This window comes from Periplaneta americana, chromosome 17 (assembly GCF_040183065.1).
Source record: "Periplaneta americana isolate PAMFEO1 chromosome 17, P.americana_PAMFEO1_priV1, whole genome shotgun sequence".
In the NCBI taxonomy this organism is placed as follows: domain Eukaryota; kingdom Metazoa; phylum Arthropoda; class Insecta; order Blattodea; family Blattidae; genus Periplaneta; species Periplaneta americana.
In genome coordinates this window covers 75,444,432-75,516,520 of record NC_091133.1, presented here as the reverse complement: position 1 = coordinate 75,516,520, position 72,089 = coordinate 75,444,432, and positions in this window count along the sequence as shown.

The window sequence follows — 72,089 nt, the reverse complement described above, 5'->3', positions numbered from 1 at the left end:
ATACAGTACACAGAACAAACCCAACTCTAATAAACTAGCTACAAAGTTTTATTGAAGAAGAATAAGAAGAAGGAAACAATACGAAAAACAACCGTCCCTGTCTGTCCTAGCGCTATATCTTCTACAGCATTATTATGTTGTTTAATGTTTGTGTATAAAGCATCCCACCCCAAGCCTTAGAGTAGAGGCAAGATTTATTTCTTTCTCCACTGTACGTTCTAGAAATAAGAAACCTGCGGACTGATAATGCAATTCTCTTCCTCATAGCGATACAGAACTAACACACCTTGAAAGTAACGCTTTGTGCAGAATGTCGTTAGAGCTTGCCTCTATCTCTTTTCTGGAAAAATCAACTCAAGGAACTAACGGACACACTCGAACAACAGTAATTTCTCATGACTGAAAACTAATATGTGTTATTAACTCACTTTTTCTACTAATTTCGGAACTGTACTTCAATTTTTCTATCACGTACAGTTTCTTGACAATACAATCAAGTTTACTTCACAATTTTCCACGCTCTAATTTGCTACTTCATCCCTTTCAGTCGCGACGTAAATCCCTTTAGGCTACCAATTCCACAGTGTAATGAAGCGCGGTACAGACGACATTTAAGAACCAAAATTACGTATCAACAGTGTTAAAATCATATTCCTCCGTATATTCACAAATCGAGTCCCTAAGGGACACTAGGATTAGGTTTTTACAAAAAAAAAATGGTCTAAAGATAATTTTTCGTTATTTTTTTTGTACGAAAATGCTCCTTGAGCACTTAGAAAGTTGATAGTAATATGACTTTGCCTCTACGTCTTCTTTGAGGTTAAGAAGTGACTTTTATATAGGCCTACTCCTTACGCTAGTATTCAAAATGTTCCTGCACAAATGCAGTTTTCACCCATTTTAATGAAAATATACTTCGGTCTTTGTGTCTATGTATATACTACTTGAAATTTAACTTTGAGGAATCTTAAGTAACTTGAAAATTAAAAGCTGAAAAATATTATGTAAATAAAAAGATGTCCGATTATTTTTAAATTTATATTGCCTAAACTAACCGAGATATCATAAATTTCTCAACGTTAAAATATTGCCCGTGAATCAATATCCACAGGAAAAAATCTGAACTCACCGTATTTAAATGTAATTCACCTGGATTCATTCATTCATTCATTCATTCATTCATTCATTCATTTTATTCCATAGATCTTACATGAGCAATGAAGCTTTAAGATGTGGAACAAGTCAACATTTTACAATATTACAATTACAATTTTTACAAATTTTTATAGTTCTACAATTTAGTAATTTTCTACAATTTTTACAATTTTGTGCAATTTTTTACATTTTTTTTTTTTTTTTACATTTTGGCGAGATGTAGTGAGATGAGATGAGGTCCGAGGATTCGCCAAAATATTACCCGGCATTTGCCTTTTGGTGGGGGAAACCTCGGAAAAACCCAACCAAGGTAATCAAATCAAAGAGGGGTAATCAAATCAAAGGGGTTGATGCCAAGGACTCGCCATAGACTCGCCATAGACCATCCGGCTTCAGTCCCATTTACGTAATTAAAATAAAATCAAACTAGCTGTTCGATTACGCTTAAAATCTGCAAACACTTATTCTTAATGCATCTAACAAACAGCTAAAAAATGAAAAGAATCAGGTTAAAATAGTAAACATTTCAAACCACTCCTAGTGTCCCTTGAGAACATCAATACAGTGTGTCCCAAACTGATGTATACTCATTTTGAAACACTATTTCTCAGCAACGAAATGAGACAGAAATAGCTACGATTTTTGCGGTTTTGTATTCCTTAAACCCATACATGTTCAAAATGGCCTCCTTCCGCCACAGTACACTCCCAAAAATAACGTACAACAGAGCGACATACCAACTGGATTGTTGCTAATGGAATATCATTACATGATTTTCAATCTGAACTTTCAGTTCCTCCAGTGTTTGTGGTTTTGTGGCGTACCCTGTGCCCTTTAGAGCTCCCCACAGATGGAAGTCTGGAGGGGTTAAATCCGGAGATCGAGGCAGCACTTCCTCTTCGTCCTATCCATCTCTGGGTCGTCCTCATTTAGTGAGTGGACAATTCTCGGAATGTAAGGCTTCCATTTTTGAGCTCGCAAAATTCGATGAACAGTGGATTTGCTGATACCAATCTCACGAGAACATTGCCTCATTGACTTCTTTGGGGATTGTGCAAAAGCCTGACTGCATAAACACTCTCATTATCAGTGGAACTTCTATTTCTTCCGCACCGCCCTTTCAAAACATCTTGCACCATTCCGTCGACTTCAAACTTGTCTCGGATTCTTGGTGGTTGTGTTTCAAATTCAACCCTCCAACGTCGTTGAACCTCAACAACATTCTCCACTTTCCAATAACACTTCAGTATCCACTTACACCGCCATGTTTGTTTATAAACAGATGAACATGTTTCCATGCTTTCCACTGCCTTCTGAATCATAAACCGCAAAAATCGTATTTATACCACATTTCTTTGCTGTGAAATAGTATTTCAAAGAGTGTATAGATCATTTGGGGCACACTGTATTTGATCTCTGTTTCCGTCACAAAATTAAAAGTAAGAAATGTGAAAGACATAGAAATGAGGAAATTAAACTGATGTGACATGCAAAAATATAACACAAAGGTTCTCAAGTGCCGAGATTTTGGACAAAAAGAGGGTGGTCGAATGAAGATGTGAAAGAAGACTAAGAAATTCAGGAAAGTGGTAGAGAAGAAACATGATGGAGTTTAAATATGCTTAAAAATCGATGAAGGATCGAGAGAACTTAAAACTTTAATTCAATAAGTATATAAGAAAATAAGTTTAAGCTGAATAACGAGTAATGTATTTTAACTGCTTTGCAGTCTTTCACGTCAGCTATTCCCTCACCATTATTCCAGGAATTCATAATCACTCTCGTTATCGTTGAACATGCAGGGAAGAATAACACACCACACTATCTTCCGAGGGGAATAAATTCATGGAAATCGGGCAGTAATTTACAGAGCAAGTAACTATAAGAGTCCCTAGAGTTGGCGCTGATATTAATAACACAATGAGAGAGAAAGTTATCCGCCGTGTTGACAGCCATATCTATGACACTCTGACAGGACATGATCAGTTATTTCCTCTGCAGTCGCGAGTTATACCGCAGTAAATTATTACATCCATTTATGCAAGTCTTTAAGTTTTGCTCTGATTTATATACAACTCATAAGCTCGAGGATTACATTCATTCTTACAATCTGTTTACATATTTTACTAATTTAACATACAAATTAAGATATGTTCCTTGGTTCCATCTTCATCTATTACATACTTTCTTGCAAGCTGTTCACATGTTGACTCGCTGATTCCACATTCTTTCTTACACTAGTGAACTACAAGTTCCATCCTCATCAGATACATTCGCTCATATATCTACTTACGTGAATCGGTGATTTACGCTACACCAACAGGTTCCATCCACATCATTTAAATTCATTTCTGTGGTCATTTGTATGAATAAGTTATTTGCGCTCAAATCACGGGTTCTATGTTCATGGATTACATTCATTATTTACACTAATATCAGGGGTTATACCCTCTCAATTACATTCATTCAGGTAGCTGCTAATGTGAATCAGTGATTTACGTTCAAATCATAGGTTTCATAATCGTAAATTATATTTATCATTCTTGTCGTTTAGGTGAATCAGTGTTTTATATCTAATTCTCGGATTTCAACTGATAAATTACATTCGTCATTGTATTAGCTTATGTGAATCAGGGATTGACGTTCAGATCATGAGTTTCTCCGTCGTAAATTACACTCATCATTGTAGGCGCTTAGCTGAATCAGTGATTTATTCTCAAGTCACGGATTTCAACTGATAAATTACATTCGCCATCATAGTCGTTTATGTGAATCACTGATTTATTTACGGTCATAACAAAGATTTAATCAACGTAAACTACATTCCTTTATGTCAGTGATGTCAAAGCAAGCGCATTTTTCTGAACTTGACGTCGTGCGCTGGCGTCAAGCGCTAGGTATAGAAGGAGGAAGGATTATGTACGTATGTGAATTAGCAGGCTGTTGAATTAAGAAAACAATGGTGTACAAGCTTCAAGCGGAACGTGAAATTTTATGTCGTTATTTTCATATAGCTTCTTTCTGTTCGATATTATATAATTACTAGTGGCTTGTGCAGCAAATGCTGCAAACTAAGTTCATTAGATGTTCAAATAAACATTTTTCAGATTTATTCTCAATGAAGAATACCAGACATTCGGAAAGTTATTTGCTTCCATAATAATGAAAGATACTCTCTCTCTCTCGAGCCAATACTGAAGAGAACCACGCATATAAATATCTACACCACACCGCCATTAAATATATGAAAAAGACCCAACCCCATTTGATTAATAACTATAAAAATATTTGATTTTTAATAATATTATAATCTTACGTAAGTTTTATAGCTTTCAGTAACGTATACTTTATAGCCGCCACTCAGTAAAATATAGAAATCAAAATCTAATTTAAGTTATTCTCTACATCTACTTATATAATCCCAAACGTTTCACTTTCATATAATCAATATAGCATTAATATGTATAATTAATGAAAAATAATCACATCATGGCATTAACTACAATAATATGTTAATTCTAATGGTAATAATGTCATGAAACCACCTCAAGTTTTGTAGTTTGTAATATCCAATAAACAGTTGTACCCAGAAAATTACACACCACAGAATCGAACCTGTAAATTATTTTTAGTAAGTTAAGTTTTTAATAACCAATTTAACTTGAGCTCTAAGTATATCAGCATTCTTTCAGATCATGGCCTTCGTGTAATATTGTTTACTGTAGTATGTATTTTGTTTTATTCTGAAATGCAACACGGCCGGCTTGATGTCGCTTCGCTTCTCCTTTACAAAAAAGCGAAGGGTATATCAAGTCGGCCGTGAATGCTATTAGCTAGTTCTCAACACTGACGACAGATGGATTTTAGAAAAAAGGAAAATTATGTTTAAAAATTGGCATTTCACTGAAAAATATTATTTTTCCGAAAAACTTTGAGTTCCAAGCTTCAAAATGAGGGGTCATTTATTAAAATCCGTCCAGCCGTTTTCCCGTAATTTCTGTTACCAGTTCAAATTATATATATAGATATTTTCTGTAAAACACAGTACTAACACCAATTTCTTAATATTGCAGTTGTGTTTTAAACGTTAATAACATAATAAAGAGTTAAAAAGAACTATTCACATAAATTCCATAGTAGTACAACTATACTGTACTAGGTGAATGAAACATCATTCATAAAGAAAGTGATATCCCAAAGAGAGAGACTGAGTATGACATCAAAAGTTAGTATTGATATTGGTGGTATCTTTAGTCTTATAAACGTAATCAATAAACTAATCAAAACTATATTATAGTACAAAGCAAAGTTACCTAGGTATATGTTTTAACTGTAATATTACATAACAAAACTCTTATCGCATTATGCTTTTAAGTTGGTATTGGTGCGCAACTTCCTATCATCAGAATATTAAATTATTTTCTTGAATTCTGCTGAAGCTATAGAGCTGACGTTTTATCAACACATGGGCGCATATCTTTTGTTTATTATGTAACAGTAGTTGCTTTGTTAATTCATTTCCTTACAAACATTTTCCATGTGAATATTTTCAGAATTCAATATACTACCTTCAATAATACGTATTTACGATATATTAGATTTACGAAAACATAGTTTCAGTACCTGTAAGGCTACTAAATAAACATAACTGAAAATTTCACTTTTCTGTAAAAAAGTTCAGAAAATATTCCTTTTTGAATAAAAAGCAAACTTGTGAAAAATGTGATTAAAATTAAAACTTACATTCTTATAATGCACTTGTATTTCTAAGACGAATCTAAAAATTAACATGGATACAGTTTTAATAAGTTCTCTTCCTTTTATACACTGAATCAGTGCTGGCCATCCCGGTATACAGCTCGACCAAGCGGCATATACTACCTCTTTCGTCGGTCTCTTTCCTTTCCGCTGTAAAGCGCTCAGACTCTCCTGAGCTCTAAAGCGCGCGTTTGCGCCTATGGGCATCAGTTGACATGACTGTTTTATGTAGAAAAGCGGCTTGAACTCAGGTCATTATAGTAGTTTATGAGAATTAGTGCTTTACGATTAAATCACGGGTTTTATAACCGTAAATTACATTCACCATAGCAGTCGTTTATATGAATCAGCGATTTACGTTAAAGTCATTAATTTTAACTAAAAAATTACATTCGCCATTGCTCATTATAATTATTTAGGTTAATCAGTGGTTTACGCTCAAGTCACGAATTTCAACTCACAAATTACTTTAATCATTGTAGTCGTTTAGGCGAATCAGTACGTTCAAGTCACGAATTTAAAATCATAAATTACATTCGTCATGCAAATCAGTAGGTCCCAGGTTCGATACCCGGCCCCGGAACAATTTTTCCCTCGAAATTATTCAAATTAACTTTACAGGGAGTTATACCTGAAATCTTGATTTGCATAATACACGTCACTGTACGTAACAGAAAACCACAATTTAAGTCACACGGAGTTAGTGTGCACTCAATGTTGGTTGCTTGACGGTTGTCAGCCCACTTTGGATATAGAGGGAAAAATTGGATCGGTGTCGGGTAGAGTTCCCAGGTAGCTCAGTTGGGAGAGCGTTGGTACGTTTAACCAAAGGTCCCGGGTTCGATACCCGGCCCCGGAACAATTTTTCCCTCGAAATTATTCAAATTAACTTTACAGGGAGTTATACCTGAAAGCTTGATTTGCATAATACACGTCACTGTACGTAACAGAAAACCACAATTTAAGTCACACAGAGTTAGTGTGCACTCAATGTTGGTTGCTTGACGGTTGTCAGCTCACTTTGGATATAGAGGGAAAAATTGGATCGGTGTCGGGTAGAGTTCCCGGGTAGCTCAGTTGGGAGAGCGTTGGTATGTTTAACCAAAGGTCCCGTGTTCGATACCCGGCCCCGGAACAATTTTTCCCTCGAAATTATTTACTTTCGTCATTGTAGTCGCTTAGATGAATCAGTGATTTACGTTCAAGTCACGGATTATTAGAGTTCGTAAATTACATTCGTCATTGTAGTCGTTTAAGTGAATCAGTGATTTACGTTCAAGTCACGGATTATTAGAGTTCGTAAATTACATTCGTCATTGTAGTCGTTTAAGTGAATCAGTGATTTACGTTCAAGTCACGGATTATTAGAGTTCGTAAATTACATTCGTCATTGTAGTTGTTTAAGTGAATCAGTGACTTACATTCAAGTCACGGATTATTAGAGTTCGTAAATTATATTCGTCATTGTAGTCGTTTAAGTGAATCAGTGATTTACGTTCAAGTCACGGATTATTAGAATTCGTAAATTACATTCGTCATTGTAGTCGTTTAAGTGAATCAGTGATTTACGTTCAAGTCACGGATTATTAGAGTTCGTAAATTACATTCGTCATTGTAGTCGTTTAAGTGAATCAGTGATTTACGTTCAAGTCACGGATTATTAGAGTTCGTAAATTACATTCGTCATTGTAGTCGTTTAAGTGAATCAGTGATTTACGTTCAAGTCACGGATTATTAGAGTTCGTAAATTACATTCGTCATTGTAGTCGTTTAAGTGAATCAGTGATTTACGTTCAAGTCACGGATTATTAGAGTTCGTAAATTATATTCGTCATTGTAGTCGTTTAAGTGAATCAGTGATTTACGTTCAAGTCACGGATTATTAGAGTTCGTAAATTACATTCGTCATTGTAGTCGTTTAAGTGAATCAGTGATTTACGTTCAAGTCACGGATTATTAGAGTTCGTAAATTACATTCGTCATTGTAGTCGTTTAAGTGAATCAGTGATTTACATTCAAGTCACGGATTATTAGAGTTCGTAAATTACATTCGTCATTGTAGTCGTTTAAGTGAATCAGTGATTTACGTTCAAGTCACGGATTATTAGAGTTCGTAAATTACATTCGTCATTGTAGTCGTTTAAGTGAATCAGTGATTTACGTTCAAGTCACGGATTATTAGAGTTCGTAAATTACATTCGTCATTGTAGTCGTTTAAGTGAATCAGTGATTTACGTTCAAGTCACGGATTATTAGAGTTCGTAAATTACATTCGTCATTGTAGTCGTTTAAGTGAATCAGTGATTTACGTTCAAGTCACGGATTATTAGAGTTCGTAAATTACATTCGTCATTGTAGTCGTTTAAGTGAATCAGTGATTTACGTTCAAGTCACGGATTATTAGAGTTCGTAAATTACATTCGTCATTGTAGTCGTTTAAGTGAATCAGTAATTTACGTTCAAGTCAAGAATTTCAACTCATAAATAACATTCATTTTTGTAGTCGCTTAGGTGATTCAATGATTTACCTCCAAGTCACAGCTTTCAACGCATAAATTACAATCGTCATTGTACTCATTTGGGAGAATCAGTGATTTACGCTCTTGTCATGGATTTAAACTCATAAACTACATTCGTCATTCTAGTCATTTATCTGAATCAGTGATTTACGTTCAAGTCACGGTTTTCAACTAATACATTACATTCATAATTGTAGTTGCTTGAATGAATCGGTGATTATTTACGTTCAAGTCACGGTTTTCAACTAATACATTACATTCACAATTGTAGTTGCTTGAATGAATCGGTGATTATTTACGTTCAAGTCACGGTTTTCAACTAATACATTACATTCACAATTGTAGTTGCTTGAATGAATCGGTGATTATTTACGTTCAAGTCACGGTTTCCAACTAATACATTACATTCACAATTGTAGTTGCTTGAATGAATCGGTGATTATTTACGTTCAAGTCACAGTTTTCAACTAATACATTACATTCATAATTGTAGTTGCTTGAATGAATCGGTGATTATTTACGTTCAAGTCACGGTTTTCAACTAATACATTACATTCATAATTGTAGTTGCTTGAATGAATCGGTGATTATTTACGCTCAAGTCACGGATTTCAACTAATAAATATTACGTTCTTCATTGTAGCCGTTACGTGTATCAATGACTTAGGGTCAAAGAACGAATTTAATTCCCGTAAATTACGTTCATCACTGTAGTCGTTTATATGAATCATCAATTTATGTCAAAACACTGGTCCCACCATCGTCAAATACATTTTATTTATGTAGCCGTATAGGGTAAAGGATGGTAATAATGTGATACGAGTAATATTGTGACAGTTCTTTTTGAGAATTTATTACAATTTTACTGAGCGAGAGAAAGATCCGTTTTTTGCACCAACGTATTAAGGGACTGTTAGTGGAAAAGTTGCTGCACAAAACCGGTCCTTCTCTCGCTCAGTAAAATTGTAATAAATTCTTAAAAAGAACTACCACAATATTACTCGTATCACAATATTAACAACCTTTACCCTATGTGCTTCAGCGATTTATGCTTCAATCTCGAGTTCCACCCTTATCAATAACAATCATTCCTGGTACACTTTTAAGTGGGTTGATGATTTTGAATTATTTCTAAGCCATAACAACTTAAGATTGATGACAGTTTGATTGTATTACTTTCGTAACATCGACACTGGGAACTGTCGCATCCCGACAGAGTAAGCCGCATGGCTGTTGCAAGATAACTTCAAGAGACAAATGCATTGTTTGTTTCTTGCAACTTTGAATGAGTTTCTTCGCAATCCATATTCGGTTATCGACTTAACTATCTACATTCAAGATGGAGATCTGGCGCCGTGCTTACGCCACGTCCTGAAAGTCTGTTTTAATGGCGTCTTAGCAACCTCGTATGAATGTCTCTGTCTAAGATAAAATCTCATAACAAGGACTTTTGCAACTGAAGTGTTCGTAAAGAAGTTTTATCTTTTAAATACGAGACCAGAACTACTATCGCTGAAATGGAATACATGTTTCACGATCACTATTACACCTAGGATTTGCGAGTTCAAACCTGAAAGAGTACACTAAAATTTTATTTTAAGGTTGGTACGGACCATGAACCTTTAAAATGGTTCTCTTTACAAGAAAAGTGAATGGTGGCATTCCGCGTTGTAAATGTATGTTATCTAAGAGAATTCCCTTCATAAATGAGAGGGCTTCACAAAAATTACTGGCCGTGTCAAAATTCAATTTTTAATGCCACGATTTTCACCAATCATCGTATCATCTGGGATAATGATATGTCTAAAACAGCGATGGGGAAAAGGGATGGAACGAACATAATCAGCAACTTACCCACTCCACATCTAAAACAGCAAGGTCAGGCGTATTTCGTCGTTTCCAGGTTTCATTGTTTACAAGGCGAGTCCAAAGCTTTGCAGTGGCGTAACTCAGAAGAAACGCGATGTAATTGTTGTGTTGTTATACTCCTGACCTAATCTAATAGGGTGCTGATAAATGTTAATAGAACGAAACAAGCGTTTACATTTTAGTAATTAAAATGTATTTACATAAATAGAACGAAAATAATAATTGTGTTACTTCATTCGGTAAACAGATGGAATGAGTAATGAACAAAGTAAATAGAATGCAAATACTTTTCTTGGAACAGATGAACTGATAGCACGAATAATTAACATGTAGGCTATATAATGTTACAAAAGAAACTACAATATAATAATAATAATAATAATAATAATAATAATAATAATAATAATAATAATAATAATAATGATAATAATAATACAGTATTTTATTGCCAGAACAAAGATACATATTGACTTTTAATTTAAAAACACTCTAGCATCCCCAGAAAGAGTAAGTTACATACTCGTGCTCAGGGAGCATTCCACATAATGTTAAGACATTTTATTGAATAACAGAGTAAAAAGTAAAGAAGAAGCAGAAGAAGAAAAACACATCACAATAATTGAACGTTATATTTTGTCTATTAACAACAGTTTTTAATTACTTTTTTTAAAATAAGGAGCATTAGCAAATTGTATGTATAGAAATTTTGCTATTATCGTGTTATAAAACCTTGGGCCGAAGTTGTTACTCCCTTCCGAGAACACCTAAATTTTTCTCCTATATGTTTTGAGAAAAGATAACTAACAGGAAATGTTATGTTTTATTTAACGACGCTCGCAACTGCAGAGGTTATATCAGCGTCGCCGGATGTGCCGGAATTTTGTCCCACAGGAGTTCTTTTACATGCCAGTAAATCTACTGACATGAGCCTGTCGCATTTAAGCACACTTAAATGCCATCGATCTGGCCCGGGATCGAACCCGCAACCTTGGGCATAGAAGGCCAGCGCTATACCAACTCGCCAACCAGGTCGACAACTAACAGGAAGTATGTTTGTTGCTAAACAAACTGAAAATGACTCGTCTTTGGTTTTTAATGAACGTTTTAATTCTTCCGATTTCTTATTGCTGGATGGCCCTATTTAAAAAGGACATAAATTAGTGTTTAATCTGTAAAACGACTACTCAAAACCGTCACGATACTGTAATATCAGGATTTCTCCTATAACAATGTCACCACGATATAAATACAAATTCAAATATTTATCTGCCAAATTCTTCTCACTAAACAAGGGGCAGAATGCCTCCTTGTTGCATAACAAACACAATGTTTTGTTATTTCGAGGAACACAAAAGTACTTATACAGGGACATCATTTTATTTTTACTTCAACTTTTATTGTACCTGAGTTTTTGAATGTACTTCACTCCCACCCCTTCTACTAATAAAGTTCCAGCTGTCCACACAGAACCAAGGCCGCAGTACTGAGTTAGTGATTATAGTACGTTTCAGAAATATGTTCGCGTTTTTCAGTGACGAAAATTTCCAATATTGAATCATATTTTCGTACAGGTACTATCGTCCGTTTGCCTACGTCGCATCCCGATTTTCCCCACCTGCTTCTACTCGCTCCACTGTAAAGTCTAGTGGCTGAGTTTTCTTAGCTCTTTTCTGAAAACATTAATTTCTGTTAGAAATTAATTGGACGTCTACGTAATATTGTACAACTGTTTAAAATAAATTAAGTGAAGACTGAATTTACAGTACGTAAGGTACTCTTTTATAGAATAGGTACAGAATTATTTCAACATGAGTTACTAAGTATGAAGGACGAAACTGGTAATTGGAATTAGATGCAATAGTCTATAGTGCGATAATAGGTACAAAAGATCTGAAGCCTGTATCGAAATGAACGGCCACCATTTTAAAATATGTGTTTAAATATCCATATAATGATTACTTTTCATTTTAACTTCATTCTCTATATCGTACGCTAATGTGCTGTAGACAGTATAATATACACTGCATAATGAATAAGTACGTTCGCATGGATAACTCAGTTCGTGAATAAAAACACTTACTGTTAATACTGTACTGTATTTTGATTAAACAAAACCTAATGAAAATGATCACACTCAAAATCGCGATATTTCCTAGTTTACGTAAATGGATGAACTACTTTTCTTCCCTCCTATACCTAGTAAAGTGATCTGTTTGTATTTTACTCCAGTATCATCGAACTCCAGTTGTGGAAGGAGGTAGCAAACGGTGTTTCCGGGTCTCAATCATTAATCCAAAGGTATAGCCAGGTTAATATTAAAAATGTTAGTAAAAATAAAATGATGTCCCTGTATTTCAATTCGTCTTTGTAAATGTACCTTTTTACTTTGCTGTGGGACATGATTCTATCACTGATACTCGCAGACATGTTGTAACAGAATGGTCGCGATTGGACGGAAACAGATACAGGAATGAGTAGTCTGCTAGCTAGCAGTGGGAGGGAACTATGATTGAGGGGAAGGGAACACACTGTGCTACTTTTCCCCATCGCTTGTCTTAAATATGCCTCTTTCTGAGAAATACAATACTTAGAGTCTATCAAAATAAGAGAATTGCGCCCACCGCTGTGGAATAACGGTTAGCATGTCCGACCGTAAAACGAGCGGGTCCGGGTCCAAATTTTGGTTGAGACAAGTTACCTGGCTCAGGTTTTTCTGGAATTTTCTATCAACTCATTACGAGCAAATGCTGGGCAACTTTCGGCGTGGGACCTTGGGCTCATTTCGCATGCATTATAACCTTCATTTCATTCAGACACTAATACAGTACATATTTAATAATTTTTTTCAGTCTAAAAACTTATCTTTAAAATAATGGAGTACAAAACCATTATATGATAATCAATCACACGTAGACAAACGTTTTCGACCAAGAACTGATAATCTTCAGAACTACGTAAATGACATAGTTACAGTATACAATGAACATAAAATTTACTTAGATGTATATAAAGTGAAACATCTTAGTTTAGAAAGTGAAATATCTTACTTTATAAAGTAAACATCTTATTTTAGAAAGTGAAATATATCATTTTAGAACGCACAAGGCCGTATTCATAGACATTCTTAGCGCAGGCTTCCGGTGGATGATCAGCGAACTAACGTTTTTTCGTATTCATAAACCAGTGATATGATATGATATGATATGATATGATATGATATGATATGATATGATATGATATGATATGATATGATATGATATGATATGATATGATATGATATGATATAAATCCTGTACAAGTAACCAGTCGATAGCCGGGGCTAGTTTAGCACGCTCGAGCGCGGGCTAGCGAAATGTCTATGAATAGCACCCACAGTATCTCAGGGTATATATTAGAAGTCATAATTGTAACTAGTGTATTAAGTAATCATGTAATTTAATTTGTCATAGGTTTAAGTAAGTATTTAAGTTTCATAATTCTCTGGTTTATGCATATTTTTCTGTTTCGAAATTACAGTAGTGATGGTTTGAATGTTTTATTTTTGTTCCGTTTTACAAAAAGAAAGTTGGATTTATGTTAAGAGAAGTAATTAATGAAGTAAATGCAATAGATTTTATCTTCATGTTAAGCGACATTCCGAAATTAATCCCACCTCATGACCAATTTTTGAGTATGATTCATTCAAAGGCTATCATAGGCGTTTGTTGTAATATTCATAATATGTAAATCCACGAGTTGTTTAGTGAGGAGCGATGTATCTGAAAAAAGTTCAAAATTACGAGTAGTACTTGTTAAAACTATTTCACTAATTAAACGAAGTAACAGAACTAATAAAACCCATTGAATAAGATGATCGTTCAAATATTTACAATAAATTACATTTTAACCTCACAACATCGATCACTGCAGCTATGAGTTTATGGCTGTCAACATACTTATCAAAATAAATGTTAATTAAAAGTAGACCTGGTGGTTGTAATAAAAATCGAATATAATACATGACAGAATATATATTTTCTATTCATTTCAATGTTCCGAGACTTAGCTGTCGAATTAATTTATTTCCTCAACTGTTGCTTTGCCAAATTTTTCAGAAGCCATATCGTTGTTTAAATCTAGAGGTTTTCATTGCACACATGTTTGTTATATCTGGTAGATAAAGAACATGAAATAATTCCTGGACGATAAAGTGGAATGATCCATAATTATCGAAACAAAGAGTCATGATTGGCTGATATTTAATATTTTATTGCAAATGACTGGTCTATAACAAATGACTAACGCATAAGTGAAAGAGTCACTTTAATATTGCAGAACTCGCTATTACAAATCAAACGAGTGATAACATATGTCTGTAGTTGCTCTTGATGTTCAGATATTACTGAGAGAGTCCGAGCGGCACGGCTAATTTTATACGCAAATTCATTGCCCTTATTCCCGTAGCGAAGCAAGGTGGCATCATTGGGTGTGGTCACACTAGTTACACTTATTCATAGCCTACTGCTAATAACGTCATCATTCATCTGTGGCTCATAGTGTTGTTACAGTAAACATTTGAAATCCTATTTGTTATTTTTGTTTAACCACAGATTCTGGAACGAGTGCCCATACTCGACACGGGAAAGATATCAAAAACCTTCAGAATTGTTGCGAGATTTTATGAGTCTTTCGTCGTAAGAGACGTAGGGACATACAAATTTTCGTATCTTGATATTGGTTCCATTATAGGAGAAGATGAAAGAAGAAGAAGCTGTTGCCACTTCTTAATAACAGATCCAATATATGGGTTTCTCCTTCCTTGTCTTCCCTAGTGATGGAGTTGAAACGCTGGAAATTTTTGCACCTATAACACGTTACAAATATAAAAAATATAGATATCTCACTATATTAAACATCGCAAATGTTCAAAGTCATAATAAAAATACTGAATCCTGTCTTAGCCAGGAAAATTGTCGAGAATTATTAATATCTGAATTTGTTCTCTGCCGCTTGGGTAAAAAAAAAAAAAACAGCAACGTCGGTCTACGGAAACGCAAATTCCTGTTCAACAGAAAACAGAAAAGTCGTTGCAATGGAGTCCGAGAGACGTTCCTGCCCTCTCGCTTCCTTAAATGAGAGGATAAAGTGGAGTCGTCTGATTGTACATCAGAAGCCGGAGTTCCCGTTCCCGTTCCCGTCCCACGTTCACACGACAATGCACTTCTTTAACTCCATACTCCACCCCTCACACCGCTCTCTACTTCAGTCTACTTTTAATGCTTCCAACCCTTTTCCCGTGAAGTGTTAAAGTTCGCGGCTCAACTTTTACCACCCTCCAGCTTTCCCTCTATTTTCTTGTTTCAGTTCCTTCACCATCCATCCCTACAACCCGTCCAGCGCCTCTCCCACACACTTATCCATTTTATAACGTTAGCCACTGCAACCCTCCCCAGTATTATAATGTTGGATTAAACTTCGTTCCTTCGGGGGGTGAAGGGATATGGAACTAATTTTGTTCTTTCAGTGGAAAAAGAGAAAAAATGAAAGATAGAAAATATTGGCCTTTATCTTGTCTGCGTTTAAGTGGCCTGACTTTTCTTTTTTGTGTCTTTTGCCAAGGGAATCAAATGTCATATTATTTCTTCCTACCCCACCCACTTAATCCCTCCCTTTTTCTTGAAGAAATGGGTGTAATAGATATAAATGGTGAAAGTTGAACAAAAACTTTCGCAGTAAGAAGCAAAAGAGAAATAAGTAAAGTGGAAAATACATGTTGTATAACGTGGTAAAAAATATGTTCTGTATAAAATGAAGTGAATTCCAGACAGAAACCAAATACGCAAGGTCTTCCAGTACAAAAAATTAGCACCTCAGTGAAAACGTCCAAAACAGGAGTAATATACATCTTCCAGAACATGTAATCAATCTCTAAGTGCTACAGAGCAGTAAACATGACCCATTTTCTAAAACGTATCACTTTATTGAGTCTGAAAAAAAATTATACATAAGAAAATTTTAAAACACCGAATCTTAGGTTTTCAGTTGAGTCTAACAGAACAGCAATAAGTGAAATCTTCCATCATGGCTCGTTAATAACTTAGCGGAATCTCTAAAAACAGGAATTAATATTAATATCTTAAAAATACTGATGATCATCCTCCGAGATGAGTCTCACAGAATAGGCATTAAAAATAACATTTTAGTAGCAGCAGCAGCAGCATTAGTACTAGTATCACATTAGAATCTCACAGAACAGGACATTGATGATTGGGCTCTGAGCGGATTCTCACAAAACAGATATTAGCAATAACATCTTCCAACATTGGTGAGTAAGTTTCTCATTGTCAGTGGACTCTCAGAATAGGTCCTATATGGATGAGTAGCTTCTCAATAGAGCCTCATAGAATGCTGGTGTTAGCAAAAAGTCTTCCAACATTGATGAGTAGTTTCTCAGAGTAGTCTCACAAAGCAGGTCTCATCAATAATATTTTCCAACAATAATGAAAAGTTTCTCAGGAGTCTCACAGAATGGATTTTAGCGGTAACATCTTTCAAAATAGATCAGTAGTTTTTCAGTGGAGTCTCACAGAACAGATCTTAGTAATAACATCTTCCAACGATGATGGGTAGTTTATGTAATAACTTTTTCCAAAGTTGTTAAGTTGATTCTCAGTATAATCTCAAAAACAGTAATAACATCTTCCAGCACTGAGTCGTTTCTCAATGAAGTCTCACAAAACAGGTGTTAGCAATAACATCTTCTAACATTGTTAATATTTTAGTGGAGTCTCACAAATTGTTTTTTTTTCAACTACAGTTTCCAACAATGATGAGTGTTTTACAATGGAGCTTCACAAAACAGGCTTTAGCAATGACTTCTTCCACGAAAGATGGGCAGTCCCTCGAGAGTCTCACAGAACAGAGCTTTGTAATAACATCTTCCAACACTGATAAGTAATTTTTCAGTGGAACCCCACAGAACAGTAACACTGATAAGCCTCCCAACGGCACATTAATCTTAGAGCTTCGAGAACAATCCTGCAAGTTAGCACATTTCGCCAACTAGGTTCTTCCGTAGCAATATTGACTGAACATATCTATTTGACGTCTCTCTGTAAGTATATATTTCTTCTCTTTATATGAAGTGTATACCTCTGATTAAGGTTCTGGCTTGATATGTACATCTATTATCAGGCAGTACATCTCACTTGACGATATGTGTCAGAGAAAGAACAATAATTGTTAGTATACATCTGAAGTCCGATTAGTGTAATATATAGCTAAGCTAATCGATCATGTATGCAATGGAGGGGAAAAAAACTGGTCACCCTACCCCATTATTTCCTGGTCTAGTTGCCTCATAAGTGTTACCATGTTTATCACTTGTGAGGTTCAGACCTTCTTCGGACAGTTGATTAAACAACAACATATGAAGTGTAAAGAGAAAGGTACTGTGATGGTCTAAAAATGAATTTAGAGATTTTAGCAGAAATGTACACACATTTTCAGAATTAGTCTTCGTCAAACTGTCTGTATACAGTGATTTGCGCTAAATTGTTGTGTGGAATTTGTTCATATTCAGTATCTGCCAATCATTTCGTCTGTAAATGATGCACATCAAATATGACAAGTTCAGTAAAAAATTATTTGTCTGTATTTGAAATCAACAGCACACAACGGTGATTTATGGAGGTAGCGAACAAAAGCGGTCATTTCCACCGAAAACAAAAAAATTAGTTTTTTACGGGTTCGGTATGTTTAGATAGGCATCTTTCTGAATATATCACTGTTTTTTTATCCTAACTCGGTCATTTTCATGAGAAACAGTATGGTAAAATCAGTATTTTCAATCAAAACTTACAAAACGCAATGGAAAAAGCTTGTGTCTCATCTTCGTGGTACCGGTAGCTTTTTTTAGCACATGGTCTCCAAACGGTTGCTTTTCAGATTATTATCAGTCCGAAAAAGTGAACTTTAAAGGGAACTAAAGTCGTCATAGCAACACTTCAGAGGACTTTCAAACAAAAGAATTGATTCAATATGACATATTCTTTTACTTATAAAATAAATGAAATTATTCAACTTTAAATTCCTTAATATTATCAGCTCAACTGTAATGTATATTTTATACAATAAATTTTTCTTGGATGTTAAATATGTTTGTTTTAAATTCTTAATACATCATTTAGAGAGCTTTCACCACTTACGTAAAGAATTTTAGCGCACTCATCCTAAACATAACATGCATTCATCCGCTATAATTTCGCTTTTCTTACTGGATACATAATAGGCTATACTATTTTTTGGAAAGATGGACTATGACTATGAGCAAGATAATTCAAATCCTTTAACTTGGTACGGATTCCATTAAAAGGGTTGTAATTTTTATGTGTGATCTCCTGTTGTGATACGCATTAAATGACAGAACAATGTGAAGTTCTCAATTAGCGTCTCGGACGAAAGGTATCGAATGTGCGTCATGAGCACGGAATGCAAGTTTGGATGGAAATTAAAACGAACAGGGCCTCAAAGCACAGACCTACAGGTCAAAGCACAGGTATGAAGTTGTACCTGTTAATGATGTTTGGACAGCAAGCATCAGATGACGCCACCGCGGTCGTTCTGATGTCTCTGCGGCAAGTTGCAAGAGCACAGCCCTATGTGTTGCCTGAATACACAAGCATCTTCTCTAATGAAGGCAAAAGGTAAAGTAGTCCCTCCCACACAGGTTACGGAGACAAGAATACAAGAAGAGATCCTTAGCGCATTATTTTAACAACCTTTGAGACCTTTATATGGAACATTCACACATTACAAGTTCTTATGCTTCTAGTCTTTCGCCGTACCTCAATTTGTAATATTTTCGGATTAAAATCCAAAGAGTTTTATTTCCGGCAACCAAGATGACGTTCTTTCACAGTCTAGTATATACAGTCACGAAGCTTGAGTTGTGAGGGTGCTAGGAACAATATACTGTGCAGGTATTATTTCGCATTGTCTGCAATGAGGCGATAATAGCGATCCTAGTGGTGAGCAACTATCTATGGATGCATATTTACTACGTATTGAGCTTCGTGACTATATATTAGACTGTGGTTCTTTCAATTTTCCTTCCACGCGGCGACTTTACTCTATGCTGAACACATGACTAGGGAATCCCCTGCGTGTACATGTGAGATGAACTGGAAAGTAGACAGGCTGGCGGATGGATGGAAGGATGGATGGAAAATAGAGTAGATAGATCAGACGGATAGACAGGCTTTTAGAGAGACATTGGAATAGAGTCATTCGAGGAGATTAGATTAAAATAGACCTACAAAAACAGATAGATATACAGACATGGCAAGACAAGATAAGGCATACACACAGACAAGACAAAACAAGACAGATAGATAAGACAAGACACGACCAGACACGCTGATAGACAAGGAAAGACAAAACCAAAGATAGAAAAGACGAAACAAGGCGGGGCTTACAGATAGACAAGGCAAGGCAAGACAAAACCAGACATTCAGATATACAAGACGAGACAAGGTCAGGTTTACATATAGACACGGCAAGAAAAAACTAGATATTCAGATAGACAAGTCAAGGTATGCAGGTAGACACGACGAGACAAGGTCAGGCTTAAAGATAGGCAAGGCAAGACAAAACCAGACATTCAGATATACAAGACGAGACAAGGTCAGGTTTACATATAGACACGGCAAGACAAAACTAGATATTCAGATAGACAAGTCAAGGTATGCAGATAGACACGACGAGACAAGGTCAGGCTTAAAGATAGGCAAGGCAAGACAAAACCAGACATTCAGATATACAAGACGAGACAAGGTCAGGTTTAAATATAGACACGGCAAGACAAAACTAGATATACAGATAGACAAGTCAAGGTATGCAGATAGATACGACGAGACAAGGTCAGGCTTAAAGATAGGCAAGGCAAGACAAAACCATACATTCAGATATACGAGACAAGAAAAGGTCAAGCTTACAGATAGATAAGGCAAGACAGAACTAGACATTCAGATAGACAAGTCAAGGCATGCAAATAGACAAGATGAAGCAGGGTCAGGCACGAAAAAACCAGACATTCAGATATACAAGACGAGACAAGACCAGGCTTACAGATAGACAAGGCAATACAGAACTAGACATTCAGATAGACAAGTCAAGGTATGCAAATAGACAAGACAAGGCAAGGTCAGGCTTACAGATATATAAGGCAAGACAGAACTAGACATTCAGATAGACAAGTCAAGATATGCAAATAGACAAGATGAAGCAAGGTCAGGCACGAAAAAACCAGACATTCAGATATACAAGATGAGACAAGGTCAGGCTTACAGATAGACAAGTCAAGATATGCAAATAGACGAGACGAGGCAAGATCAGGCACGAAAAAGCCAGACATTCAGATATACAAGACGAGACAAGGTCAGGCTTACAGATAGATAAGGCAAGACGAACTAGACATTCAGATAGACAAGTCAAGGTATGCAAATAGACAAGACGAGACAAGGTCAGGCTACAGATAGATAAGGCAAGACGAACTAGACATTCAGATAGACAAGTCAAGGTATGCAAATAGACGAGACGAGGCAAGGTCAGGCTTACAGATAGATAAGGCAAGACAGAACTAGACATTCAGATAGACAAGTCAAGGTATGCAAATAGACGAGACGAGGCAAGGTCAGGCTTACAGATAGATAAGGCAAGACAGAACTAGACATTCAGATAGACAGGTCAAGGTATGCAAATAGACGAGACGAGGCAAGGTCAGGCTTACAGATAGATAAGGCAAGACAGAACTAGACATTCAGATAGACAAGTCAAGGTATGCAAATAGACAAGACAAGGCAAGGTCAGGCTTATAGATAGATAAGGCAAGACAGAACTAGACATTCTGATAGACAAGTCAAGGTATGCAAATAGACGAGACGGGTCAAGGTCAGGCGCGAAAAAGCCAGACATTCAGATATACGAGAAGAGACAATGTCAGGCTTACAGATAGACAATGCAATACAGAACTAGACATTCAGATAGACAAGTCAAGGTATGCAAATAGACAAGACGAAGCAAGGTCAGACACGAAAAAACAGACATTCAGATATACGAGACGAGACAAGGTCAGGCTTAGAGATAGACAAGGCAATACAGAACTAGACATTCAGATAGACAAGTCAAGGTATGCAAATAGACAAGACGAGACAAGGTCAGGCTTACAGATAGATAAGGCAATACAGAACTAGACATTCAGATAGACAAGTCAAGGTATGCAAATTGACAAGACGAAGCAAGGTCAGGCACGAAAAAACCAGACATTCAGATACAAGACGAGACAAGGTCAGGCTTAGAGATAGATAAGGCAATACAGAACTAGACATTCAGATAGACAAGTAAAGGTATACAAATTGACAAGACGAAGCAAGGTCAGGCACGAAAAAAACCAGACATTCAGATATACAAGACGAGACAAGGTCAGGCTTACAGATAGACAATGCAATACAGAACTAGACATTCAGATAGACAAGTCAAGGTATGCAAATTGACAAGACGAAGCAAAGTCAGGCACGAAAAAACCAGACATTCAGATATACGAGACGAGACAAGGTCAGGCTTAGAGATAGACAAGGCAAGACAGAACTAGACATTCAGATAGACAAGTCAAGGTATGCAAATAGACGAGACGAGGCAAGGTCAGGCTTACAGATAGATAAGGCAAGACAGAACTAGACATTCAGATAGACAAGTCAAGGTATGCAAATAGACGAGACGAGGCAAGGTCAGGCTTACAGATAGATAAGGCAAGACAGAACTAGACATTCAGATAGACAGGTCAAGGTATGCAAATAGACGAGACGAGGCAAGGTCAGGCTTACAGATAGATAAGGCAAGACAGAACTAGACATTCTGATAGACAAGTCAAGGTATGCAAATAGACGAGACGGGTCAAGGTCAGGCGCGAAAAAGCCAGACATTCAGATATACGAGAAGAGACAATGTCAGGCTTACAGATAGACAATGCAATACAGAACTAGACATTCAGATAGACAAGTCTAGGTATGTAAATAGACAAGACGAGGCAAAGTCAGGCACGAAAAAGCCAGACATTCAGATATACGAGACGAGACAAGACCAGGCTTACAGATAGACAAGGCAAGACAGAACTAGACATTCAGATAGACAAGTCAAGGTATGCAGATAGACAAAACAAAGACGAGGTCAGGCTTACAGACAGACAAGGTAAGACAAAATCAGACATTCAAATAGACAAAACAAGACATGCAGACAGACAAGTTAAGAGTTTCCATACATATAGAAAGGGCAAGGCAAGACAAGACAAGGCCTACAAAAGGACAAGACAAGATCAGGCACCCAGACAGCCAAGGAAAAACAAAACCAGTTATAGAGATAGACAAGACAAAACAAGACCAGTATATAGACAGACAATACAAGGTATACAGGTAGACAAGACAGGATATGACAGACGGACGCATGGACTTACGACGGACAGACAGATGGTTTTAACGAAAATTAGCATTATACGAGGGTCGGTGTAGAATATAATTTCTACATCACATATATGCGATCCTTGTGACATACAATACGTCAATAGTGTAAGAGAATTGTGTCTGGTAGTAATCCATATCCTGAAGTTCAATGGTGTCATATTTTTGTATCAATTTAAACGATTAAAATTGTTTAATTGCCTAATGATAAAAGCGAAATAGAAGCTTTTCCATGTTGGGTGGAAGGCCAAGTTAGCGTTGGAATCCACGAGGTGAATATATCGATAACACTGGCTTCTAAACTGCTTATTGCGAAGGAACTTTGGGTAGAAGTGACCTACTTAGCGGGGCAGACTCTGCAGGAGAACACAAGAGAAGCAATGTTGCCAAAACTCATATACAAAAATTCGCTAATAATTTCCCTAAGGGGCGGAGAATCATGAAGTCTATGCACTCATATCGAACAGTTTATATGCAGCGTCTTATTTCCAGGCAACATGCGGGCGAAGAGGGGAATATAAATGCCTTCCTGATGTGGACCGTGCCCAAAGTTAACATTTCCTATTAAGCACAAAAGTCGGAGATGCTGATACGTCTGTCTGAATATAAACTTCGGCAGTCACTATCTTTGTTTTCTCTATTGAAACGCTATCAAACTAGGAGATTGAAAACAGACATTTTATTGTACCTGAATTCAGCTGAATGCAAGAATCGGTTCCAAACGGACGAATGCTAGAACCTGTTTCAGCAGTCAGTCGTTTACATGGAATTGCTGCGAGTTACAAGAGAATAACGAAGGAAGGAGGCCACAGATGATATAAACTTACTTACTTACTTACTTACTTACTTACTTACTTACTTACTTACTTACTTACTTACTTACTTACTTACTTACTTACTGGCTTTTAAGGAACCCGGAGGTTCATTGCCGCCCTCACATAAGCCCGCCATTGGTCCCTATCCTGAGCAAGATTAATCCATTCTCTATCATCATATCCCACATCCCTCAAATCCATTTTAATATTATCTTCCCATCTACGTCTCGGCCTCCCTAAAGATATTTTTCCCTCCGGCCTCCCAATTAACATTCTATATGCATTTCTTGAGTCGTCCATACGTGCTACATGCCCTCCCATCTCAAACGTCTGGATTTAATGTTCCTAATTATGTCAGGTGAAGAATACAATGCGTGCAGTTCTGTGTTGTGTAACTTTCTCCATTCTTCTGTAACTTCATCCCTCTTAGCCCCAAATATTTTCCTAAGCAACTTATTCTCAAACACCCTTAACCTATGTTCCTCTCTCAAAGTGAGAATCCAAGTTTCACAACTATACAGAACAACCGGTAATATAATTGTTTTATAATTTCTAACTTTCAGATTTTTTGACAGCAGGCTGGATGATAAAAGCTTCTCAACCGAACAATAACAGGCAATTTCCATATTTATTCTGTGTTTAATTTCCTCCCGAGTATCATTTATATTTGTTACTGTTACTCAAAGATATTTGAACTTCTCCACCTCTTCAAAAGATAAATTTCCAATTTTTATATTTCCATTTCGTACAATATTCTCGTCACGAGACATAATCATATACTTTGTCAGCCACCGGCGTGGCTCAGTCGGTTAAGGCGCTTGCCTGCCGGTCTGAAGTTGCGTTCGGGCGCGGGCTGATTACCTGGTTGGGTTTTTTCCGAGGTTTTCCCCAACCGTAATGTGAATACAAGGTAATCTATGGCGAATCCTCGGCCTCATATCGCCAAATATCATCTCGCTATCACCAATCTCATCGACGCTAAATAATCTAGTAGTTGATACAGCGTCGTTAAATAACCAACTAATATAAAAAAATATATATACTTTGTCTTTTCGGGATTTACTTCCAAACCTACCCCTTTACTTGCTTCCAGTAAAATTCCCGTGTTTTCCCTAATCGTTTGTGGATTTTCTCCTAACATATTCACGTCATCCGCATAGACAAGCAACTGATGTAACCCGTTCAATTCCAAATCCTCTCTGTTATCCTGGACTTTCCTAACGGCATACTCTAGAGCAAAGTTAAAAAGTAAAGGTGATAGTGCATCTCCTTGCTTTAGCCCACAGTGAATTTGAAACGCATCTGATAGAAACTGACCTATACGGACTCTGCTGTACGTTTCACTGAAACACATTTTAATTAATCGAACTAGTTTCTTGGGAATACCAAATTCAAACAAATGATATAAACACCCAAATGAAATTACCATTTACAGGTATATTGCATGATACGAATTAGAAAAAAAAACATACATAGAGGTATACACATTCCCATATTGAGAATTGTAAGTAAAAAAATACAGCAATTCTAAACAGAAAGCTTTTAACTGGCATAGCTTTCTGAGATATTGAAAACGTTTTGCGTAATTCTCATGCAATCATAAAATTGCTTTACTCTAATATCCTATGTTTAAGATCGTCACATAATCTCTGATTCTCAATTCTGAATGCCTACATTCGTTTTGCAATGATGCGAATGTGTGACGTTCCAAATCCACGCTCTAAATCCTCACCTTATTCAAAGGACAATAGGAAAGTTTCAAGATTAAATTTCCCCGTCCTTACATGTTTCTTGCAACAATACGAATGTGTCACGCTAGGATTCCCCTTTCAGAACCCTCACTTTCTTTCTGTAACAATACGCATGTGTCTCGTCCTCAATCCTCAAGTACTTCTTGCGTAAATCCAATTTATTATCCTCTGTCCTGTAGTTTGTGTTACTACCTGAAGTAACCTGTAACCAACAATAATGTTAGTAGATTTATTCTCTTCATCTCTAATCAACAATAACAATCCAAGTTCCAGGAGACGAGAGTGACCAAAGGATACGGAGGACAAATGAATGAGATGCATAAGCAATTTATTTTGCTAATAATTGTAACATAAAATATAATTAATAGAAAAACTTTAGCTCGCCCCTGAAAGAGTACAACTCGTGCTCAAGAGCGGATTCCTGAATTAAAATTAAGAAGTATATAATACAATTTGTCTCATATCTACTATGCAATAAGAATATATAAATTTAAATCTACAATTTTTTAATTTTTATAAAATCCATACATAACTTTTTAAATTTAATATTAGAACTATTAGAATTGACAAGATTAGAATATTTAAATACAATCAATTTGTTATATATTCTTGGGCCTAAATTACTACCATGATTAAATACTGTAGTAGTGTTGCATTTTGGTTCAAACAATCTTAAACAATTCATACCTTTTGTTAAATTCTGAATATTATTTGAGATTTAAGTATCATGACAAAAAGATGCCATTTGAAATTTCAAAGGCGGTGGTTCGGGGCTGAAGGATGAAACTTAAAATGTAATTAACACTGGTTTTATACTTCCCTCTCTAAATGTAAATTGACTTTTTTTGTTTAATTTAATTTAATTTAATTGAAATAAACTGTTATTTAGACTGGAAAGTTTTGAAATGAAAGGCATGTATATTTTTAAGTGTTGTTATTTCACCACGTTATATGATTATATAATACAGCTTAGTGCTACTGCGCTGGCCTTATAAGGAAGGACACCTGAGTTCAAATATCGATCGATCCAACATGAATTATTATTATTATTATTATTATTATTATTATTATTATTATTATTATTATCACCATCATCATCATCATTATTTATTGCTAGAAGCAAAGATACGTATTGGGTTTTTTTATTTAAAAAATCAATCTAGCATCCCCAGAAAGAGTACATACTCGTGCTCAGGGGGCATTCCACAGGATCTTAAGATAAGTATTTAATTAATTAACGGAATAAAAAGTAAAAAGAGAAAAAGAAGAACACATATATTAAATAATTGATATCTAAATTTCTCTCTAAACATAATTTTTGTTGATTTTTTAAATAAAAAGCATTGACAAACTGAATGTTTCGGAATTTAGCTATTATAGTGTCAGTGAAATGTGTCATAGTGCCAGTGCAGTGAGTGAGATGAGAGCGATGTGAAAGATTATCAGTATCAATGTGAAACGTATGTAGGGCTATAGATATGTGGTTTGTAATAGAAAATTAAGTTAATTTATTAATTAGGTTTTTCACGTATTATTATTATTATTATTATTATTAATGTAATTATTGTGTATTATTTTTATTGTGTGTAATTAAGTTACCACTGCCACCGGATGTTTGTTCAATAACGGAGAAATTGCCGTAGTATCCTGGATTTGTCCATCTTATTCACAGGATGAAGCCAGTTTGTTGTATTTATATTATTTTAATTAGTCGGGTATTGGAGTAATCTGGACTTTTTTGCAAAATTTCTTGATTTTTCTTGGAGTCCAATGAAGTTTGCCTTCAAGAATTTCATTTCAGTTGTGATAATTCGATGTTCATCTTGTTTCCTACTGTCCATGATGCCTCATTTCTATTAGTAAACCTGCTTTAACCAAAATTTATACGCTTTTTAATCCTGCATATATTTGTACTTTGCTTGTCCTGAAGACATGATTAATTATTTTAAGAGCTGGGCTGAAACTTTCAATTTGAAATTACTACCTTCTTCTTCTAAATAGCATGGGTACGTGTTTTAATACAAAATTAAATAATAATAAAGTAGGGTATATAGAATAAATTGTTACAAATAAACTGAGAGATAGTGAAAGAAAAGTGAATATTAAAAATTGAAGTTATATGAAATCGTCTATTGTTGACAATAGTATTTCTAGCCGTCTCGGTGGTATAGTGGCTAACGCGTTGGACTTATAATAGTGTTGACCCGGGGTCGATCCCCGGTATACCCTCGATTTATAACTTGTGTCAGGCAGGTCCAGGTAACACAGGGATTTTCTCCGGAAACTCCGGTTCCCCTTTGGCATCTCAACAAATGTCTATCACCTCATCTCAGCGCTGCGTGTAGCGTACACCAGCCTCCAAAGGCGCACTCTGGACAACGACTCTGTCAGTCAATTGATCTACACAACTGAATTCGTATATGTAAATGACTAAAAGTCCAATAGCCTACTCGTCATTATAAAAAAACAATAGTATTTCTATTCACAGTGACAATGATTTCATCTGGATTACGAAATAACATAGGCTACTTGGCAGTCCTAACTGCTCTGTGTCTACGGTTCACGTGGAATTAATGCTAACAAACGCATATACGTTGATACTGAAGCTAAAAGCAAATGAATTAATTTTACAACAAACCAACACATCTATTATTTACGTAACCTATAGATAGACCAATCAATACACAACAATTGGTTAAAAAAAACTGTTACGAAAGCGACGACCATTTCTAGAAATTTATACACAGAACACACTTCCCTTTTTAAATTTATGAACACACACAACTGGGGGCTTATCTATTAACATTTAAACCGCTCACCCCCTCCACAGCAATTTCTCTTTCAGGACACAAAACAAAGTAATGTATAAAAAAAAAAACTGCCGTAAGATAAATTATTCAGTAGGAAAAAAAAAAAGAGTTTAGTTTGTATAAAATGTAATGTTTCGTGTTATTTGCGTATTTACTTACGCGAGTAAATAACTCATGCACGGTACCATTTCACATATCGATTTATATGAGGATATTCTACGCATGCGCTTGTGAGGCTACATTTAATAAGATTACCTACATAGGAAAGGAGAACTGAATCTTGAAATCCTACAAACATTTGAGAGTAACTACAGAATTAGACCTACTCTGAGAATTCCGAAGTCCCAATGCTTCCAGTTCGCCGTCTCTCCCCTGCTCTTTGTACAACATTATACATCACGTGTTATCTGCACGCATTTCCAACTCTTCCTTATTACGTCGCTCTACACTCACCCCTCAGTTCGCCTTACCTATAGGCTGCTCTCAATGTAATTTGCACAGATTCTACGTTGCCCCGTCCTTTTGAAACAAGTGATTGTGTGCAAAGGCATATTCCGATATTCATAAATTTTAATTTTGCTAATATTATTATTATTATTATTATTATTATTATTATTATTATTATTATTATTATTATTATTATTATTGCTGTTGCTGCTTAGCTGTCCGAAGACAGGTTTGAACTCATAAGTGACGCCAATAAGGCATCATACATGAGGTAACTAAGCCAGAAGATAATGGGATAGGGTGGCCATTTGCTTTCCTCCTCCACTGCATACATCGCTAACTAGTTAACATATTACATTAATCAGATTTCAGATGTATACAAGCAATATCATTATTCTTCCTCTGACACAATCAAATGAGAAAAAATTACGATTCTAATTAACAGAAGTGCCCTGAATCCTAATCTGTAATTCATACTTTCTGTATCACGTCAAGTTTTTCTGTAATTTTTAAAAGGGGGAGGGGAAACGTCAAAATTGGCAAAGTTCATAATTTAAAAAATATAATACGATAATCTAACTTATATGATTGCTTTTAGGTATTGAAGGTTGTTGAATCCGAGCCTGTCTTCAGATTTTCTCTACCGTGCCAGGCTTTTCTGTAATTTTTGGAAATAAGAGCTAAAAACTTCAAACTTTATACAAGAATTTCAAAAAAGTCAAATGAAGTATGTTATTTCTAAAAACATACTTTAATGCCGTAATATAACATTCGAGAGTATTAAACTTTGAAGTATTAACAAAAATAATTTTTATTAATGCACTTCAACAGGAAGTAATTTCATTGCACCACTTCAGAGACTTTCTTTTCACAAAATAAACACACATTTACCTAAAGCTAATACTTACCAGTTTCAAGGAATGGCATATGAATAAATTTAGAAATGAAGTGAATATTTTTTTCAAGTTTCCTAGCAATATTAAGCAAGAAAAATGAAATTAAGGGATACTTTGTTCATAATGTTTAATTTATGTTATTTTATAACATTTTAGTGATTACATTATGTCTAAATTACCAGCTTTAACGTATTAATAATATACAATTTATCTAAGAATATATCTATACTAATTTCAGTATTTAGACATTTTCATGAATAAAAAAAAAAAACGTTACTTTTAGACAATTGGACGTTATGAAACGAAACTACATATGGGCTTTGTAACTATCCATAATGGGGAACTGAAAAATATAAACAGTTTCTCTGTAGCGAAATGTTTGCATACCAATGTACAGTAATAGATATACATATCAGCTAGAACATCAGACAGAAGTTGTTGTTATTATTATTATTATTATTATTATTATTATTATTATTATTATATTGATATGGAGCCTTGAATACAAGTTTGCCTAGGATCTCGCAAATCCTAGCGCCGCCACTGGTTGCAGGAATAGCAACAGTAGCAACAGCAGTAGCAGTAGTAATAATAGTATTTTATTTAACTAAGCTTTGAGTTGGAAAGATTTTCAGCGTTAAAATACAATGAGCCCAAAACAATAATCAATAGGCTATATTATTTTAATTGTAGTTATTTCAGCACCGCAGGTATTGAGAATGAAACTAATGGCCATAAAAATCTTTCTATCCGAAATGACAGCAAGAACAAGCTCCAAAAGAATCTGTGTAACTTCTTGGATCATTCTGTATATACGGAAATCAGAGACGTCACGTTCCTATCTTTGGAAATGGGCAGTTAGTGTAGCAAACATCATCTCCAGCAACACAACACAGCTTCCTATTGTTGACACCTTTTATCGAATCCCATCTTACATCTCGTTTTCCTTACCGGTTCTTTTGTCGATTTTATTTTTCGCAATCTCTTTCAGGCCACCATCTCTTCTGTTTTGGTAGAAGGTTTCAAAAGAATACATTATGAATTCTGCATTCTTTAAAAGACATGCCTACAAGTTAAGGTGCTTCTTTTAAATGGACTATGTCAGCGTTGCTCCGTCATCTTGTAGATGTAGAAAGTAAAAACGTGAAAAAATGTTCTAAGGATCTCTGAGCACTACTGTGTTATAAGTAGATCAAGGAATTTTATGCACTAAAAAACCTGAAAATATGCATGCAACTATGCAGTAAAAACTGTTGAAATATGCGATAAAAATTGAAATACATGCAGTGAAAATACACTTTAGAAGATTATTTGGTTTAATAATATGATGTAAATGAAAATAATTTAAAGTAACCATCATTTTTATTAAACCTATTTTTATTAATATAAATGTATTAATTATTGATTTTACATACATATGTTCAATTCTCTTTGCAGATGATTTGGTATTATTAGCACTTTCAGAAGACGACCTCCAAAGGTCAATATATAATTTGCAGCAAGTAGCAGCCACATACAATATATGGAAATTTCAACAGATGAAACAAAAATTATGGCATTGTGTGGGAAATACCCAATACAAAGTAAAATTTGTCTCGATAATAAAATATTAAAAATATGTAATAGTTTCCCATATTTAGGTTACAATCTTTCCATTTTTGAAGAATTGACATATCACAGAAAATTAATAAATACACACAAGAGCTATGGGCATTATAAATAGTGTGATGAAACCATCCTTGGTTCAGAAACACACCCGCATACGTCTCTACAACACATTGGTACGACCGATGCTCAGCTATGGCAGCGAAGCATGGACAATGAGGAAAGCAGATAAAAGCAGAATAACGGCTTGTGAAATGCGATTCATGCAAAGAACAGCGGGCTATACTAAATGGGATCTGAAAAGAAATTGTGAAATTTTAAAGGAACTAAAAACTCAACCAGTTTTAGATTACATTGTTCAATATCAGTCTAATTGGAAACATCATTTGGAAAGAATGAGTAATAGTAGACTCCCAAAGGCAATTAATAATTATGTACCGCATGGCCAAAGATCTGTGGGTCGTCCTGCTAAGAGATGGCGTGCAAATTTTATGTGAGACCGTAACAGCCTTGTGGCCTAACACTTGTCAGGCAGAAAAAAAAAAAAGACATACACATGTTAAGTGTTACATTTTTAACTTTCTAACTTTCCAACCTCTTTTAAACTTCCTTTGAATTTCATGTTTATTGTTATAGTAATAAACAACAACGAAGTCTCCAGTTAATTACAGTGTATTTTTAGAGTCAGATCATGATTTCCTAATGTTGAAAGACTGATATGCAATGGGAACAAATAATCCCAACAACAGTGAATAATACATCACTCTTATTCTTATCATATGGTAGTTAGACTATTAATTTTCTGTTTTTTTTTGTCTTCTTTTTCATATTCATATTTATCTATAAACTAAAATAATATGCTATGTTTCGAATCAATCGATTTTTTATTTACTTGGTTATTTAGCGACCCTGTATTAACTACGAGGTTATTTAGCGTCGATGGAATTGGTGATAGTGAGATGATATTTGGCGAGATGAGGCCGAAGATTCACCATAGACTAGCTGACATTTGCCTTACGATTGGAGAAAACCTCGGAAAAAACCCAACCGGGTAATCAGTCCAAGCGGGAATCGAACCCGCGCCCGAGCGCAACTCCGGATCGGTAGACAAGCGCCTTAACCGACAGAGGTACGCCGGTGGCTGAATCTATCGACTACCGCAGTTTAAGTATCAGAAAATGGATAAAAAATGAAAAGGTAATAATTGAAATGTATTAAAGGAAATTAAAGCTTTAGGTTTACGCTAATGTTGTTCAGTATCAAGGGATAAACTACGAAAGCTAGCATAAACAAGCAGCAAATGAAGGTAGAGTGCGTGCTAGCGCTCCTGTCAAACGCTAAATCTTATCGGAATTACGAGAGCACCGCTGGGTAGCCTATTACAACCAGACAACATTCAAAACTTAGCGCTTTCGTTCTCGATTCGCGAATGACGTCACTGTGCTACATGACTTAATCCCCACTCCAGTCTGACCAGTACGAGCATTTGATTTCTGCGCACTCCTAGATGTGTGCTGTCTGGCTTTAGTTCGCAGCTCAAACTACAGGGACATCATTTTATTTTTACTTCAATTTTTATTGTACCTGAGTTTTTTAATGTACTTCACTCCCACCCCTTCTACTAAGGAAGTTCCAACTCCACACAGAACCAAGACCGCAGATAGTAAGCAGTACTGAGTTACTGAGTATAGTACGTTCCAGAAATATGTTCGCGTTTTCCAGTGACGAAAGAGCTTTCAATATTAAATCATATTTTCGCACAGGTACTGTCCGTTTGCCTACGTCGCATTCCGATTTCCCCCACCTGCTTCTGCTCGCCCCTCTGTAATAGCTGGGCTGTCTTAGCTCTTTTCTGAAAACATTAATTTCTCTTAGGAATTGGAAGTTTACGTAATATTATACAACTGTTTAATTTAACTTAAATAAAAGGGCCTCGTTAAGTAATTAACTGTCACGTGATTTCCTCCCCTTCTACAATCCTGCGGCATAACCACTTGGACGCACAATAGATAGCATGTCTGAGTAATTTTATATTTTCGGGTCGGGCAGAAGTGAAGATTGAATTTACAGTACGTAGAGTAGGTACAGAATTATTTCAACATGAGTTACTAGTACGAAGGACGAAACTGGCAATTGGAATTAGATGCAATAGTCTATAGTGCGATAATATGCACAAAAGAACTGAAGCCTGTATCGAAATGAACGGCCACCATTTTCAAAATTGTGTTTAAATATTCATATTATGATTATTTTTCAATTTAACTTCTTTCTCTATATTGTACGCTAATGTGCTGTAGACAGTATAATATACACTGCATAATGAATACGTTCGCATGGATAACTCACTTCGTGAGTAAAAACACTTATTCTTAATACAGTACTGTACTTTGATTAAAGAAAAACTTAATGAAAATTATCAAACTCAAAATCGCGATATTTCCTAGTTTACGTAAATGGATGAACTACTTTTCTTCCTTCCTATACCTAGTAGAGTGATTTGTGTTTTATGCCAGTATCATCGAACTCCAGTCTTGGAGGGGGGGGAGCAAGCGGTGTTTCCGGTTCTCTAAAGGAATAGACAGGTTAATATTAAAAATGTTAGTAAAAATAAAATGATGCCCCTGTATAAACGCCTCGTTTGACATAGTATAGTAGAGGCCAGTGTTTCTCAAACTTTTCTGAAGTGGGGACCACTTTTTTAAGTCAGAACAGTTCCGCAGACCACCTTACTCTTGTTCCCTTCGAAAGCAAATTTATCATTTATGTAGCATATTTTAATACCAGTATACTTACATTTTAATGTAGAAATAATTAATTAAATTTAATTTAATTCAATTAATTTTATATTAGTATTAACTAATTAAGTTAATGTTAACAGAAGAACATTTCTTATATCGTCATTTGCAAAAACAGAAATAAAAATAATTAATGCAGAAACATGCCCGATTTTCAACAAGCAAAAATGCAATTTTGCATGTTCTATTATTGAGTGTACGACGTACAGTAGGTGACCATTTGAATATGCAGATTGGGTGTCAGCAAAACTATTAAGAAAGTCATAAATACATGAAAAGGTTCGGTACTTTGGTCCTGTTATGAATTCGGGTGGTCCCTAGCTGGGTAACAGGCACAGCGCCAGATTTGCACGGAAAACATGGCGAGAAACACCACGTTCATAGTGCTTTAAATCCCTCTTTTGTTGCTGAGAGTAGAGTGGGAAGGCGATAGACGGGTAGGTTAAATAAATTTCATAAAATGTCAGTACTGGGAGAAAAAGTGAAAGGCGATTTACAAACTCTGAGATTTTCAGCTATAGTGTGATATGCAATTCGATTGAATTTTATTTTTTCTTCTGTCTTTTTTGAAGGACCACAGGGGCAGACATCGAGGACCACAGGTGGTCCGCGGACCATAGTTTAAGAAACGCTGGTATAGGCTATTCGTCAACTTGTGAAACCTATTTGCTCGTAAGGGGGAGAAGAAAGTGGGCTGAGAAATTTTCCCTTTCTAGCTACGCTTCCACTTAGAACTAGCTAGCTCATATTCCTTCATTATAAGGTTGTTACTCTGAGCTACGGCGCACGCATTCATTGGTTCCACGAGATAATGAATTACCCCTACTCCGTAATAGTACAGTTGGAAGTGAAATATGGACGTACAGTATAATAATATGTGAAATGAGTGGACTGCAAGCAACAGAAATAAGATTATTGCGAATAGAAAAACGGTGTGGTAAAAATATACCTAATTAATACAGAATAGGACTATTAGCTAATACAGTGAAACCTCTCCTTACGGACACCCCCAAGATACGGACACTCCTCATATACGGACAGATTTTTATGTCCCAACTGAAATAATATAGAAATAATGTTAAATTCAACTCTCGTTTACGGACACTCTCAGACACGGACACGGACAGCTGTTTCACAGTCCTAAAGCTTGCTTTACCTCCTGACTGCGGACAGAACTTAGATTTCTAGATCTAATTTGTTACAAAAATGGAAAATTTAGTTTTGAGAACTGTACAGACATTCCTTAACATGAAAGAAGACAATAAGGGTCTCGTAGGCTATAGCCCAGCCAGCTACCCCTTGTTAGCTGGAAGTGGGTGGATAAATAAAGTCATAAAATTTAACCTGTCTGATAGGTCCAAGATTTCCGCGATCGTGAAATTGTATTCGATACATGGTAGGGTTCGTAGGATTATTCTCTTCACTTCAATCAGTTGTTCTGTTTCGAGAGACATGGCACCTGAATATAAAGGTTAAGTTGAAAACTATAAATTACAGTTCTGCATAACTGTAGACCTAGAATAAAATTGCATGGCACAGTACTGTATTTTTCTTCTTCGGTCTTATCTACTGTAGTTCAAAGTTACAAAGAATTTACTGTAGTATACTGTATTTAGAATTAAACTACAGTAATACATTTCATTTAAAGCGTGAAGGGATAAATAATGCATGATATAAATTTACTGTTAGATTGGGGAGCCTCCCTCCTTATAAAGGACACCTCCCAGATGCGGACAGATTGTTATGTCCCTTCGATGTCCGTAAATGAGAGGCTTCACTGTACTTGAAAGAGAGGTAGCCTCTGCAAGAATAAGTAAATGACTGGCCTGTATTAAATGGGTTGAGAAGATATCAATGAAAGATCTATCATAAAGTTGAAAATAGGAGAGCCAACATGTGATCTCAGAAACAATAGTGTAATTTAGCCTGGGATAGATTTTGAACGAAATTTATGGGAGAATAAAAAGACAGTTCCTTGATCTATGTTGAATTTCCTAATCTAAGAACCACACGCTGTACAACAGAAACACGCACATCCATTCAATTAGTTAATGAACAAGTTAAATCACTTTTCTTTGTGTTTTACGCAGAAAATGAAACAAAACAATTACTACTATAAAACCAGCCTGTACTAAAAGCTGAACTTCCAGATAAATAAAAGCACTTTCCCCTGCTCTCAATCTCCGTCTTTTTCTAACGTCTCTATTCTCCACTCTTATTCGCCCTTCCGTTCATTCCCCGTCTCCGATTTTTTTTGTCCATACAAGAGAATCGATACGAGGATCTGACGGGAGAGAGCTGAAGAGAAGTAGCCTTTACCTTAAGCCGAGAGAATCGCATGCCAGAGTCGATAGTATCGCATGTTACGGTCGATAGGTATCGCAACCTATAAAACTTCCTTCCACTTATTCCCTACAGGGGTTAGCGTTTTTGTGTGGGGAAGGGGGGGATTATATAGCAGGGTGAAAGAAATCGTATGTGGCAAAGACTTGCAAAATAGGTACTTACGGCATATAGGCTTTCCTGCGCGGGACCTCTGCTCTATTCGCAGCAACACGGTCAGAAAGTATGCATAATTAATGTCCGTATACACGTGAATTATGCATAGTGCTCCTTTCAAATGTCGACTTTATGGATGTTATTTTCCACATCAAAATGTTACCTTCTCTTTCTCTCTCTAAAAGTGTCCATGTATCTTACGGGACTTGTCCCTGCTTTTACAGGTAATTGTGATATGTAATGCAGAGGAATGTAAAGGTATTGAAGTTATTGTATAACCTCAAAGATGTTTGAGAGAATGTTAAAAAAAAATCCGTGCATAACACACGGGGGAAATGGGTTGGAAGCATTGCCGTTAAAAGAAACACACGTTTAACATTTTTCTCGTTGAAAATTACAAGGAAAAAATGCTGTACATAAAACACAAAATATTGTAAGCAAAGTAAGATATCCCTGAAAACGAAGCGGGTTAAGATACAAAGTCAGTTCATTATGTTCAATATTTTACTCGATTTTTTTAGTCTTATTTTTTTGTGATTTTTGTATCGGCTTCTTTTATTGATTTTTCTTTAGACTATTTCCTGTATTTCCACATTTATTTCCTTTCTGTCTTTCTTTTCTCCTTTTTTCACTTTTCCTCTTAGTTCCGTTTCAATTTTCATTTTCATCTTTTCCATTTTGTCATTTATTTTCACTTTCTTTTTCTTTTTTCTTTCTGTAACATTTCTTTTTCCTCTCTAAAAGTTTGCCTTCTTTATTTCTTTATATCTTTCTATCTTCAATTTTTAATTTCTTTTTCCTTTTTCTTATTTCCTCTTCCTCATTACTATTCTTACTTTTCTTCTTTTCCTTCCCCCTTTTTCCTTATCATTCTTTTTTTTTTTACTTGAATACGACGACAAATCCAGACTTTCAGCGTCGTATTTTCTATATTCCGTCTACAATGGAAAAAGTACAATGTAAAGGACTTCTGACTAAGCCAATATTGCGTGCCTTCCCTTCTTTCTGAAAATAAATCTCTGCTCATATCCGAGAGAAATCGAAATACAAGAAATACGAACATTTATGTCACGTTGTTGAACCTAGACCCTAGGTCAATACCGTTGCAAACACCAAAGACGTGAAAAGACAGACAGAGGTTACAAGTTACTGTTCTGGTCAGTGAAGTTGTGGTACCAAATCTAGATCAACAGTCATTGATGCAAGAAGAAAAGGTATGATAGTAATAAATTCTGAAACACACGTCAGTCTTCTGAAGGAAGTTTGTTCGATTGCCAGTATTTTCCTCAAACACTGGCTCCAATTATTATCTTCCTTGAAGTACTCTTCTGCGCTCACTGTCTTCCTAAACTCTTATGCTCCGGTCACCATCTTTTGGAAGCAGTGGACTATGAAGTTAGCCACAGCTTTAACTGTTCCCAGCTATCTTTTCTCTGGCCGACCCATATTTCTACTTTCGTTATGAGTAATAATGAAGAATCTGGTTCGGATGTTATTTTACGCCTATTTTTGTACATAAATTAGTATCCACTCTTTTGTACAGGCTACTATAACAGACCTTTCCAATAGAGCTTTAGTTGTTACTCTGTCCATTTCACACGCTCCATTCTTCTCCATAGTACCTACATTTCAAATGCTTATAGTCGCTTCTCGTAACTTCGTCGTAACGTCCATGTTTCTGCCCCATACAATATCACATACCACACAAAGCACTTCGCTAGTATCTTACTTAGTTTTTTTCCAGAGGTCCGCAGAAGAAGCTCCTTCTATTAAAGCTTTCTTTGCCATTGCTATCCTCCTTTTGACTTCCTGGCAGCAGCTCAGTTACTGCTTGTAGTACAGTACGATTATTTAGACTAGGGCTGGGGATGGAGCGGTTCGGTTCGGAGCAGTTACTGTGACGTCATTACTCGGTTGAACCGAGTACAAATTTGTGGCGGCAGATTTAAAATTTAGATAGATTGAGTCGATTTTAGAACGTACTTTGAAAGTGAAACCAAGCGTGTTTTAAAAGCGTTGTTGTAAAGCGCTTTCGCTTTGCCAATTGACGAGAAAAAAAGTGCTTCTCTTCATAGCAAAATGGCGGTTGCAAATTTCATTTACGTGATTACAACTATTTGCGGAGTTATTTTGTATGAAATGCCTATTTAACTTTCAGTGTTGTTATATATTACAGACGAAATACAATTGATAAAATAATAATACTAACAGCTAATAAATTAACACGTGAGGTAAACGTTAAACGCTGCAGCTAAGTAAAAAAGAAGGTAGAAAGAAACGGGCTCCATGAAGCGCTGCCTAAAACACTTAATAATAACACACAGAATTATTTACTATTACGGAAAGTGGATAAAATAATCAATAAAATGTGGAATCTTAAACTGAAGAACATTATGTTTATTTATTTTATAACATTACTAGCCTTCAATAAACCATGTTCTCATTGGTGAAGAGTAATGTTACTGATAAATTAAATTAATTAGGTAACATAATTCGTAGAAATAAATACAAATAAAATGATGACTGATGAGGTAACACAAATCCAATAAACACAAATAGAAGAAAAATATAATGCACTTCCTTTATTTAACATATTTTAATATTAATCAAACACTCTAATATGATGATGATAATAATAATAAAAATAATAATAATAATAATAATAATAATATTATTATTATTATTATTATTATTATTATTATTATTATTATGTACAGTAATATGTTCAGACTGTCAGTGTTCATTAGGCCCACTTGACAGGTCATATAATAGGATGATCTCCTCTTCAATACTAGAGAACTTTCAGCCCTCCTTGGGGATAAGGAAATAATTTGTCCTGCAGCAGAAAATATTTAAATACAACAGTACCCACGTTGTTGTCTGCTAGAATTAAGTAAAACACGCGAACTCTGTTTGAATGTTTGAACTGACCGGTAACGGTTACGGTTAACCGAGTAACTTCGGTGCTCCGCTGCCAAGCACATAAACCGATAGAATCGAGTAACTCAACAGTTCTACTCGCTCCGTCCCAGCTCTAATTTAGACCTGACAGTCGCCGGCGATCTGCGCCTGGGTCAGGCGAGTCCATTAAGTTACGCCAAGGGATGTTCAGGTTAGTCTGTTGCCTGCAGTCAAAGCGATCGGATGTCTCGCATGCGGTACAGCGTTGTTTCTCCTGTACAGTTGAGCTGTACTGCATTCCTTTACAGACAGCTCGCCGTTATCTCTACTCCGGAGCTCTCCCCACTACTCCTGTTACTTCCCCTCTTTCGCGTCGTTGAGCTGTCAGGACTAAATAATCGGGCTGTACACTCCAAGTATTTGAAGCTGTCCACTTTCTCTACTCCTTCATGCATAATTCGCAAGTTACCTTAAAGGGAATGAATGTTGCGAAACATTCAAAACGTACAGCAAGACAGTAGGCGTCATTTTTGTTACATAGAACTCCTTTCCCTTAGAACAGGACTGGGCATCGAGAGCGGATCCAGACTCTAAACGAGGACGCTTGATATTCATCCGTCTGAATCAACGCTGCGCGGTGCTCGGCGGGGAAGAAAGGAGATGAAGAGAAATCATATGGCTCCCCGTGAGAGAGTAGAATCCGCTCTTGCTGCCTTAGAATGTGTCCTAACCACGTCACTCCGTTACATGAAAAGTCGAGTTAGTCAATTTTCATTCCGAAGATCTCAATCTTGCGTAATAAAGCTTCTCCACTGAATGTCTTTAATTATATTTTTTGTGATATTGTGAAGTAAATTAAAATATATTTAGTTGAGTTCGTGGAGTGTTTTCTTGTAGTATGAATTCCCTGCCTGCTTTAACGATTTAAATTACGCTAGAATTTTCACAGTCTTAAATTTGTTTCTGCTGTTACATAACAACCCAGAGAGAAACAAGCATCCTTCAAAATTAATTATTTATAAACGTAAGGACGTGAAATTAAACGTTTGCAAACATTCTCAATTTACTCTGTAAAAGAAACCAGAACTAGAGCTTGCGAAGTAAATAACTTGAGACGTTTCCCTGCCATGAAATTACGTCTAACGAAAACTCATTTGCTGTTTGTTGCCTTTAACAACTCAATTTACGTCTTTTGCCATTTAATAAATGCCAATATATATATTTCCATTATAGGTAGCGGAGTTTAAAGTCATGAGCAAATTGTATATTTTAATTAAGAATAGGAAGCTCCAGAAGAAGAAGTGCTTTCTAGAAGATTGAATTTACTCTCACGCAATCTTGGTAATTATAAATAACAAAATCAAGCGCTCTCAGAGATTGGTGGGAGGTCTGCAGGAGAATGAGGAATGCGAGACGATAAAGAAAAGAGAGAAGCGGAGAAGCCAAACGAAATTATTCTGAGATTCATTTGAGACTTATTATGGGTTTCATTGAATACACTGACAGATGCGATACAAATGTCAGAAAATGTGAAACTTCGTAATGGGATGTGCAATGCCGATATAAACTGCATTTTGATTGTCGGTTAAACGAAGGAAACGAGTGCTGTAAGGGGCTAGGCGTAACACAATACCAGCACGTCATAATAAATATACAATTTCTATTAGTGTGATGACATAGAAAAACAGGTTTTCGTGGAAATGTACCGAGAAATTGGTTTTGTTCATACAGTCTACCTGTGTCTGTGTGTGTGCGTATTAGAGACGTGCAAAACCGGTTACGAAAGATAGAAGAGACATATTGCTACTGAACGCCTGGCGCTATAGTCAGTATGCGAAGCTCTTGAGTCTCACGGAGTGGTCCAATGTTCGGTTTTACGAATATCCGAGTCTCACTCGGGTGGACGGCTCTGGATCATGAAAGACAGATAATATTGAGCCATCCAGAAGTTCCAAGAATCGTTGCAAGGACGCTATTACCATCGTGTACTTTCAATTGACATTTCCTCCTCTCTTCCCATTGATTGACTGATTCAATCATTCATTAATCCAGGTAATGTAATAGCATGCATCATAAAGCTACAATCATTAGACTTAAGAGTGCTTTTATTTTTGTTAATAACTTTTTATCTCCTTAAAAATGATTTATTAGTAAAATAATAATACATCCACTTAGAATAATTAGGCTAAATTAATAATTACTCTTTTAGAGGTAGCCTATGTATTCTGAGTTTAAAGTATGAACGTTACAATAGTAAGTGTGTACATATTTGTTCTTCTATTTTGTAAGTAATTGTAATTCATTTTAATCTTGTATTTCTTTACATGTCAGATTCCATCTATGAATTACGCTTATTTTCTTTGCTGTTACCGGTGTCCATTAGTTGATTTATATATTAGCTATGAAGATAAATGTACCAAAGTATAATTATAATCCTATTTCAAGCTAACTTACTTACTTATGGCTTTTAAGGAACCCGCGGGTTCATTGCTGCCCTCACATAAGCCCGCCATCGGTCCTTATCCTGTGCAAGATTAATCCAGTCTATATCATCATATCCCATCTCCCTCAAATCCATTTTAATATTATCCTCCAATCTACGTGTGGTCTCTTTCCCTCCGGCATTTTCCCTCTGGGCATTCGCAGTGTGTTGTAAGCGAAACTCATAATAAGGGAGATCCACATTTTATTTCCGTATCTGTACATCTCAGTCAGAACCTCAATTTGAGGTACGTTGAATATTAAACGATTTCATTGAGATGTCTTTTGAATACCAGTTCATAAAAATGAATTATCAACGTTAATACCATTCGAAACATAACACAGGAGTTACAGTGATGCAAAACAGTGACACAGTATAATGGAAAATATCACTTTCGTGACACTCAAATTCTTTAATTTACGAGTGCGGGAAACAGATATCAAGACAGAGATTCCAAATTGAATATACTTCTTTCTACGAAAGTTTTAAATTTCATTTTTCTTATTTACTGTATCAGATATACAAAAAACGTTCAACGTTGTAGAACTATACAGGGTGATTCACGAGGATTTACCGCCAATTACGGAGCTAATTTTCGAATACATTCTGAGCAAAAAAGTCATACAAACATTTGTCCTAATGTCAATATTTTCAGAGTTACACTAATTTTGAAGTTGTTTGTAAAGTACCATTATTCGTTAGTTTTTAGAGTAAAAGAATATTACAGATAAAGAATGAACTATTCAGGAGTATCATTTCTTTAATTAGCTTGTATTCTGAACACAAAAATGTGTTGGGAATTCCATAATTGCTTCGTACAACTTTTTTTTTTCATTTTTAACTACAATTACAACAATTGTTACAAATCACGCCACTCTTGTAAATTCTTCAAGACTCTACATTAGGATGCATAATTAAACTGTAAAGAATGAAGTTCCAGAAGTTGATAAGTGCGTAAGAATGATGTAATTTTTAGTTAAAAATTGAAAAACAAAATCCGTACAAAGATTATTAACAACACATTTTTAGCTTCATAACATAGCCAATTAAATAAAATTATAGTTCAGAGGCTTCAAGAACTTGACTCCTGTCAACTATCCCCGTGTGAATCAGGCCATAGGTACAGTTGGCCTTCGCTTTGACGGTGACACACAGAGTGGAATCATCTTCCCTTAGTAAAATCGCAATGGGCACGCGCTGGATATACCTGTTCGCACTAATCTAGGTTCGTTTTAAAACATGATTGTAATTTACTCAAATTAAGGCTGGTTCACAATAAACCGGGAGCGGAAACGACAACGAGAACGAGAACGGAAATATTGTTAAAATGAATGTATTTAAATGTGAGCATTCACAATTAACTATTGTGAATGCTTACATTTAAATATATTTATTTTAACATTATTTCCGTTCTCATTTTCATTGTTGTTTCCGTTCCCGGTTTATTGTGAACCAGTCTTTAAACTTTGTGTTTGCGCATGACAAGTTTTCTCTTTCACATGTACAGTTAATATGCACAAACTTGTTCGAACACACCAGTTTGCTCAAATTGCATGAGCGTGTAAATGGCCCTTTTATGCATTATACGTACTTGATCTGAAACTTACTCAATAAGCAGTGCTGAAGCCCTCATTGTACTAGAATGCTTATTCTCTGGAGTCCATGTCCAAAGTGACAATTTGATACCACTTGCAACCACAATTCTCTTTCTCTGACTAGTAATTACAATCGCTCAAGCGTTCAGATTCCATGAAAGCAACAATATACTTTGTCCGTTCCTACAAATGCTGTTTTCTCCACGGCGCTCACTGACTTAGAGGCACCACGAATCCCACCACAACGGGAAATAACGACAGTCAACTTGAGTGTCTAATAAATTATAACAAAATCGATTCAGAGACGGAAGCAGTTTTCATCGTAATAAAGTCTAGAGCGGGAAGCGGTGCAGTGTGCTATGTAATTAGGTTTTATGGGTCATTCGCCTTGTAGTAGTAAATATAAATACCTAAACTATATGAGGCATACTGCGATTGCCCATAAGATTTCTATTAACATACCTAATCAATTAACTCTACACACGCAACAGTTTTATGGCTAGCCAAATTTTGCTTTCTAGAGCAGAGCCCTTCTGACTTCTTCAGCCCGCTTAGCTTTGGATCGACAACTTTGCGTGTTCTGAATCAACGCCAACTTTCCTGACCTCTTTACATTATTTGAGTATGAAATATTATTCAGTTAAATTGATCACATTCTGCGGGTATGGAACTTCATGGAGTGAATGTCTATGTCCCGTCCATTCAAATTTTGGATTCATTATACATATTATGTTCTAAATGGAACTCTTGTTTCAATGTACGTATTGCGAAAGAGGAGAAGAGTTCGTGCATATAATGTGCAGTTTACTTACACGCGAATGCCTACCGAAAAATAACGAATAATTCCAAAGATTATTATTATTATTATTATTATTATTATTATTATTATTATTATTATTATTATTATTATTATTATTATTGTACAGTGCATCAATTATTCATAGATTTCAAAAAGGCATATGACTCGGTTAAGAGAGAAGTTTTATATGATATTCTTATTGAAATTGGTATTCCCAAGAAACTAGTTCGATTAATAATGTGTCTCAGTGAAACGTACAGCAGAGTTCGTATAGGTCAGTTTCTGTCAGATGCGTTTCCAATTCACTGTGGGCTAAAGCAGGGTGATGCACTATCACCTTTACTTTTTAACTTTGCTCTAGTAGGAAAGTCCAGGATAACAGAGAGGGTTTGGAATTGATCGGGTTACATCAGCTGCTTGTCTATGCGGATGACGTGAATATGTTAGGAGAAAATCCACAAACGATTAGGGAAAACACGGGAATTTTACTGGAAGCATGTAAAGAGATAGGTTTAGAAGTAAATCCCGAAAAGACAAAGTATATGATTATGTGTCGTGACGAGAATATTGTACGAAATGCAAATACAAAATTTGGAAATTTATCTTTTGAAGAGGTGGAGAAGTTAAAATATCTTGGAGCAACAGTAACAAATATAAATGATACTCGGGAGGAAATTAAACATAGAATAAACATGGGAAATGCCTGTTATCATTCGGTTGAGAAGCTTTTATCATCCAGTCTGCTGTCAAAAAATCTGAAAGTTAGAATTTATAAAACAGTTATATTACCAGTTGTTCTATATGGTTGTGAAACTTGGACTCTCACTTTGAGAGAGGAACATAGGTTAAGGGTGTTTGAGAATAAGGTGCTTCGGAAAATATTTGGGGCTAAGAGGGATGAAGTTACAGGAGAATGGAGAAAGTTACACAATTGTATTCTTCACTCTGACATAATTAGGAACATAAAATCCAGACGTTTGAGATGGGAGGGCATGTAGCACGTATGGGCTAATCAAGAAATGCATATAGAGTGTTAGTTGAGAGGCCAGAGGGAAAAAGACCTTTAGGGAGGCCGAGACGTAGATGGGAAGATAATATTAAAATGGATTTGAGGGAGGTGGGATATGATGATAGAGAATGGATTAACCTAGCTCAGGATAGGGACCAATGGCGGGCTTATGTGAGGGCGGCAATGAATCTCCGGGTTCCTTAAAAGCCAGTAAGTAAGTATTATTATTATTATTATTATTATTATTATTATTATTATTATTATTGTGTACTGCTGTGATTATGAAGAATTTAACGATATTTAAAAGATATTTAAGAGAGAGAATAGCCATTAAACAAAATATTGCAACAGGCTTTGTCAAACATAAAAATAGAAACTAAAAAGTTTCATAATTATTTTAAAATATAAGATCTAATTTACCAGCCATTTCAAATGCAATAATATCATAAAATGCTTTGGTCACAAGCCAGTTTTTCAATACTCTCTTTAGGTAATATACCTCAAAGCACGTGCTCATTATGTGGACACAGAGAAGATGACATTCATATTGTTTTTGAATGTCAATATACAAAAAAATAAATAAATAAATAAAATAAGGATGAAATTTATAAATGGAAAGTTCCTATGAATAAAGAAATAGCTATAAGAAAACTTATGAATAATAATAATAACATAAAGTTACAAAGGCAAATAGGTCTATATCTTTTTTAGCCAAAACAATTGGAATGGAAAGAATAAATGAAATAGCTAGAATTGAATGAAAGAAAAATGGATAAGAAAAAAGGTTTAGCTTTTGAATAGTACTATCAATAAATAAAATAAAACATATACATTTAAAAGTTTTGAATATACTAGAACAATAGAAGATTTATATATGATAGCTGCACATTGATAGTGCCTAGTATGGACTTGAGCTTTGAGACACTGCTTTAGAATTGCTTTATAACATTGTGCTGAGTGTTTATGTTGAATAAGTAAGAGTTTCTTTCAGATATAGTAACTTCTTCCATGTTAGGCTAATAACTTATCAATAACGCCTGGTATCTCATCTCATTTCATTGCTGCCCCTATGGTATTATACCTACAAAGTGCAACCAACTATGGTAATAATGGAGGTGTTTCGCACGCAAGTATCCTTAGATAACTATGTACTAGAGATGAACAACGATCGAGAAAACAAGACTAGTAGCGCCCGTAAAGCCGAAAACCCGCACGACAATGTTCTATACGTCGCGTGGTTGACGTAAAGACTGCTTGTGAGTGTTTCGAGACGCCGAGATTGATCACTCCCGAAGTTCCGAACGTCAAGCAGCCTTGAATCGCCACAGTTGTTTATACATGACTGAACTTTTATCTACTTTGGCAACTGTTATATATGTGTAAACAATCAAGTAGCCTATTTGAAACATCATCTCTACCTTTCAGTGTATAATAATCCGTTCCTCAATCTTTATTTAATTACTAGGCCCTTATTAAAAGGCTATGAATTTTCTTTTCATATGTTTGAGATCAGATGTGCAATCTCAAGTAAAAAAATATCCTGTTAACGTTATGTTTTATGTTTCTTAGAAATGCACATTTATTTGAGAATTGTTTTTTTTTTCTATTTATATAACCATAGGTAAAATCTAATTATAGATCCAGAACATTTTGATAACTAAGATACTGTTCTGCTTTGTCTTTTTGTCTCATTTAAACATTTATAATGTTATTTATTTCAATTATGTATGTTATTCAAAGTTACGAAATCTTTCCACGCCGACCAAATGCTATTTCGAGAATGATGAGCGAGACTCGAAGCGCACGAGAATGGCGAGACGAGACGAGACGAGACGAGACGAGACGAGACGAGACGAGACGAGACGAGACGAGACGAGACGAGACGAGACGAGACGAGACTCGAAAGACAAAATATGTAACGAAAACAGCGAGCGAGAGCGGCAGTTAGTTTTGTTCATCTCTAATACCTACTCTAAGTAAAATATCTTCTCGTCCTCTTCATCACCGTCCTGGTGAAATTTTAAACTATTGTTCTCTTTTAATCCACCCTTTCCTCCGATATCCCGTATCTTGTCGTCCCGTTGTTCTGCATTTATATGTAATATTTGTTACAGTCTATTAAAGTTTAAAGAATATTTTGCAATTAATCAAATCTGTCTGTGCGCCTGTGTTTCTACGTGATTGCACCTGTCCATTCGTCCTACCTAGCAATGTATTTATGATGACTATTACACTTATACAACGTCATACTACTTTTAACCAATAAAAGGGTACGAAAGGACGTATTTCAACCAATCATGGCTGCTTATCGCGTCCCTATCATTTGTTTAATTTTATCGAGTCCGTAGCATTTGTTTAATTTTATCGCGTCCCTAGCATTTGTTTCTTTGTTTGCCAGCATTTCAAACTGCGCTAATCTGGACGTAAAAAAAAAATACAAACCACTCCAGTCGATGCACAGCAGTTTCAAATATGACTCGCATTGGCATTCAAGAACAAGAATTAATAAAGATCACTGGTCATACCTATGCATCTTTCCTGAATCCTATTTACAAATAAATGAAGAGCACCATTCAGAAATCCAGAATAAGTTGAGGAATACACCATGTAGGCCTACATTAACGAGTTCCACTTCTTTTACGCACACATCCAATATAACATCAACTGAACCACCAACCACTAAAACATTCAAATTTGAAAATTTTACATTCAATAATTATTCCTTTTAAAATTATTCATGTTTATTTTTTATGTCATCGTCGTTAATTAAAATTTTTCTAACACTTGTATATATTATTTAGGTTATGTTATAGCTTCTGGTATATGATATTATGGATAGTCACGTATCAGAGATTGTTTAATATTAAGATTTATTGAAAATCATCTGTCAAGTGACGTTGATTACAGGGATCAAGATAATTGAAGTGGAATGCAACTGTTTTAATAAAAATGAAACTGAATCAACAAAGCCTTCTTGACTAGTAACACTGCCATCGTGATCTAGATCGAGAAGGCATTGCTAGTAATCGTCTACAGAGTTCAATGAAGATTCCATAGTTGGCACAACTGATAGCAAGATAACAGCTAATCATAACACATTACTGCCATCTAGCATGCATTTAGCGTAATATTTGTAATGTTGAGATGGTACAATAATACAGGGACATAATTTTATTTTTACTTCAATTTTTATTGTACCTGAGTTTTTGAATGTACTTCACTCCCACCTCTTCTACAAATGAAGTTCAACCGTCTTCCACACAGATCCAAGTCATAGTAGCCTCACCGTCACAGTACGTTCCAAAAATATGTTCGCGTTTTCCAATGACGAAAGAGCTTTCAATATTGCATCATTTTCGCAAAGGTACTGTCGTCCATTTGCCTACGTCGCATTCCGGTTTTCCCCACCAGCTTCTATTCGCCTCTCGGTAAAGGCTAGTGGCTGGGCTGTCTTAGCTCTTTTCTGAGAACATTAATTTCTGTTAGGAATTGGACATATACGTAATATTATACCCATACAACTGTTTAAAATAACTTAAATAACAGGCCTCGTTAAGTAATTAACTGTCACGTGATTTCGCTCCTTTCTACGATCCTGCGACATAATCACTTGGACGGACAGTAGATAGAATGTCTGAGTAATTTTATCTTTTCGGATCGAGCAGAAATGAAGATTGAATTTACAGTACGTAAGGTACTCTTTTATAGAGTAGGTACAGAATTATTTAAACATGAGTTAGGCCTACTAGTACGAAGGACGAAACTGGTAATTGGAATTACATACATTAATCGAAATGATCCGCCACCATTTTGAAAAATGTGTTTAAATATCCATATTATGATTATTTTTCAATTTAACTTCATTCTCTATAGTGTACGCTAATGTGCTATAGACACTCTAATATACACTGCATAATGAATACGTCCGTATGGACAGCTCAGTTCGTGAGTAAAAAAACTCATTGTTAATACTGTACTGTATTTTGATTAAACAAAAACCTAATGAAAATTATAAAACTCAAAAGCTTGATATTTCCTAATTTACGTAAATGGATGAATTACTTTTCTTCCCTCCTATACCTAGTAAAGTGATTTGTTTGTATATTACGCCATCGAACTCCAGTCATGGAAGGGGTTAGCAACCGTTGATTCAAAGGTATAGGCAGGTTAATATCAGAAATGTAAGTAAAAATAAAATGATGTCCCTGTACATTTGAAGACATTTGTATTTTCGTAAGTCAATTAATATTGTGAATTTTATTTAGTAACAACAATGTAATTTATTCGTCACAACAATAATTCCTTTCTACAATTCACCTTAAACGCTCTCGTCAACAATTGGATCTTCACTCACACAGTATTCGTTATAGCACTCCACCGACGACAATGACAATTGACTTGGACTATTACGCACAACAATGAACTGTTAATCTTAACTAATATTTACAAAGCACTATTTACAAATCAGAACTACCAGTTCTCAGTTCACAGTTCTTCTATCTCAGTCACTCGAGTTCACAGTATCTCGAACCACAGACCTTCAGAGACAGTTCACTGTACTCGAACTCGGGTCCCTCCAACTGCGGTCCACTGCACTCGAACTCAGGTCCCTCCAACTGCGGTCCACTGCACTCGAACTCAGGCCTTCGGCTGCTGACGCAGTTGCGTACGCACACTCGAGTCGAACTCCGGTACACAAGACTGGCTTGCTTGCTCTGGCTTTCTCACTGACTGGCTGACTAATCAACTGAAAAACTCTGAAACACTGCTGTCGTTCCTTCGCGACCGTAATTTATAACTACAGCGACGTAACCTCGAAAGTTCCACCCGTCTCTAGAGATGGCATTCCAGAGAAATCCAGGGCCCTCTCCTCTCTACCAGCACCAGATGCGCGCGCAAACTCGTCGCGTGACGTAATACACCCTCTCTCTTCTCTCCACCGCGCGACGTCACTCAATGTTCCGTGGAGCCTGTGCGATCTGCTTTCATGCGGGACGCTGGTCGTGAGTTCGATTCTCACGTCGCTGTCACAATATTTTGTTGTATTGGAGTACTTCGTTACTTCTAATCTTTATACACTTTCTTCTAATCGTGTAATAGTCAATTAAATCCTACTCGAGTTTTGATTTTCTCTAGATAAATCAAAGCCTCTAGTGAGATTACTGTTGACAATGTCCTATTTACTATTGTTTCGTCACAAATAACTTCAGGATTTAATTATCTCTCAATAGGGGTGTTACTACATATACTGTATTCCATGTAGTCTTATTCGGACCTGGTAGTTATGGCTTTGAGATATGAGTCTATGTGGCGTTAGTTAATTAATCGCTGCAAAATGACGAGAAGGCCGACGACTGGAGGGTGTCCATTCTCAGTCGCCACGTCATATCGTGAACCGAATTCAAGGAAACGTCACGAGGACAGAAATTCTGCTAGCTCCATGAGGATGGTTCATTCCACTTGAGAAGAGAGCTGTGCACTTACTACATTGCTGTCTGCAGGCTCAAAGAGGCTTAAAGGTAACGCGAACTCCCCCTCCTCAACAAGAAGTGCCTTTCACATGGTAATTCCTCTCGCTAATCGAGATCTAGCCGGCTCCACGAGCCACTCTCGTTAATACAGCACGGCAATACATTACAGTATCGGCGCCCGACCGGTGTTAGGGTACGTTTTCTTTGTTTAATATATAGCCTCGAGCGACATGTGCAAAGGCGCAAACAATTTGGTCTAACACCGACCACCCCAGCAAACAAATCCATTCGTGAAAAGTTTCATGGTAACCATTGAGCGTACAGACTTCTCCAAATAATAGCAACTGTATAGCATCAATACCACCACCACCACTGTAAACACAAGAGGAGATGATAGTCTACTAAGGGCCGGCATTATAAACGCAGTTTAAACCTTACGTTCAGTTTAAACTGAAGTTTTTTCGTTCTGCTTCGTATTATAAACCTTAACAACCAGTTAGTCTTGAGTTAACTTTCGTTTAACTTGATCGGAAATCCTCTGCCGTTTAAGCTGCAGTTCAAGGTTCAACAGTGCAAGATGGCGGTTTCCGCAATAGCCTACACATGGATACTGCATATGTTTTCCAAGAACTTATGAGTGACGATAAGTGAGTGATCAATATTACTGAACGACCACGGCGGCCAAGAATTTTTCGAAATAGAGTGCACCACTTTGAAATATAAATGAATATAAGTTTCAGAACAGATTGAGGCTTTCGAAGCAGACAGTCCAAACCTTCAGAATTAGGCTTTATAGTCCTAACCTTGTTTCGAAAATTTGAAACTCGGATATAACATGCAAAAAAAAAATGAGAAAGTGAAAAAATATGTGTTTTAGGGATTGAATTTGAAAATTATTTGAAAAGATAAATTATATCTTTTTTACTTCTGAAAACATTCTGTTGAATCTCTGCAACAATTACTAGTTGCGCTCCGCTATTTTTGCTCTGGAAGTCCTAGGCATACTGAAAACGATGGAAGATTTTGAAGGTGTCCGTAAATCTACTATAAACATATTGAGCATTGTACGGTGTGTGACAGACAGTCTCCTGGTAACATTTTCTATGGGGCCTGATTCATAAACACACTAATAATATTACCACATTTTACTATACTCATAAAAATAATTACATTGTTTGACTGAATTCTGTTTCATAAACATTCTAGACAACACATAAAATACACACACTAATATTATTAATTCATTACTCAGTCGATTCTGTATGGAGTTACGTCGCGGATGGTCGTGCAAGGTTTAGTTTAGTTGCATTGTGTTTGGGAGTATAACGTTGGTAGCCAGCGTTAAAAACTATTTGAGGTTAAGTCTAACAAGCATACTGAAGTATGCGGTATTGGTTCTCTATAGCTTTTTTATGATACTCTCGCTGTTATCGAAGAACAAAGATGTTTCTTAATGAAGATTCTCCACTAGCGTCGGCTCTTTTAAATCAATAATGTAATTAAACGACTGGGATCGTCTTCTTTTCTTTCCTAGCAGTAATACCAATCGTATTCCACTACGGCTCAACTTAACCGAGACTCTGTAATACGGCACTTTGAGTTAAACTCACGGTTAGGTTTAAATTAGGTTTAACATAATCTTTAGATTAACCGTATTTATAAAAACGGCCCTAAGAGATATGCTACTGGATCTAAATGACAGCTGTGAACAATATGAAGCTAAAAGACCATGGCTATCGCAAGGAAAATAAATAAAATAAACGTGCGAATTCTAAATGAGGCAGTAAAACAAATGGACAGCTCCAAATACTTGGGTTGTACTATAAGTGGTAACATAAGCTTCTGCCAGGAAGTCAAAAGGAGGATTGCAATGGCAAAAGAAATTTTTAATAGAAAAAGGAGCATCTTCTGCGGACCTCTGGAAAAAGAATTAAGGAAGAGACTAGTGGAGTGCTTCGTATGGAGTGTGGCATTGTATGGGGCAGAAACATGGACATTACGACGAAGTGAAGAGAAGCGAATAGAAGCATTTGAAATGTGGATATGGAGAAGAATGGAACGTGTGAAATGGACAGACAGAATAAAAAGTGAAGCTGTGTTGGAAAGAGTGGGTGAAGAAAGAATGATGCTGAAACTGATCGCTATGGTAACTGACCGACAGTGGTAAGCACTGAACGATGCACTGAAAGGATTAGTGAACGGGAGAAGAATTCGTGGCAAAAGAAAATATCAGGTGATAAACAACATTAAGATACATGAATCATATACGGAGAGTAAGAGGAAGTCAGAAAATAGGAAAGATTTGAGAATGCTGAGTTTACAATAAAAAAAACTGCTGAACACTATGAATGAATAAATAAATGAATTAATATTTGCTTAATAATAAACATTTGAAAATCTTCCCATAATTTTGAAACGAGATATATGGAATAATTAATTTCCTACAAATTTACACAAAATACCAACAAGTGGGGCCTACAGTAAGTTATATCGTAGCGATTTATGATATTTACCATTTACGAAAAGTTAACGACTATCACTAAAGATATTCCGATTAATTTCAAGTGAATATGATGATGATGATGATGATGATGATGATGATGATGATGATGATGATGATGATGATGATGATGGTGGTGGTGGTGGTGGTGGTGGTGGTGGTAATGATGGTGCTAAGTTCTTGTGCTAATAAAACAGGCAACTATCCTGAAATTCCAGAGTCGCTTTTTAAAGAAGTATATAAACACAAACATTTATAGAACTCAGCAACCGTAGAGTAAATGGCGTACGAGGAAACGGACGTGCACACGATTCAAACGCTTCTTACCGTATGTTACTTCACATCTTGGGTCGCTATTGAAAATGTGTAAGCAGCTGTGGAACGGAAAATCTCTGCTAGACCCACACAGAAATTGCCCTTACAGCTTTTCAACATTCATTTGAGTTCGCAACGGAAGCCTGCGGGACGCTTCACCTCATTTGTTTGTCCGGCATTTTAATTTCCTGTCGTCTTTCAGTTTGTGATTAGCGATCTTCTGATAACGCCCGTTCTCATGCTTTAACCTCCGTTCCGAGTTCCTCTACTCACTAACTTTGGAAATTCTCTCTTATCAACATATCTCCATGCTTCTTGTACCAGATGTTATTCAATTTACACATTTCCGCCTATGCCGCCACTTCAGATATTTTAGGTAGAGAAGATTATAAAATCCCTAAAAACGGACTTGTTTATATATATATATATATATATATATATATATATACCCTTATTTATTTACACATATATTTACTTATTTATTTATTTACTTATTTATATATTTATTTGCTTACGTATTTATTTATTTATTTAATTTATTTACGCATTTATATATTTATTTCCTTTACATTTCAACTATACATAAATAATATTTGCTTTCCATTTTACTAGTTATTATAGTGATAATGAAAACTAAAGGAAATACAGCATCCATTATAACGAAAAGTATTTTCTTTTTGGCATACAGTCTGTCCATACGTCTATGTAGGCTAGGTAGATTTTAATCTACATTATTGAATGGATGTTGTTCATAGTCTGTATTATAGAGATGAACAAAACTAACTGCCTCTCTCGCTCGCTGTGTTCGTTGCATTTGTCTTTTGAGTCTCGTCATTCTCGTGCGCTTCGAGTCTCGCTCATCATTCTCGAAATAGCATTTGGTCGGCGTGGAAATATTTCGTAACTTTGAATAACATACATCATTCAAATAAATAACATTGTAAATGTTTTAATGAGACAAAAAGACAAAACAGAGCAGAATCTTAGTTACCAAAATGTTGTGGTGCTGTTATATGATATTACCTATAGTTATATAAATAGAAAAAAAAACAACTCTCAAATAAATTTGCATTTCTAAGAAACTTAAAACGTAACGTTAATATCTTTTTACTTGAGATTGCACACTTGATCTCAAACAAATGAAGTTTGTTTGAGTAGGGATGTTCTGGAGCATATTCAGAGGGGCTAGAGGAGGAAGGAGGAGAACTGCATGCATGATGACGTAAGCTACAGTTATGTTGAAAAATGCTGTATGTGCACTCCATGGAGATCACAGTTTTCCCACTCACTACTATCGGAGCACTCACACTTAACACAATGCAGTCTTCTCTTTTACTCTTCCATTCACAATACCGCAAAGTACAATGTCCTTATTGGTTCCATTACCATACTAAAGATTTTGCAATACTTAGTATAATTTTCTCTTCCACAGGGAAAAGAATTGAACGTCACTGGAGTTGCAGTCACTAACCCACAGGCTACAGTCATATATTTTTTTTCCGTATCAGTATCAAATGGACTTGTCTGGTTTACTGCACAGAATGTTATGACCGGCCAAGCTATATAAACACATTAACTGAAATCATCTTTTATTATTATTATTATTATTATTATTATTATTATTATTATTATTATTATTATTTGAGTATTGCTGTTAATTTTATATTTGGTATGTGTTCTTATACTGATTCAATGGTAGAATACCTTATGGCCTGAACTCTGACAGTATGAATGAATGAATGAATGAATGAATGAATGAATGAATGAATGAATAAATGAATGAATAAATGAATAAATAAATGAATGAATAAATAAATACATAAATAAATAAATAAATAAATAAATAAGTAAGTTAGTAAGTCAGTAAGTAAGTAAGTAAATAAATAAATAAATAAATAAATACGTAGGTAGGTAGGTAGGTACGTACGTACGTAAGTAAATAAATAACTAAATAAATAATAAGTAAGTAAATAAATAAACAAATAAAGAAGTAAACAAATAAAGAAACAAACAAACAAGCAAGCAAGGAAGCAAACAAACAAACAAACAAGTAAACAAGCAAGCAAGCAAACAAACAAACACACAAACAAACAAGCAAGCAAGCAAACAAACAAGCAAGCAAACAAGCTAACAAACAAACACACAAACAAACAAACAAATAAACAAATAAATAAATAATTAAATACATAAATAAATAAATAAATAAATAAGTCAGTCAGTCAGTAAGTAAGTAAATAAATAAATACGTAGGTAGGTAGGTACGTACGTACGTAAGTAAATAAATAAATAAATAAATAATAAGTAAGTAAATAAAGAAACAAATAAAGAAGTAAACAAATAAAGAAACAAACAAGCAAGCAAGCAAGGAAGCAAACAAACAAACAAGCAAACAAATAAACAAACAAGTAAACAAGCAAGCAAGCAAGCAAGCAAGCAAACAAACAAACACACAAACAAACAAGCAAGCAAACAAACAAACAAGCAAGCAAACAAGCAAACAAACAAACACACAAACAAACAAACAAACAAACAAATAAACAAATAAATAAACAAATAAATAAATAATTAAATAAATAAGTAAGTAAGTAAATAAATAAATACGTAGGTAGGTAGGAACGTACGTACGTACGTAAGTAAGTAAATAAATAAATAACTAAATAAATAATAAGTAAGTAAATAAATAAACAAATAAAGAAGTAAACAAATAAAGAAACAAACAAACAAACAAGCAAGGAAGCAAACAGACAAACACACAAACAAACAAACAAGCAAACAAACAAGCAAGCAAACAAACAAACACACAAACAAACAAGCAAGCAAGCAAACAAACAAGCAAGCAAGCAAGCAAACAAGCAAACAAACAAACACACAAACAAATAAATAAATAAATAAATAGGTACATTAAGGGCATTTCATGGAAGTTCGAACACTACTCTATATCTACGGATGACATAATTTTATTCAATCTTAACATTTGGTGTTTTTAATTTTTATCGTGGAAAGTGACGTAAATATGGCTGCAATGATAAGACTAATATTACTCATAGCAGAGATGAAATCATAGCACTAAAACAAAGAAGTGAACAAAGTCACGACATGCAGGCAGGTGTGGAAGGATAAAGATTTCAATGTTACACTTTTGAATCCCTTCTGAAATGGGAGGAAAGTTGCACAATTTTAATCTCTTGTACAAACAAAATGCGTAGCGCTCTGGTGTGAAAGAGAGTTGGCATGTGTAACCGATATTAAACCTACGTACAAATATTACCCCAAAGCCCTTGCTTTTTAAAAACAAAATACCTTCACTCAAGTACAGTAGAAGAGAGAGGCTTACGAATTTTTGGTGTTCCTATTTTATAGAAAAAAAAAATAGTTCGCCTCTATAATAAACGTTTTAGGGAAAAAGTGGCATAATGCCACAAGCTCAAGAGATATAACGGAACGTAACCCGACACCCTCCAATAATAACGTCACCCTGAAATTGTCACTGCTGTTTAAGGAGTCGTAGTAAGTCAGGCTCAAAAAACAGAGGAACAATTATGAAATATGAAATATGGAAACGACTCATTCCTCTCGAATTACGTCGTAACTATATCGTCCCTGTATTCCAGTTGTCCGTACACTACAGCTCACAGCGGATTAATGGAGAAAATCCTCTCACAAAGTGATAAACAGACTGGAAAAATGAGAGCTTATACTATGTAAAGCCTCACGAATGTTGAAATCGAATTTTATTGAAATATCTAAAAAAAGGGGGGGGAGAAGAAGAGGGAGTATAACACGATGTGCATGGAAAAATCCGCTATTGCCTGCTCCTAAATACATGACATTCATATTTTCCCGCCAATAAGCGGAAGTTTTACTTACAGCCTTTCCAGGCAAACTGAGAATTCCAATCGAAAAGTCTTTTTCAGAAATATTTGTTTATTATTAGTGTAAGACATAGATGTGGCTCTAAATTTGAATACTCTAATGTTTTATTTTCAATAAGAAAATATTTTACAAGTGGTCTTGGCTGGGTAATAGGTTCTCTTTCGTTTTTCTAAGTTTTCAGCACATACTGATAGAGAGATCAGCTGTTAATGCATGTTTTTCAAGGAGCTATTGTTGAAGAAATTTTTTAGAGTCTTCACTGTTAATCCCAGAGCTCCAAGATCAGTGTACATTTTATTCTGCACTACATACTTTCTGTCATTTATTTTAAGTAGTTTGAGTTAATAACAATTAGCAATCTTACAGTTTAAGTGAATATTTTGACTTAAAAATGTCACAATTTTTTTGAAATTCGAAAACTGAAGGACATTAACTCATCTGTAACATCCGTGACAAAATGTGTGTAACAGACGTGACATGGTCCACACCTGTGGATTAACGGTTAGCTCGTCTAGCCGCGAAACCAGGTGGTTGAGGTTTTTTTCTGGGGTTTTCCCTCAGCCCAATATGAGCAAATGCTGGGTAACTTTCGGTGTTGGACCCCGGACTCATTTCACCGGCATTATCACTTTCATCTCATTCAGACGCTAAATAACCTAAGATGGTGATAAAACGTCATAAAATAACCTACTAAAATAAAAAAAAATCTGTGACATGGAAGAAACAGCTGTAAAATATTTTCCGATTAAGTTTTTGTGAACTAATTGAATGCCATGAGATTTGCATAGCTTTCCCATGGACACTATGAGGGTGAATCCCTTTTTACTTGAGGCAGAGATCTGAGTTTTACACTGTTTGTTAATATGATGTGAATAATAATAATAATAATAATAATAATAATAATAATAATAATAATACATTTTATTCATAAACTTTTTTTCTGTAAAATTATATGATCTTATAAATTAATTCTAATAATAAAAGTTGACAAAAGTCATTTCATTTTCAATATATATATATAGTTTGAAAACGGTAAAAATATAACATCCGTGACAACTGGAATGTCTGCTTAGAGATATTTATATTCACCTGAAATTTTAGTCACACTGAACTAATGACATTGCGAATACAAGGTATACAACACTTACTGTTCAGCATTCCGATATTAAACACAGCTATACTTTTAACACCTTGCACAAGGTTAATTTCTATCGTTTCAATTTAAAGCAGTTATATTCTTTGGAACACAGGTGCACTAGGGACTTTAAGTTAATTATTCATAGAAACAAACAAAATGACATATGAATAAATGAATCGAAGGTCCAACGTCAAAAATTACCCAGTAATTGTGTTTTAACTGGTTGAGAGAAAACTCCGAAAAAATTCCACCCAGGTAACTTGTCTCAACCAGGATTTGAACGCGGGCCCACTCGTTTCACAGTTAGGTTACTTTACAGTGATGAATCAAGATAATGAGGCGATAGCAAAGTTTGTTTTTGAGTGGTTAGACCGAGAATTCGCCATGGAATACATGTGCGTTTTGAAACGAATGAGGAACAGCCGGCAGAAGTGGATAAGGAAAAAAAGAATATCTACAACCTCACCATTCCCTATTACCTCCAAAACTACTGGCTAAAAGAGCTTGAAGTAGGCCTAATCGGACTTCTGGTTAGAGCAAGAGATAGTCTCTTCATGAAAGATGTGTTTAAAAGGCTTGGAATACCTACATCTATTATTCCGATTGTAAACTTAGCTGCATTGAAAGGATCAATACTGAAGCATCACCTGTATTCGAAATGAAACTAACTTAATCAGATGATGATGATGATGATGATGATGATGATGATGCTTACTTACTGGCCTTTAAGGAACCCGAAGGTTCATTGCCACCTTCACATAAATCCGCCATCCGTCCCTATACTGAGCAAGATCAATCCAGTCTCTATCATCATATCCCATCTCCCTCAAATCCATTTCAATATTATCTTCCCATCTACGTCTCGGCCTGCCAAAAGGTCTTTTTCCCTCCGGCCTCCCAAATAACACTCTATATGCATTTCTAGATTCGCCTATACGTGCTACATGTCCTGCCCATCTCAAACATCTGGATTTAATGTTCCTAATTATGTCAGGAGAAGAATACAATGAGTGCAGTTCTGTGTTGTGTAACTTTCTCCATTCTCCTGTAACTTCATCCCTTTTAGCCCCAAATATTTTCCTAAGCACCTTATTCTCAAACACCCATAACCTATGTCCTTCTCTCAAAGTGAGAGTCCAAGTTTTACAACCATAAAAACAACCGGTAATATAACTGTTATAAATTCTAACTTTCACATTTTTTGACAGCAGACGGGATGATAAAAGCTTCTCAACCGAATAATACCAGGCATTTCCCATATTTATTCTGTGTTTAATTTCCTCCCAAGTATCATTTATATTTGGTACTGTTACTCCCAGGTATTTGAATTTTTCCACCTCTTCAAAGGATAAATTTCCAATTTTTATATTTCCATTTCGTACAATATTCTGGTCACGAGACATAATCATATACTTTGTCTTTTCGGGATTTACTTCCAATAATAATAATAATAATAATAATAATAATAATAATAATAATCATAATAATAAATTCTATTTTCGGCACTTGCAGACGATCAGGTATGAAGCTTTGTACCCATGGAAATGTAATCTGTAAATAAGCTGGTCAGATTGTCACATACCCCGTATGTAGTGTACAAAATAACTCTATCAAAAAGCCGCTTATGATAAGCCGACACAACGTATATTTCCACAAAATAACATGTATTCTATCTTGTTCGAAGTTCAAGGTTCGCTCATATATAAAATTAAACGTATTCATTCTATTCGGTGTATAATAATGGCTGTTACTCGCATTCTTTTTTATAGCTTCGCACTCGATGTAACTCAGTAAGTAATGCATTAATTTTTCATATAATTGAAACATATTAGTCTGACAAACACTATAATTATGTAGCCATACAATGTGACTCGACACTGTCATATCAACAAATAATTAGCAATGGTATACAGTATATTTAGCACTAAAATGTAGTTGAGAAGGTTGAAGAGAATTTGTCTTTGCAACTCGCAAAATACAGGCGGAGGAATCATGTAACTATATTGTGGTACACATGAACAATAAGAGATTTGCTCGTTCAATGTTGGTGGAACAGAGGCTAACTACTGAGCAAAAAGTAAACAACTAAATCTTACCTCAGAAAATAAAAGAAAGTCCAAAATCTCCACTTCGAGATATAATAAGATGAATATCACACTTTGTACATAGCTTTATGACTTAGGCCCTACTTGCTTTGGATATCGAAATATATACTCAACTATCTATCGCTTCAATGCGGGAGTACCACCATCAATACAAGCATAAAATCCTATACACGAATCAGCCATAACCTAAAAGTCCATGTTTTGGAGCTTAGTTTCTTTTGCCTTCTGACGCATTAAATGTCTAAGTGAATCAGGAAACAGCATAATATTCAATTATTGTATTCGGAAATTATGCAGTTGGATCATAGAGGTGGTTTTCCAAATCTCTCCTGGCGAATGCCAGTATAGAACTTCATACGAAGCTTCATATAACACTTCATTTTCACATAATCCCATATGTCTCCACCCATCTCCATCGACAGACTTCACATCTATCTGGGAACTGGTTGAATTTCTCCTCTCTGATGAGAGGTCAGAGAGAGAGAGCGTGAGTGGTAACTGCTGATATCGAGTAATTTAATATCCACTATATTTCCCAGGTTTTTTTTCTAGACATACCATTTAAAAATAACCTCACTGGGAAGACGTTATCGTGATTTTAGAGGTTACTCTATTGCAATTACCATACTCATTGGAAATACTAAAAGTGACTGAAATAAAATGAGCATACGTTTCATTCTTGGTTGAGTATAGATGATTAGGTGGCATTAGATTTGCCATTTACCATGAGAGTTATGCATATGCTTTTTGCCCACTTACTTGTATACGATTTGGGATTTATTCCCAATAATCGAATGTTGCGAAAGAGTTGGTAATCTAGATGACAGAGATGGGATTAATGTCACACAAATCAGCAGTGGTAGCAGTACATCACAAAACACATGCATTTTGACAGCTGTCATTTGTCGTCCTTCATAAAAACAGGAAAAGTCAATACTTGAGGGACTCGTTTTACAGAATAACTTCATATTCGATTATCTTAAAATTCACATTCACATTACATTCCTGTGATTTATAATTGCGAATATTATAGTAGCAGCAGCAGTAGTAGCAATAGCGATAGCGATAGCAGTAGTAGTAGAAGTAGTAGTAGTAGTAGTAGTAGTAGTAGTAATAGTAATTACGAGTGGAGCAGGAAGCAATTACGAGTAGAATCGGAAGCAATTACGAGTGGAGTCGGAAGCAATTACGAATGGAATCGGAAGCAATTATAAGTGGAGTTGGAAGCAATTACGAATAGAATCGCAAGCAATTACGAGTGGAATTGGAACCATTTACAAATGAAATCGGAAGCAATTACGAGTGCAATCGGAAGCAATTATAATTGGAATCGGAAGCAATTATAAGTGGAGTCGGAAGCAATTACGAATGGAATCGGAAGCAATTATAAGTGGAGTTGGAAGCAATTACGAATAGAATCGCAAGCAATTACGAGTGGAATTGGAACCATTTACAAATGAAATCGGAAGCAATTACGAGTGGAATCGGAAGCAATTACGAATGGAATCGGAAGCAATTATAAGTGGAGTTGCAAGCAATTACGAATAGAATCGCAAGCAATTACGAGTGGAATTGGAACCATTTACAAATGAAATCGGAAGCAATTACGAGTGGAATCGGAAGCAATTATAATTGGAATCGGAAGCAATTATAAGTGGAGTCGGAAGCAATTACGCATGGAATCGCAACCAATTACGAGTGGAATTGGAACCATTTACAAATGAAATCGGAAGCAATTACGAGTGGAATCGGAAGCAATTACAAGTGGAATCGGAAGCAATTATGAGTGGAATCGGAAACAATTACGAGTGTAGTCGCAAGCAATTACGAGTGTAGTCGGAAGCAATTACAAGTGGAATCGGAAGCAATTACAAGTGGAATCGGAAGCAATTGCAAATGGAATCGGAAGCAATTACGAGTGAAATCGGAAGCAATTACGAGTGGAATCGGAAGCAATTACGAGTGGATTCGGAAGCGATTACGAGTGGAGTCGGAAGCAATTATGAGTGAAGTCGGAAGCAATTACGAGTGGAGTCGGAAGCAATTACAAGTGGAATCGGAAGCAATTACAAGTGGAGTCGGAAGCAATTACAAGTGGAATCGGAAGCAATTACAAGTGGAATCGGAAGCAATTACGAGTGGAATGGGAAGTAATTATGAGTGGAGTCGGAAGCAATTACGAGTAGAATCGGAAGCAATTACAAGTGGAGTCGGAAGCAATTAGGAGTGGAATCAGAAGCAATTACGAGTGGAGTCGGAAACAATTACGAGTTAAGTCGGAAGAAATTCTGAGCCGGAACCAATCCCTGGTAGATTCTGGAATGACTTCGGATATAAGTATACTGATGTAATTTCGTTGAAGTCTGAAGTAATTATGGCTGCAATAGGTAGAAATTTATTATGGAAGTCAGAAGAAGTTTCGGACGGTGCCAGAAGCAATTTCGGGCGGTGCCAGAAGCAATTTTGATCTAATTTGCGACAAGATCGCCAGCAATTTTGGGTAGACATGGAATCGTAGTTGGAGCCGATAAGGTTTTACCGTCTTCGATTCAGACTTTGATATAACATCTACTGAAAAGTCGCCCTCGGTAGCGTAGTTGGTATAGAGCTGGCGTTATATGCTCGAAGTTGCGGGTTCGATCCCGGCCGAGGTCGATGACATTTAAGTGTGTGTAAAAGAACTCCTGCGGGACAAAGTTCCGGCTCACCGGCGACGCTAATATAACCTCTGCAGTTGCGAACGCAGTTAAGTAAACCATAATTTAAATTTCTACTGAAAATACCTGTATTTTGGAAACTTTCCTACCATGTGAATAGTTCGAAATCTCACGTTTAGGGAGATTCAGTGACGCGTTATGTAATCATTAAGTTTAAGACTAATGCATTTTAAATTTGTGTCTGCTAATTTAAAAGCAGATTTTTTCCATTTCCTAGATTATTTGGAAATATTGATAAGCTTATCTGAAGGCTGCTATAGTAGGCCCTGTAGTCTTGGACGTCGTAGGCCTAAGGGTTTCCGATGCTAATGTAGGAAAAACTCGGGGTTATAGGCTCTGGGGCTTTTCAGGCACTTGTCTGGAGAATTGGACCTGGCTGACCACCAGTCAGCATCGAATTCATGATTGCCATCCAGGCCACATGTCAGTTTTTTCTTTAAATTATCGCATATAGACTAATAGGGCGTACAATGGGTCAGTGTAAGCCAAAGTGCAAGGGCCCTTCCCAGGTCCCACCATTAAAAAGCCACTACCGGTACTGATTTATCAGAATATGTAGTAATTTTTTAGATCGGCGACATAACGGCATCTTTACAGCACGCGTAACGTTGCAGCCGTCGCGTCTCGTATGTATTTTGTTGAAAAGAAGGTGAAGGAATGTTGAAATTAAATTTTACTGAAGCAGATCTGTAAAAGAAAATAAACGAAAAATAATTCGTACTATATTTCTGTATTGAGCTCCACAGTCGAGAGTTAACAATTTCAGACTGTTACGTCGTGAAAGAATTTCTGATATTGAGTACGAATCGTTTTCCGCTAATCCGTTAACCGGAGACCGAATTGATATCGAAGTTCTCGCTTCCTTCCGACGTAAAGGAATCACCTATTAAGAAAAGGAAGAATTGTATAGCCTACTGGCTTTCTTTTCAGTCTTTATTTGTAACTCAATAAAATCATACACACTAGCAGCACACTGACGTACAGAAGAGAGAGGTTTTCATGAAACTTCATTGTATTGTCCATTAAATTGCTCACGAATGAAAAAGCACGCCGTTTCCAAGTTTGGATCAACCATCCAGACGTCCTCTGCTTTTCTTTGTTATTCTTGTCTTTCTTATTTTGTCTGATGTTCACAACTATCTGTCAGTGAAGTGGGTTCAAAGTTTTACAATTGGCTCTCATTTCTATCAGATTATATCTAAATTCTCTTTGCAGTTTGTTACGGTTGAGCTCGTTCTTTTGCATTCTGATTTAATACGCTGACCAGTCAAGTAGATTTTGCTATTTTCAGGGCCTTAGCCAGAATTTATTTCCTTCTCCCCATACCTGAAGACCAAGACTCATTAAAATAACAAAATAATGACCACCGTAGCCACACATAACGTAAACAACTCCGAGCACATAACAAATCAGACAGTCCACTTCAAGACACAGCTAGATGCACAATTATATGTAACAACATAATGGCCTCATAAGTACTCAAACATTACTATGTCCACTTTAATTTTATTAATGTTAATACAAATCAGCTGTAATATTGTGTACCATATCCATTTTATACTTTATTATAAATTAACAAAATTATTTAAATATTAACACAGACTGTTTTCCGTAATTACAGAATACAGCTACTGATGGCGGAAAGACCTTAATGATGCCGTTTGTAGTTTCTTCTCGTGAACTATTATCCTAAACCAGCGTTTCTCAAAATATGATTCGCGGACCACCTGTGGTCCTCAAGGTCTGCCCTTGTGGTCCTACAAAAAAAGACAGAAGAAAAAATAAAATTCAAACGAATTGCGTATCACACTATAACTTAAAACCTCAGAGTTTGGAAATGACACATGGCAATCGAATGTCACTTTTTCTCCCAGTACTGACATTTTATCAAATTTATTACCCTACCCGTCTATCGACTTCCCACTCTACTCCCATCAGCAAAAGAGGGATTTAAAGTAGGCTACTATACACGTGGTGATTCTCGCCATCTTTTCTCTGCACATCTGGCGCCGCACCTGTAACCCAGCCAGAGACCACCCGAATTCATAACAGAGGACCAAAGTACGGAACCTTAATTCAATTTTAAAATATAAGTATATTGGTATTAAAATGTGATATAAAAATGATAAATTTGCTTTCGACGGGAACAAGAGTAAGGTGGTCCACGGAACTGTTGTGACTTTAAAAAGTGGTCCCCACTTCAAAAAAGTTTGAGAAACGCTGTCCTAAACAAATCTACAGGGTCAAACGTAAGTAATGCCACTAATTTCAGGGGGTTATTCTTTCATATACTTCACAGCAAAAAGTTGAATACAATTTTACTCGATTTTTCTTCCTTTTCGAGATAAAAATTGTTTTATGTGAAACATTTCATTGCGTGTTTTTGGAAAGCTCTTGGCTTAGTTCCCAATATGTTCAGTCAATTTTAGAAGGCAGTAAGCTATATTATGATAATAAGTCCTTAAAAGAATTTTAGTTTTGTCCTTTAAGTGTGCAGAATTTTGATCCGAACAAATGTAAATGGTAGTTCTGCAAAGGAATTTTACAATAATACCTACATTTCTTCGGATTAAATTCCTGCACATTTAAAGGAAAAAATTAAAATTGTTCAATTATGGATTATCATAATACATTACTCCCTTAAACTGACTGAACATATTCGGAAATAAATCAATGGCTCTCCCAAAACATACTACGAAACAATTTATATCTCGAATAGAAAGCAAAAACAAGCAGCGTTGAATTAACTTTTACTTGTGAAACAGCTCAAGAAATAAGTTGGTGCGGTGTACCAAATATTACGTTGGGTTCCCATAGTGACTCCAAGACGCGATGAAATACTGAACTGAAAGTCTTACGTCGTCGTCATCATCATCATCATCATCATCATCATCCTTGCATGTATTGGGCCTAGTGGACCGTTACGGTCTCTTGCCAACGCTTGAACGGTTTGCCCAAGGATCTCTTGCCCACAGGATGGTAATTTAAAATTTGGTGTGGAATTCTAGAACAAGGCATTCTGATGACATGAGAAAAGTCATACGTAGTTCTTGATCATCACAGTCAATAAGACCTGCCAGCCCACGAAAGATGAAATACGGGAGTTAGGAATTTTGTAGAGAATAGCTTTCTTAATAGGTCTAATAATAAAAATAACAATGGGATCAAAACATAAGGAAAGTTATGTAATCACCTGTAAATCTTAAAGATTATAGTGCTGTATGGGAGGGTAGAACCTATGGGCTAATTTCGAATAACTCATGCGTTATCCAGGGAAATTGGTAGGTCTGTAGGCCTAATATAATCACAAACAGATCATAAGAATATGACTGCAGCGAATACCTTGGGATACTGCTCGTTCGATGAACGCATAGTAAAACTATTTCCCTAATGATAAGAAATAATAATACAATTTAAAACAATGTAACAAAAATGTATTCGTGTATGATTGGGATTTAAGTCAATTATCGTCACTTTTTGTTTTTAAACTCAAATATGTTAATTTTTATTAAAAAATTATCATTGAATCGTATAAATGCCGGATAAGTTGTCTCGTAGATATTGAAGATGGACGGAATCTGTCATATGATTTAGTATAAAGCACTGCATTGGGAGAGACAGATAATCTGTCCAACATCTTTTCTACATATTGGGGTGGAACTTATCAATCCAACCTTTATCCGTTTATTTTACGTATTAAAATTTGTTTCAAAAAGCAGAAAGATTACCCAACTTAATTGTTGTTTAAACATTTCAAAGTTTTCAACATTAAACAAATGTATTACTTTATTTTATTAAAATATTTTCATAGAAATTTTAATAACTTTGGAAGGTATATACATAAATATAGAACTAAAATTATGAATTCTCTGCGTTTGTCTGAACCAAAATGTAAAACCAATGCAGCTTTTTATCATAGCATGAGTCAAGATCCCAGATTATTAAACAAATTTTATTCCAATAATATTTCAACCACGAATCCTCTCCAAATTAATAAAAAAATGAAAAAAAATTGTATTGGATTTATAGTTTGGGTTTAAACATATTAAACACTATTTAATCTGTATTCACTCTCAATTTTAAATTTATTTTTGTCTCTATTAGAATCCCCTCTTGAGCACGAGTCTTACTCATTCAGGAGTGGGCTAGTTTATCTTTCATTGTATTTATTAATTTGTATTCATTTCAAACTTACTAGCAATAATAAATAAATAAATTATATATATATATATATATACATACAGTATATATATTCGTATTTCATGATAGTCTGAATAGATTATTTTGTACCATAATTAATTTCATACTTCAACAGTAAGAAAGTATAATTTTTCTAAAAAATTAACTTTCATGACTGAGCTAAGACTTTGCATCGATACGGAAAAAAATGTTTCGGAATCTCAGCAAGCAGATTGCGACCCCTTACACCACTCTTGCACGAAGGGGAACTGCTGCCCCGTGTAGATAGATTAAACCTCTTCTTTGCTCCGAAATTTATAACCGCCATGTTATTACCTCCGTGCCGCGGCCCCCACCAGAGCGCTTGTTTAAGATTAATGCGCATTGAAGTTTAAAAACTATGCAACCATATGCGCACGCATGACGAGGTGCATGCATAACCCGCGTAAATTAAGGGGCCGGCTAGCGAATCCTGCGCATCGTGACTTATGAAGAAAGCGAGCGTCGCGACACACCAAAACGAGAACTAGGTTACGAGGTACGAAAGAGAGAAATGCAATGCAAGGTATTGCAGTTTGTCAGAATTAAAGCGACCCGCCCAGAGATTAAGTAGAGTAACAGTATGGCTATTCAGCAAGATGCGGGAGGAGCTCACATTAATATTGGTACGCGTACTATTAAAATAAAGGTCATAATATTCAGAATTGATGATCTGAAGTTGGTACTCAAGTGTGAAGTAAGTTTCCTACCTCTGTGAATTATTATTGGATTAATTTGCTTCTTTCAGAAATGCATCCCCATGTTCAGATACAGAAAAAAGAATGCTATCTGACGTAACACATCTCTCGCAGTTGCATAATAACTGCCGTGGAAGTAAACTTGTGACAAGAAACGTGTCTATAATCACTTCTTCATAACAAATCCGTTCTTTAATCTTCATAACATCATAGAAATAAAGTTCCAAAGGTTAAGATTTGGAATTTGTTACAAATTTGAATATTCTATTATTTCGTTTTAATCGTATTATATAAATGTTCCAGAAAAACTAAATTATGGATACTGGTACTGCTTATAGTAGGCCTACACCTAAAGTATGGAAACTCGATAAATCGTACCGGGAAATATGTAATGCGACAATACGTCCGAAGAATACAATTTGTACCACGACAATTCGTCCCAAAAATAATAATTCGCCCCACGACTTATTGTTCCAAGAATATTTCGTCCCAAATCTACGACGTACCACGATATATTGTCCCATTGTACCAAGGAGAAAATTTAAAACAAGATCAAAATTCGTTGTACAAACTGGTTAAACATCATGGAACGTCCACATCCCACCATATCTCAAAAAAAAAAAAAAAAAAAAAAAATTGGAAAGGATATTTGTACACCAAGCATAGGTAAGAGAGGGAGAAAACAGGATGGAGATGTGAAAGAAGAGGGGAATGTTCTGCTAAAGTTTATTTAGACATAGGGTCACATCAAGCTCTAAAAGAAGGTGATCGTACGCATGCTCTTGAGAGCAATCGAAGTTTTAGCAGAGATCAAAGACTGAGCGCAGTCATCCAACAAAGCAACATCTTCAATAGTGAATCGTCATTTCAGTGCGGTGTCAAGTGAGACGTACTTAAACTTCCAAAAAAAATCAACCATAAATCGTTTGGTGCAAAGAGTTTGCAAAGAAAATTTACCTCCTAAATTCCTGGATGATTTGGAAGTCATACCAGACCGTTTCCAAATTGATAAAGACGGCAGACGGTGGCTCCTCTCTTTCAATGCCGACAGTAAACTGGCAATATTTATGACTTATTTGGCACACACGTGGGACTAAAACATGTTGGGACAAAAACTTTGGAACAATTTGTCACGGTACAAATCTTGTAGCGATACCAAAACGCGTTTTGACAAATAGTTAGGGACGAATTTTCGCAGTACGATTTTTCGGGGACGAATAGTCGGAGATTCCCAAAGTATTTCTGCCTCATATAGAATTCACTGGTTTACATTCTTTATTTTTCTTCCTATGACCATGATCTTCGTCTTATTTGCATTTATCTTCACCCCATATTACTCACACCTGTCATTTAGGTCCAGTATCATATCGCTTAGTATCATATCCTCTTCTGCTAACAAAGCCATATCACCAGTAAACAGGGTAGGCGATAAAGGGTATCCTTGATGTTCTCCTCTGACAATTTACTTCTTTTTCACATTTATTCTCCTGTCCTGACTTTGACTATTTGTTTCATATAAAGATTACTGAACAGCCTTCTCTCTTTCCAATTCACACCTATTTTCATTAGGATTTCTATCAGTTTATCCTAATCCACTCTGTCAAATTATACATTAATTATTTAATTATTCAGTTTTCTGTTCCTCAGCTGTTTATGTACACCATCAAATTATCATTATTATTATTATTATTATTATTATTATTATTATTATTATTATTATTATTATTATTATTAGTGCAGTTCTTGCATTGGCCTCTGGCGTGTAGTATTCCAAACATCAATAATTTATATCTTTCAGACGAGAGTGTGTTCCGAGCACTATCGACCACGGATACTTCCTCACGAGTGAAATACCAACTTTAACGGCCACATTCAAGTGCATTCAGCTGTGGCTTGTAATGAAAGGAGGCAACGTACGGTACGAGTCTCGACCAAAGCCGCACGGACATGAACCCCACAAGTCTGAAATAGGAGAAGCTGGAGGGTCTTATTGCTCAAGTTTAAGAGTGTAATCGCCACGGAATAGATGTCACGCTGGCATGAGGCATTGCATCTGCCTCGCTCCTGTGATGAACTGAGGGGAATCACGCACTGCAATGTGTGCCAGGTTTGCCAGTAAAGTTATCTCCACAGGCCAGACGGATATGCAGAAAGAGCTGAAATGTTCACGAAAATAATGGAATGCAGAACTTTATGTAAATTATGACAAACTACAGAAGACGCGACATAAGAAATAAAATAATAATAATAATAATAATAATAATAATAATAATAATAATAATAATAATAATAATAATTTACTTAATCTAGCATAGCTGAGGCCAGTAGGCCTTCTCTTCCGTCCAGCCAGACTCTAATTCTAATTGAATACAATTGGCTTACACTGTTATTACATTAATATCTAGATCACAAAAAAACATGAAAGTGAATAATGAAAGTTAGATAAGTAATGTTAGTGACACAATAATAAATACTGACAAGAAATAGCAATAATAATAATAAAAATAATAATAACAACATCAATAATAATAATGAGACAATTTAAATATTTATCCGGCGATATATATTATAACCATTAAACATCGAGAAACTTGAAACAACTAGCCTATTGTCTGAAAAATATTTCCCTAGTTTATTCTTAAATCGGTTTGATGTCTGACAGTCTCTGACATTATTCCGTAGGGAATTCCAAAGTCGAGGAATAGCCACAGTGAAAGAAGGTGAATATGAGGATGTTCGGTAGGAGGGAATGCATAATATTGATTAGTGTTGTTTTTTTTATTTTAGTAGGTTATTTTACGACGCTTTATCAACATCCGAGGTTATTTAGCGTCTGAATAGATGAAGGTGATAATGCCGGTGAAATTACTCCGGGGTCTAGCACTTACAGTTACCCAGCATTTGCTCATATTTGGGTTGAGGGAAAACCCCGGAAAAAATCTCAACCAGGTAACTTGCCCCAACCGGGAATCGAACACGGGTCACCTGGTTTCGCGGCCAGACGCGCTAACCGTTACTCCACAGGTGTAGACGATTGGTGTTGTGTTCATGTGTCTAGATTATGGTGGGTGGATAAGTATTGAAAACGAGGCGCGAGATAGACAGGAGTGGAGAAATGCAATATATGAAATAGAGGGGAAAGACAGTGGATTTTCCTACAATCTCCTAGACGGAGCCAGGACAACATTTCGAGGGATGGTATTACGCGATATTGTACACGAAACGGAAGCACATATTATGAACACGTTGCAGTCTCTGCAGCAAAGTAACGCTTAGATCAGTAAACAGAATATCACAGTAATCGAAGTGGGACATAACGAGTGTTTGCACTAAAACCTGTAAAGAATTCATTGGAAGCAGCGTGTAAGTACATTATAGGTATAGAGTAATTCAAAAGGTAAGACCAAGAGGCGAATAGCTGATTAAGGATACAATTTAGGGCACGAAAGTACTGTCGCAGATCTAAGTAAAGATTAATTTTTCGTCCTACAGAATATATCTGTTATGGTTACTTCGATTCTTCGCCAAACAGTGCATAATACAGTGGAATCCCGGCCATCAAATCACTCAATTGAGTGCGCTCCTTGTATAATGGCAGTTGACTTAACGTATATGTCGAACTTGGAGTAAGACCACAAAGGGAAAAAACTAGAGGGATACGATCCTGTGCTGTGGATTGAACTTCGTCGTAGCTCAGTGGTTAGAGCGCTTGGTACGTAGAACCAAAGACCCAGGTTCGATCCCCGGCGCCGAAGCGAATTTCTCTCTTCTAATAATCATTGTTACTGTCACAGACCTTATAGTGTACCCATTTGCTACCATTTCAAATATATAGCAGGTCAAATATTTCATACGAAT